The 72,089-nt window shown below is 38.6% G+C and overlaps 1 protein-coding gene across 2 annotated transcripts; it reads left to right on the top strand.

The window, feature by feature from the left end:
• Positions 1 to 8,832: 8,832 nt before the first annotated feature.
• Positions 8,833 to 58,838, top strand: pdgfc (platelet derived growth factor c). Of its 2 annotated transcripts, none has more exons than XM_044205849.1 (6): positions 8,833 to 9,799; positions 39,949 to 40,141; positions 45,548 to 45,728; positions 56,363 to 56,570; positions 56,829 to 57,046; positions 57,663 to 58,838. In XM_044205849.1, the coding sequence occupies exons 1-6, from the start codon at positions 9,625 to 9,627 to the stop codon at positions 57,774 to 57,776; spliced, it is 1,089 nt and encodes a 362-aa protein (XP_044061784.1). In that variant the 5' UTR covers positions 8,833 to 9,624; the 3' UTR covers positions 57,777 to 58,838. The 2 variants fall into 2 exon arrangements, with proteins under 2 accessions (XP_044061784.1, XP_044061783.1); XM_044205848.1 differs by having other exon boundaries at positions 9,027 to 9,799; positions 56,826 to 57,046.
• Positions 58,839 to 72,089: the final 13,251 nt, after the last annotated feature.

Genomic DNA, 72,089 nt, shown 5'->3' on the forward strand with positions numbered 1-72,089 from the left:
AATGAATGAATGATATATAGAAAAAAAAATAGAATAAAATGTTTGCCAAAGGGCCAAACATTTACAAGCTCATCAAATATTATCACTTAATATGGTCACATCATTAATTTTATATACAGTCTAGGAGTTGAAGGAATTTTATGCAGCATGTATAGGACTTTTATGTAACACATGATTGATGTTCCTCTTTAGTACAAAGTATTCTGAGCTTTCTGCTGGTGGTGAGTAACATCTCAAGTTGTCTCTGCTCTAGAAATTGGAGGCTGAGAAGCTCAACTAACAAAGAGTAGAATACTGCTCATACTTATCTGACAACATGTGTGTTTACAGGAATGTGTGTGTATTAGGCTTAGATAAGCTTGGATATAATGTCGACAACTGCTAATATGATGGAGTTTTGTCTCTGAGAACAGCCACATACTGTAGATGAAATCTTTAAAAACTTGTTTAGGTGAATTACCCTGCCTGCTACCTCACCTAATTTAATTTTCAAAACACAGGTTGTGTTGCAACATGGTAGAGTTAAATTTAGGGGAATCAAATCATAAAGGAGAAGCCCTGAATGTAATGAATGTACTTTTTGGACAAAAAAAGGATGGTTTTAACAGCTATTAGCCACTTACTATGAGTAACCGAGGTCCAAATGGCTCATAAGTCTGCTGTAGTCTATATTGTAATGAAATCTGAGTCAGTCTTTATAAATTGGTCATAAACAGAATTGATTATCTTAGTGATGATAGAAATTACTTTTAATGATTTGTATGCTACAAATAAATTGCCCTCAGCAGATTTGGTATTCATTTCTATAAACCACAACTTTCCCCTCGACGGATCAATAAAGTATTTCTGATTCTGAACATGCATGGATTTGGTTGTGATTATAACTTTTCTACATAAAGAACTTTTTACAAACTGTAATTTTTCATTCGTTTTGTGTGTTTAGCTGAAACACATTAAAAGATCTGTACAGGAAGCCTGATCTTTTGTTCTTTCAGTGAAAATAAAATCCATCACAGGACGCAACTAAGCTGATTTTTCCCACAATTCTGATCCATATCTCATTCATCACTTGATGTCAAACAACTTGGGCGGCCTTTCCACATTAATCCCTGTAGGATAATTTTGACTGACAAGGCATTCCATTTGCATACACAAATTAATTAGCACCATATGCATAGAGATTAATGATTTATGTCACAGGGCATGGTTCTGGTGTTACAGTCAAGAGGCTTGCAATCGAACACAAGGATCCTTTTGTGTTATCTACAAAAATGTCCACTGGCTGGCTACAAGCCAGGTGTCTGATGGACAACCATGTGCCATTCCAGAAATATGTCAGGCTGGATTGAACCAATCTATTGTGGTATTATACCTGGCATGCAGACCAAATTTCTACTACTACTGTAGCTCAGAAGAGTTATACGTGTTGTCACATTCTTATTCAAATGAAAATAAAGCTTTTGACAGAGGGAGACTTGCACAAGTGTTGCTACTAAACATCTTTTTCACAATGTTCTGCTAAGTAACATGTTTGTTTTCAATTCAGAAGTGATGGGTAGTTCTTTAACTGAACCCAGTGAAGCTTCATGGACATAACTTTAGATCAGTGACAAGATAAATTGGTTGGAAGAGAAAGGATTCAAAGTGAATTCAAAATTCAAAGTGAGTGAATGTTGTGGGCAAAGAAATTAAAAAGGAAATACTAAATCTTGCGGTGCGGATGTATGATGATGTTTGTGACTGTAAATATATTGTTCTTGGGATCTGACGTGTATCTTCAAGGGGAGTTACACAATAAATTGCTTTTCTTTGCCAGCACATCTATCATTTAAACATTAGTGTTTTTTCTGTTAACCTTTGCACAAGCACTCCTTTTTTTGTGCACGTTTCTGAAAACGACATTTACCGGAAAATAAAATGTTTACTGTTCTGTTCTTACTGTTCTTCTGTGCTTTTTTTTTTTATTACAGTCTTGATCCTGGTCTCTTCTGAAAGGGAAGTGATTGACATACTGAAATATTTCCCTATTTAAAAAAAAGTAATTATTTTATTTAATTTACTGTTTTGCTTTGCTTTCACTCCTGCTACAAAATAAGATGTTGCAGTGATACTGGGGTCTTAAAATGGTTTACAATGATAGAAGCATGAGGCTGTGTGTTTTCATTTTGTATAGTTTGTATAGTTTTGTAAGTTGAGTGAGGATTCAATTGGTTGCCATCCCAAATATGGGGACAAACCCCCAATCAGCCTATATATGGACCACTGCTTGTTAAGGGAATTTTGCTGTGATTCTTATGCTTAATAAAGAAATAAAACATCATTTGTAAGAAGAGATTCTACTGGCTTGAGAAGAAAAGTCCTTTATTTTCTGGATCAGCGCCCTCATTACAGTAGCACAGTAAACAGGCAGTTTGACAGAACATTGACATGTTCAGGTATTGGCATCTTCCTAGTTACTGAGTTCCCCTTTAATTATTGATCATCTTTCCCCTCTGCATGGTGCTTCCTCTCTCTGACCTGTATCAAAACATGTATGAACCCGAATCAGCCCATATTGTCTGTCTCATAATCATCTAATAAGCTACACTTAACTTGACAGTACTCATTATTGCACTATTACTTATTACTTATTACATTGTATTATACCGTACATACTTATCAACCTCTAAATCCACTTTGGTACTTACACTTATTTTAGCTTTTATGCTTATATCCACTTGTACTTAATTTATCTTACCTGTATTATAGTGTATTATATTTTCATTTGCTTAGTATTTCTATTCCTTCTATTCTCACGTGTGCATTGATGTGATAGTGAGCAGCTGTAACGAAATAGTTTCCCCTCGGGGATCAATAAAATATTTCTGATTCTGATTATACATGCTAGAACTGAAGCACCATAATATAAGACAGATTTCACAACACTATTCGGTATAATATCCAAACTGCACATATTCAGTATGCATACTTGGTAAATTCAATAGGTGAGAGTAGACATATGCACAGAGACATATGCAGGCTTGCAGATGTTCACCCTCATGTAATTCATCAAGGCACAGTGCTGGGCTCCAGTACAATACCGTGTTGATGAAGTTTGGCAGTGTAGTAGATTTGACCCCTGGATAATTAAATAAGCAGATTGCCATAATGGAAACTGAGTCTTCCCCGTCAGCAGATGTTTAGTAAGTGCAACACCAACCAAGATGATGGAGGCATCAAGCCAGGAAGCTGTTCAGTTGGCGAGTACCTTCCCAGTATTTTTGGACTCTTCTCTCTACTCAGGGGTAACAAAGGAAATCCTCAAGGAGCAAGAGGTTGTTTCCAAGTTGAGATGTCCAATATTTTTTAAATGTTACACTGAATGAAAATATGAAATGTATAACAGTGGTTTGCTTGCAACCTAAAAGCTGTCACAATATTAGCCTGACTCTTGCCATTTTCCTTTCCGAGTCTGTTAATTGCATACTAACCTGCATACTAACTCTCCTATCATATGAAACCCTGACACTCCCTCCTGACCTGCAATAACAATAATAATAATGTTCTTTGTCTGCCTGCCTGGTCTCTTGACTCCTGCCTGTTTTTTAAAAAACTTTTAGTAAAGACAAACGTCAATAAAGTCAAGTAAAATGTATTTATCGAGCACATTCAAAAACAACCCACTTGACCAAAGTGCTGTACAGATCAGAGCAGGTAGCTAAAATCACAAACAAAATAAACACAAATGAAAGAATATCAATGCACACAACTCATAGGCACATATCAAAGCATACAGCTCATAGGCACAAATAAACAACTCAGAAATCAGAAAAATCTGCCACATCAGGAGGATTCAAACACCAGTAAGTCAAAGTTAGTTTTTAAGCCTAGACTTAAAAAAGTCAATGAAGGAATCAAATCTGATAGGGGGATGTTGTTCCACAGTCTAGGGCCTGCAACCCCAAAGGTGTGGTCACCCCTGAGCTTAAGTTTAGTACGCAGGATGGCCAGGAGCCCCAAGTCAGCCTACCCGAGGGACCTGGAGGTGGAATATGGGGTTAGAAGGTCTGCGATATAGGAGGGGACCAGCCCATTTAGGGCTTTATGGACAAACAGGAGACCTTAAAATTTACTCTGAACCATACTGGCAGCCAGTGGAGAGAGACCAGAATATGGGGGATATGGTCCCTCTTCCGGGTACCTGTCAGGAGCCTGGCTGCGGCGTTCTGGACCAGTTGCGGGTGGGAAAGGGACAACTGACTGATCCCAGTATACAGGGAGTTGCAGTAGTCTAAGTGGGAGGATATAAAGGCGTGGATGACTTTCTTGAGATCTTTGAGAGAGAGAAACGGCTTTTTGGCAATGGTACACAGCTGGAAAAAACTGGCTTTTACTACTGCGTTGACTTGCTTTTCAAACATAAAGGCGGAATCAAGTATCACACCAAGGTTTCTGACATGGGGATTAACAAGGGTTGAGAGGTTGCCAAGACTGTTGGCAATCACACTGATGGAGTCAGGGGGGCCAAATAGGACAACTTCAGACTTGCTTTCATTTAAGTGTAGGGAGTTTTGTACCATCCAACACTTTAGGTCCTCAAGGCAGTTCATGAGACTGATTAGATTTGGCTGGTCGTTTGGTTTCAGGGGGAGATGAAGCTATGTGTCGTCAGCATAACAGCCCCCTGCGTTGTATACTGACGCACAAGGTACCCTTTAGCGTTTGTATGGGATGCACAGAGCTTCCAGAAAGCCTTAAGGAAGTCAGGTGACGTAGTATATACATAAAGCGTGAGATAGTTCGCCTGTGGAGGTGGGTGGGTCAAACATAAACAGGACTTTCACCCAGGAGACTGGGGTTTGTGTCCCATGTGAAACCAAAAGTTAATGTTGAGTTTTTAAAAGTTTAATGTTACATTACGTTACAAGTCACATCACGTGACTAACCCAGTAGTTTCTAAAGGCTTCTCCTACGGACGCTAAAGGGTACCATGTGCATCTGTATACGCAGAGGGTCGTGACAAAACGTCGGTATTTGACACCCTGGGAATGAAAATGGTTTGCTGGGGAAGAGTAAAAAATTGGCTATCTTTATATTTATCATCTAAAATAACTTCTCAGTGTCCAAACCTGCATTTACTAAGTCATTAGAAGCTCATCTGTTTATGTGATCAGACCTGAAAAATGAATTCCACTTGAAATTAGATTGTATATTACTAGTATTATGATATTTATATTATTTCAACAACACAATAAAACTCATAAGTTCAAATGAGGTATCTTGTTTTTATCCCTCCTTGTACTATCACAGTGCAGACTTCCTCCTGTCTCATTTTCAGAGCATCCAGGACCAATAGCAAATAGTCACACAGCATCGCAAAAGTAACAAGTGAATTTAAATTGAATTCAGTTCAGGTTCTGCTGAAAAACACTGGCTGCAGACAAATGTAATGGATAAATGTATCAGACAAGAATATTTCGGTGTAATTAATGGGTGGAGCACAACACTAACATGCTGTACTGGCCCACTGGGGCCACATGTATGGCTAGTGTAGAGTAAGAACTGTTTCACAATACCTGTACTTTATTAACAGCACTGTCCCACAGTGCTTTTGATAACAGACTCTATCACATGAAATATGTTATATCTATATATTGTGAGAATCTATAAATTGTAAGAATAACTTTGAAATTTAAAATCTTGCAGTAAATGGTTATAGGTTCAAAGTGGCTGTTTAATTTAACTGTCATAATTACCTGAATGGTACAAGGTGTGGACACAAAACTTTACCTTAGTATTTCCATTTTATTCCACTTTATACTTCTACTGTAGTACATTTCAGAGAAATATTGTGCTTTTAACCACACTACATTAGTTACTTGCAGATTGTGATTTTATATACAAAACCTATGATCAGGTGATAAAATATGATGCAATGCCCTTGATTAAACACTCCAACAGTATATAAAGTACTTACAATTGGCTCCAGCTCAACCAGCTAAAACATTAAATGATTACATGTTCATCAGTACTAACAAATGAATAGTATAATACAGTATGACACTCTTAAAGGTGGCAATATGCATATTGGGCACTTTTACTTTTAATCCTCCCAGTATGATAATACTTAGATGATTAGCTGATAATGCTGCTGTACTTTTACTTGGAGTGTTTTTTTATATTGTGGTATTGCTACTGTTACTTAAAAATGAAAAGTAGTAATACTTACACCACTGCAGGGAAGAGTTGAGTCAACTCCATTAAAATCTTTGAGACTGTTGTTAGTGGAGTCAATGTAGTTGATTACATGATATTGTAAAGGTGATCATGCTGCTGTGACCACAACTTTAGAAGTGATGATTTGAATATCTATGACAGACTACCACCAATGAACAATGTCAGGTTTTCTTACAACATAGGGCAACTTATAGTTGAGTGCAACAATGCCACAGCAGAATACATCTAAATTTCCAGATTATCAGCAGCCAATAAAAAACACTTGCAAATTATTTTCTTAATGCAGATGAAGCCCTTGGTGTCCAGCCCTATTTGAGAAGCAGAAGGTTCTCATCATAATGATTGTCTAAGGTTTCTGAGTCATACAGTATTTTTCTATGAATCACAACTACTAAGCATTCGCTGAAAAACAACGGTCTAATCTTCTCTACTGTACTAATGATGGGTGTTTTTAGAGGTGGAAATGAAATGGAAAATTAAGGCTCGAGCCCCCTGCGATAAGGATAAGCAGATTAGAAAATGGATGGATGGACGATTCCATTAGAAGATAGCGTGTTAAGGTTTTAACCTAGAATTTGGTTCACATGATGACATGCTTTCCTTTAGTAGAGATTGGAATCAAAACAAGCGTTGTTTTGTCCAGAACTGAGACATGTTCCACAGTGCTTACAGTGGTATCAACATCAGTGTACAAGGGGCAAAGGCCTGACTGTAGCCCTGTGGGGCACCACCAGGGGGCTCTGGTTTCAAAGTCAGGGGGCTCTGGTTTCAAAGCCAAGCGCAGCCAGGGGCAATTAATCACCATGATGCCACACTTTTCACATCAAACTTAAGTGTATGTGTGTTGAAGGACACCTCTTAGAGCAAACATTAGTACAACCTTGTATCTGTGTTTTAAATTATAAGAACCCATCAGGCATAACAATGAACGTAAAAGACTTCAGTTTGTTAGAAATTCTGAGAAAATGTGAGTCATTTCTTTATAAATTCCTTTGCTGGCACATTTCCCACTTTCAGTGAAAACCACAGATGACTCTGTGCAGGACCACACAGCAAAACATCCTCCTGCTGCTACATGAGGTTTTACCATATAAATGAAGTCATCTCAAAGGCCTTTTTCTTCAAGGTGCAAATAATGAATTGTGATCTGAATTTAGCAAACATGCCCGCTCCCTTGTGTTTCACTTAATTTCACCTAGAACAAAACTGATGTTTTGCAGACACTGTGACAGATGCGTTGTGTAATATGGACTGATAGGGAGAGGGCATTTGTTTGTTTGACAGTACATGTCCCAAAAAGGCAAGCAAGTCTAATGGGATTTAGCTGGGAGCCGACAACTGTGAATTCTCTGTTGTATACATTTCCATCTCCAGTCTGCTCCGTGGACACAGAGCCCTCCTGGCTGGCATGTCTCTGTATGATAGCCGTGACCCCAAAGGTCTGCCTTGTTTCTAATTTCCTCTGTTTATTATATTTTTTGTATCAAAGCCTCCACGTTTCACAAGACCACCGTGGAAGCGGCAATCAAATGTGGACAAGGAGACAAAATACCCAGCTTTTACAGACAAAACCTCAAGGGGTGACTGAGTGTGTATGAGTGTGTGTGCGAAAGAGAGAGGGATTCCACAATGTGAAGTGCTGACATCTGCTGCAGGCCCTTGCAGGGCTGGAATGTGATACTCTCCTTTACACACTTGCAGCAGGCACAAGAAGACCTCTATATGCCCCTCTCTACGGGGGCAACACACGTATGAAATGACTGTATCAATGCCCCATGCCTTCTTTTCCCAGCCATTAACTTTGATTAAAACCACAGAACCTTCCTTCATACCTTGATGCTGGAGAGATGGCTGTTCTGCACTCTCTTTGAGGTGGTAGTTTCTGAGCTATGTGAGACTGGGGGTAAATTGCTGTAGCATTGCATCATTTGTCTGGCTCAATGGGTTCAATATGTCTCCAGCTCTCCTTTGATTGTTGTGTCTGTGCTGCAGCAGACTTACCATACAGTGGGGGGATACACTGTTGGATTTTGCCAACAATAGAATGGGAGGAACCACATGAAACGCAGTTGATGAGGTACAACAGTGAGCCGAGGAGAAAGGAAATTGGAAACAGGAGGGAGTATTGTTCCAAGTGGTGTCTCTGCTTTGATATGACAAATTGAGAAGCCCTTAAACATTTCCTTCCACAGAAACATTTAGGCAGAATGCACAGTGCAACAGTGGTACAACAAGCATATTTTCTTATGGAAAGTTTCCTTCTGAATGATGAAGCTCCTCATGCAAATATGCACTGTGTACTTCATTGTTTAACCATGAATGTTATAAATTTGATGGACCATGATGCTCTGGACAAAAAATATAAGTGGGCCACAAAGGCCACAATGATGTAGCCCAATAGAAAAAAGATATGTATGAGCACAACACAGTGGGAACACATGGGATACACACAGTAGGAGGTACATTTTGTCAGATTTAATTTTCTTTCCCCAAATAGGCCAAATTGTTACAAAAAAGCTTTTCTTTTTCACTGACATTAGCCAAAACTATTTGGTTCTGTAAAATTCACAGTGATTAACAAATTGATATAGCCCTACATTATATATTACATCACATTACTCTTAGTTATCTGAAAACGCCGACACTTTGCCTGGAAACTACTGGAAACGTGTGAAACTGTTTGCAATAAGTGGAACTGTATTTGCCAATTTCTGACTGACAGTGGGTGAAACACCTCATTGGACCAGGCAGCAACGGAATAGTTAACATGCCTGGGGAGTTTCCTCGGCTGGGAAGTTGAACTTTATGTATAGCACCTGTTGTGCCGTCAGTTGGCAGTCTCCAAAAACCCAACCCCGGCCGCGCAGCAATATTTTATCTCAGTCTCCAAGTTATGACTCAAGACTTTGCCAGACAACAGAACTCGTCTCGGTGTTGCGAATGGTTTCTGGGTACAGACTGTATCAGGTTGCTGGACTCTCTCGCTGTCTCTGTGTGTGAGCTTTTGCTGTAATGCGTAAAGATCTGCGGGGATTTATTCAGACGGAGTCAAGAACGCACCGTGGACGCGCGCTTTAGCCAAAATGCATCTGTGCTCTTCTAATGATATCGTGCCATAGATGATATGCCTGCATAAGGACGCTTTTTCAACTAATTCCAGGATTATAATTTCTTAAAGCCAAACTTTGTCCAACTCACTATCCAACTTTCCAGAGAACCAACAGGTGCGCACTTGCATTGCGCAGCAGCGGCAGGTCTGGAAGCTTTGAAGGAGGATATGTCTTGATTTAGGGAGATATAAATTTCACTTTTTCCAGAAGGACTGATGATTAAGATTATGTGGATTCTACTCTGCGTTTATCCTCTCCAAATGTGTCCAAAACAGCACTGGTGTCCTGTAAACGACGCATGTATGTGGTGATACAAACCATCCCGTCAACGCTTTGTGATCGCCAACCACCACTCATCCAAATGATCCTTCCATTATTATTCCTTCTTGCATCGCTTCTCCAACAATATGGCTCGGAAGCTGAATCAAGTCATGTCAGCAAATTTCACCCTCCAAGTGTAAAGGAACAAAACGGTGAGTTTTCGTTGCTGTTTGTAACATTTAGAAACGTTATTAAATTGAACATGAACTTCGGTATTGCTCACTCACATGACTAAATGCTTATTCTCACTGGGCTTAAAGCCATTCTTTTAAAATGCACATCTTGCTTGAGTTTAAACTGCAATGAATGAAAGAGTTTCATTCAGTTCAAACAGCATTATCCAGGATAGGAAGTGCAAAATTACCTTTTACCTTTAAAGTGTACCCGTGTATGTTAAAGGGGGAAAACCCTCTGAAATTCCAGGTCCCCTGGGAGAAGTTTTCCCTGTGATCATAAAAAAGGCTCCATTCATGCAGCAGTAGTGGCTCTGGGCGATGTAATTTGCTTACCCTCAGAACTGCACTGAGCTGCACTATCGACTTCAGACATCCAGTTTTGTCAATGTTTAATGTTACGTCCACGTTGGGCTGATGTTGATGAACTGGATCCAACTTTAAGTTGGATTAAGTAAATAATTACCCTCCAATGATTTCTTGCCATCTTGGGTAATTTGGCAATCACGTTCTTTGTTGTTGTAGAGAGTGTTGGCGCGCGTGTATGGGCGCGAGCGTGTGTAGTGGGGTGCATAAGGCTATCTTTTAAACTTAAATAAAACAATATATTTTATTTTCCAGTGATGCACTTGATGCATTGACTTATGTAGATTGTTTTCTCGTCCTGTTGGGATTTTGTTTATCTACTGATTCTTTACTTTTACCCACAAGACACATTGATACATTATTATCCTATTATACAAATTAGTTTTTTTTATAGTCTGCATGATATGATATGAATGCAAATGGCAGTTAAGAACAATAATGCCAAGCCACTGGCAATAGAAATATGCACAGTTTTTCCAAAAGTACGCAATCTTTATGAAGGGTTTATAAGCTGTACCTAATGGCTTTATTAATGGTTAATCCTATATACTATCATACTAACGCTTTCTAGATCAGTTAAGAACATCTTTTTGGTTGCTATCCTCCTCTTGCTTTGTCTTTTAAGCTATTTAATTCACCAGGAAGACCCATCCAATGGACTGTTCGACCACTTGTTAAGTGCATGTTAATAAATTGTTAATAAATGGATTTTGGCCCATCAGCTGGGTCTTCCTGATTAAATAAAAAGCTAACTAAAAAGACAAAGCAAGTTATTGACAGAGACTATACAACAACATAAAGAGACAACAGAACCTCACAGGGTACAGTTTCAAGTAACAACATGCCTGTATCCTGCAGATGTTGCACAGGTCAAACTTCATTCATTACTCAGTCTTCTATAGCCAGTGGGTTTGACTGGCCTTGTGTGAGAACATGCAGGGCTGACTTCACTACAGTAACAGTCAGGGCTGGAAAATCAGAGCCTCCCGCCGGGATCTCCAGGTTTAATCAGGACGGCTGAAAAAGGAAAACAACAGGGAGGAGAGAGGGGAGGGAGAGGGACGAATGAGGTGGGTGAGGAGGAGGAGGTGGAAGTGTGGGGCGGAGGGATGTTAAACTGTCAAAGAACTCTTTAAAACGACGGTCACACATTGGCTGAGAGCGAAGCTGGCCAGCCCGTCTGTAACCTTTGACTGGAGTGTCTGAGTGCTCACTGTTCTGGCGCGCTTGATTGGCGATGCTCTGAGACAATTTGATATCGATCCGAGGGAGGGGAGAGAGCCAGACCTGTCTGGCATGTTTAGTAGTAGTTGCCTGGAGAATAACGGTCCCCAGTCGTATTAAACTTGGCAAGAGGCTGCTGATGACTCCATAAGATATCAGAGGGCGCTGTCTCCCACTGAAGGCCAGTGCTGTGTGTACAAAAGGATAACAGAATGGGCATGAACTCTGAAATGTAAATTTTGGGAGTTGTGGTCATAAATAATGTGAACATTTCCTTCCTCCACCACCAAGGGTAATGTTACAATAACATGTATTGCATATGTCATTTTCATGTGTCGGCCACATGGCAATAAGGTTTCATGGTTATTAAGAAAAACCATTGCTAAAAATGACATCTGCAGTTGCGTTACAAAAATGCTTTGCATGGTTTTAATAATGAAATGGGGTTGAAAGCAAATGCATGTACCCATCCACCCCGACCACCACCACAATGTCTGCTTGTGTCTATAAGTTATCCCTTTCTTGTGAGAAAAAAATCTGTCTCTCATAATTATTTTACAGAGAATGTTCTTTGCTTTTTAGGATATCAGTCAAATTTTTTCATGATGATTGGTAAAAGGCTAATGCAGTCTTCATTTACTGCACTGTTTTCTTAAGATTACATTTATATACAACTGAAAGTTTTTCATCAACACGAAAAAACGAATGTCAACGTATACATTTGTTTTACCTTCAATATTCCCTACTGGAAACTGAAGCTGATTAACAGTTTTATGGTTACTATATGTTAAGGCAACTCAAAGCATTTGGTTTGATCTGGGTTAAATATTGAAAATGTCAGTGGTGACTTTTTCAGTATTTGACCAAAACTGCAATCTTTCTGAAGAAAGTGTTTTAGTTGCCAAATCTAACATGCAATGCTGGACATCAACCACAGATAGCATTATGTTTCTTACAAGAGGCATTTGGAAAAGCAAATTTGTAGTATGTAAATGTACTTCTTAGGAGATAGAGTTGTGATTTGTTATAAAACTACAGGATTTGTAGTCTGTGTATTTAATAGAGTGGCATTTTTAGAGTTCAGTCAATGTTGTTGCTTAGCCAAATAGACAAAGGCATATCACAATAAAGCTTTAGCTGCTTCTTGTCTTCAAGCTTATTAACTTATAGCCTATATAAGCAGGGTATCTGCACAAGTACAAATTTAATGACTTTAAAGACCTTTTTAGTACCTCTAAAAGGAAAAGAAAATATCATCACCACGGCAAAAGAAATTGACAAACTAGACTACAGTGTACACTGTTACTGAATTTGAAAAACTGAAATATTCAGTGCACATTAGCTAACATAACTACCTTCTCATTAACGAAAATAAAGCTGTATGGCGGTAGTCTGACGAATGGTAGCTGAAGGCTTTACCAGAGCGGCAGTGATGGTATTCAGATCCTTTACTGAAGTAAAAGTACTAATACCACACCGTGAATTCAAAACCTTACTTCAGTTAAAGTATGTTAGTATTGTCAGCCAAAAGTATCAAAAGTAAAAGTACTAACTGTGCAGTAAAATGTTCCCTGTCAGTGTTTTCCTATTATATCTGATGTTTCTGGATTCATATTACTGCTGCATTAATGTTTATGGGGCATTTTACTGCTGTAGATGTTTAAGTTTGAGCTAATTTTAACTACTTTATATACTGTTGGGTAGTTTAATCTACAGCAATACATCATGGTCTATAAGATTATCATATGTTTGTAGCGTTGCTGTCCTGTGAGAACCACGTATCTCTAAAACAACTTTTCACGAGCTCAGAAAAAGCTCTGTGACGATGCATTTTCCAGCTAATCCAAAGGGTGGGGGGTTTAAACAGTTTATTTAGCTTAAGAAGTAGGAGAATTTTCTCAACCCATAAAGGAACACTTCATCGTTCAGTTTATCACAAACATTCACAATCACACTTTTCACACAATTCACCGGACATAATGGGTATGAAAAACTGTCATGTGAAAAGTTACTAGTAACCAAAGCTGTCACATGTAGTGGAGTAAAAAGCATGAAAAGACTCAAGTAAAGTACACGTACCTCGAATTTGTACTTAAGTACAATACTTCAGTAAATGTACTTTGTTACATTCCATCACTGCATAGCGTAAATATTCGCAGTAGACAAATCATCTCTAGCATGTAACGTTACAGCCAAACTACCAGCAGCAGCGTATGACTGGATGGGCTAGCATAGCACTTTTGAGATTTCATGTGAGAATCTGTGCTTACCATTGTTCCAAGATTGAATGTTTTGAGAAAAAATCGCACCTCGTACGTGCTTGCTTCCAGCTTTGCGTTCTAGGTGTTTTTCCAATCACACAGGTTATCTCATGGGGCTCCTCTTCATATCACTTCTCTTAGTTAAGTGGTCTGGCCTTACTTCCCCCTAGAAGGCCATGTTTTCACCCCCACCTAGCCCACCCATAAGTACAGGCCCAGGTCTTATTGGAAAAATCCGGCTGCAAATATTATTAGGAGATGTGGATTACCTGCAGATATTCCCACATATCCCCCCCAGCGCCACTGGAGGAAGGTATGCAATGTGCTAGGCCTGCCAATGATCACAGAGGCTTCTGTTCCACTAAAGATTACGAGATTAGGGGGAGGACTGGGGTTATAAGGGTCACAGGCCCATGGGGACTATGAGCAGTTTTCCATGTATACATACATACATGAAAGGTTGAAGATATAGAGGTGCATTGTGCATTCATTAGATTATGATGCAGACAAATAAGAAGTTTTTGGTGGGGCCTTAAAAAACAGGAAAGAGAGTGGGTGGCGTTGTTAGGAATCACAACTGTTTCAAGTGTAATGTGAATTGTACATCACCCATTCATTCAAAGATGGCTGAGAACAGTTGTTAATAGTAGGAGGAGTTATTTTGGTCATTCAGGGTTCCAAAAGTAAAAGTCCTTTTTTTTTACATAGACAATGTTATGTGACTGACAGTTGAAGCACTTATGAGGCTTGTATGGGCACGGAACTCTTGTTTGAGTGGTTGAAGATTGCATTGGCAAATATCTGGTTCTTACATAAAATGTCAAAGATACAACCATGTATACTGTACATAAAAACTTCAGAGGAGAAGTCGACTACAACTCCCAAGACGTAAGAACTGTCTAATCACAAAGCTTAAAATTCTGTTGGGTGTTCCACTAACGGCATGGCATAGAAATCTGATAATGCATTCTGCAACAGCAGTATGTTTGGATTTTGGGTCAATTTTAGATTAATTTAGTAACTATTGTGATGACAGAGCATTCTGAATTTCTTTTTCCCCTTAGAAATGACAGCTGAAGCTCATGGATACTGCAGTATTTAGAGCCATACCAAACTGACAAAAAAAGTTGAGAGAATTAAAAGTTCTGATGGCCATAAGATCTATTTAATTATTAAAGTACTCAGGAGACTCCCACGTTTCTGGATTGAGGACATTTGGGGATATAATTAAAAGAAACTTCACTAGTTTGACACATTTAGTTCTAAAGTTCTTTGAAACAAATATTTTCTTTCATACAAAGTCAGACACCATTATGTTGCCTCAAATCATATATGCATGTAAAGTTGGAACAATAAAAATGTTTTTTCTCCTTCTCAGCCAACTGTTAACAAAGCTGCCCTGACTAGACCAAACATAGTGATTTATATAGTGTAGGTGCAAGACTCTTCTACTGGCAGCTACAAGTATGGCAAGCTGGCATTCAAGTTTCCACTATGTTATTTTAAGTGGTTTCCATAGTGCTTAAATCTACGTTTTAATTTAAAATTACGATACACCTCTTAAACCAGTGAAACAAAACTGGCCGGTCTTGGAATCTCTTTTCATTCTTTAATACAGGTCAGATGTTTCCTGAGCCTGCTTCCCTGGGAAAACTTGTTTCCAGTTAGAAGACGCTGTACTTTGATGGATATGCTTGAATGAATGAATGCAGCACTATGCTGTTAATCATTGTAGTGGGCAGTGCAATAGCAGCCAGTATGCTTGGCTGAATTAAAACCATCAAAGAAAATGGACGGCTCGAATGTTCAATGAACTCAGCAGGAAGCAAAGAGGGCAACAATTACACTGACTATATCACTATTGTCGGATGAAAACCACATATCTAAAAAGGTTTGTCAGGATGGTTAAAATGATTTTCTTCAATGATTTTCTCAATGAAGCCAATGTATTTTTTCATTTGAACAATGGATTGCTAACTGGTTTCACAGGTCCGTCCATCCTGAAAGTCACTAAACACATCAATTCCCATGTAAACATTCAGTGTAAGTAAGAAAAAGAAAATCCCCAAATCTGCGGTTAAGTGATTTTTCCACGATAGCAGCAGTAGAAACCCTCAACCACTGAATACAGGCAGGTCTATGTCTACTGGCGGGAGGAGTTTCAACATCTCACTCCAAAGAGGGGGGACCCTGGATAACACTGTCTATGTTTTCCCTGTCAGCACTATTTGAACGTGGAGTGCTGTATTTGGCAAGCAAAGCATGCCACCGCCTGCCTGCTGTTTGTCATTTCAGGCAGCGAAAGCACCGTCTCCCCCACCTCCTCAAACAGCCAAGGGAGTTTTCAAGGGATCTGGGTCACAGGTTTAAGCTCTACTGGAGAAGAAATGTCCTCCACAGATACCAAGTCTGTCTGGACCCAGAATCAATGTTAGTGAAGTTTTCTTTACTTACAGTCAAAGCTTTAGCCAGTGATGGTCTAATGAACTCGAAAAAACAGTAGTGACCAAAAAGTGGATGAGCATGGTACTTTGAACCTGCAATAATAGTTTTTTTGGCCACTAGGGGGCAATGCAACAGGTTGTAAACACAACCTTATCCAGTTTACACATCCAGCAGCAATGTTTACATGTATTTGGAGTCTTGTTTTTGAAGACCTGATAATTGTAAGTACAATATTCACGTTCCCTTTAGGTCTGTTTTGGGCTCCACCAACTCCTGAGGGAAAAATCTGGCTCTCTAGCTGCCTGTAGCTCCACTATGTTCACCAGCTAGTCGCTAACTTTGTCTAGCACTGTTTGGTGCACAGCGAGTAGCGTGCAGTGAGTTTATAAGAACTTTTTCACCGAAAACAGTTGCCTGCTGCGGCTGAAAATGAGGTTGGTGAGAATGGTGTAACTGAACCAAATCAGTAAAGCTGTAGAGCTGAGGGGAACTTCAAAGTTGGGTAATATTTGTCTGTGAGTTTGTCACTATGAACAACCACTTTCACATTACACATTAAACCCATTATTGCTGTGAAACTATTTAATAGGACAGGCATTGGATATTCTTGTTTTTTATAGCATTTGACTGAGTGTAAACATAGGCCGAATGAATAAATTAATTAATCATGCAAATTTTTAGTGTGGATCTGCAACATTGAAAGGTTAAACCCACAAAGTCCTGTTATTCTGCCTGTGCTCATAGAACTAGAATTATAAAACATAATCTCTTCTTCCCCCACTTTGTGTGATGCACAGCTATGCAGCAAGCTAAAACACACTTCTAATAAAGGTTTAAAGGAGCTATATGTAAGAATTGGCCACCTGTTGAATTCATTTTCCAAACAAACATATTGACACTGTCAGAAACATTATACAATTAGCTACCTTTTTAAGCTATCGCTAAATAACCAATGTTAGTATTAACAGCTGTTTACTTACCATCTCTTTACTCGCCAAGAGCTGTCTCCAGCGGTGGAAAGCAACGTCAATGTTACCTCTTGTTTTGCTTCTATTTCTATCACTTCTTTCTTTGCCACTCAACGTGGTTTCTTGCCCTCGGGGCAGCGCTACTTCTTCTTCCTCTCATGTTGGACTGAGGGCAGACTGGATGTTACAGTGACTCACTATCGCCTTTTGAGGTACAAAGTGGTATTACGAGACAGGATGGGCCGGGGCTAGCTGGTTAGTTATAAACTAACATTCTTACATATAGCAATTGGTCTCTGAAGTTTTTACTGGAAACAATTGTGAAATGATTAAAACAGTACTAGAAAACAAAGTCAATGATAGTGATTACAAATCAGAAAAATATGAGATGCCATAAACAAGAGTTAGACCAAAGGTATTATAAAAATGAATTAATATAGTAACAAGAAAACTGGGTTAACAAAAGTATAGTCTAGCTAGCTGTCATATCAGTTACATTGAAACTTTCACTTTTAGCTCTGTTTTAGGCTCTGCCAACCACCAATGAAATATCCACATTAAGTCCACATAGGAGGTAAAGTACAACACAATAATTAATCAAGTAGACATACATGTACAGTCCACAAGAGTAAAAGTTAAGAGTATAACACACAACATCAACAGTTAGCCAACAGTTACATTGGATGTTGTATTAGCAACATGTTAGCCTCAGACAGCTAGTATAATGGCTACCATGATTAGCAGTAAACTTATCACATAAAAAACTAGATTAACAAATGACAAATCAACAATCACAAAAGAGCTGTAATAAAAGAGTACCACAGATAATGCTCCGACAAGGTTATTAAATATATAAAAGATGTCTGTCAATATTTGCTTGGTCACAGATCTGACAAAATGGTGGATGTATGTTGGTGTTTGATGTCAGTTAAACTGCTATAGAACTGTGCCAGAATGCCCAATGAAACCAACTGCTGGTGACAATATAGTAATTTATTTTTTGTATGTGCACTTTGTGCTATTGTCACACATTCCATAGTGAAAATACACAACTATCTCTTTAGAAAAAACTGAAAAGCTTGATAGGTTGAAAAAATTCCATGAAAGTTTTTTTGAAAATGAGAATGAGGCACACATTTATCTCAGAAGCTACTACTGAAGTGCCCATACAAGGTATTTATTTAGCATTTTACAACATAATGTTGTATCCCAACTGTCTTTGCTTTCCTCCTGGGCGATCACAACAGCCGCCATGGTGCCTGCCTAGTCCAGTTGATCTGGCTCAAGGTCTCCTGTTCTTTAATCAAAAGCTTCCTTTTAATAACAAAAAAACATAACTCCAATAACAACAACGATATATTACTGCCATATGTAATATGTGTTTCAGCAATAAAGCTGAAAAATGAAAAAAAAAAAACAGATGAAAAACAAGAATGTAGCTAGTGGAGTTTGAAAGGAGCTACAGGCCGCAGCATCTGCACGCGCATAGTCAAAATCACCAAGAATTTTATCTTAGCTCATTAAATAAAATCCAATCAGACCTCATTCAGTGACGTTTCAGCAATAAAGATGAAAACAGATTGAACAATAACAGATTGAAATAAAAATGTAGCAAAGTTTGAAGGAGCTACCGGCCGCTGCATCTACATGCGCACCTGTTGCCATAAGCAAGGCACGTAATCTCAGGCTACTTAGTGACTAGTATAAGAAGTTCAGTGGGTGTACTCACAGATCCCAGGTGTGTCTGAAACTGTCTGAATAGAAATCAGGGTGTTGGTGAGGAAACACATTCATGCTCAGCAAACATTACATTGATGTGGCATTGTGTTTCTTCTCTTTCAGTTTCTTATCGGTTCAGATTCTGTAGTGCTCTCATTGTCCTTCCTCCATCGGCTGCCCTGCAATAAGAAACCCACTTTCTGAAATATTACCAGTTTGCAGATAAGGATTGTCAGCGGGTAATATCATTTCAAATTGTCATTGCTTTGTCAAATTTTCATTGCAAATGCTTGTTCTGAAAGCCACCATTTCATTGGCAGTTGAAATGACTTGAATCGAAAAGCAATTTAGCTTTCTTAGCGGAAGGACTTGGTGAATGTTATCGGCTGTTTCTGCACAATGACTCAAGTAGCTATAGTCTGACCAGCTGGCACAGACCAAAGCAGCTCCACATGAAGCAGACTGGATAAAACAAAGCAAAAAGAAAATGAGAAATTGCGAGTCAAGTGCATGCCTCTGAGACTCCCAGAGCAGAAAAATGTACCGTATATAAACTTAGACTTCTAAACAAGGAACTGTAAATAGTCCCAATGCTAACATTGATTCTGACGGGCAAAGGAAAGTGTCTGCCTGGTGCAGTCTAAACATGAAGGGTGGAGTATGTCTGCCTGAAGTCAAGACTACTTGTCAGAGCAAATACCTGACATTCACTGTGAGTTAGCATCATTTCCTCAGCTTTCCCTTTGTTTTGTTTTTACTGGGCTGATTGTTGTCCTGACCTGCTGTTTTACTGCTCTCACTGACATATTGCTGTTGTGGGTCAACAACACATCTACAAAGGAAGGTGTGCTTACTTTTTAGCAGCTCAGAAGGACTTAAGATTCATGAAACTTAATTCAAAACAAGGGGGTCAGAATTTGTGTAACACAATAGTAATGTATGTGCATTTTGCATTGTATGTCCAGGCAAGCAGATTATTAAAGCAATATTTATCTCCTAAGCTAGGTAGTATAAAAGCTACGATAGTATGAAAAGAGAAGCTCTGAAAGATTGTTTGATCTACTGTAAATGCTCGCAAGAATGATTATGATTCTTGTTTTTACAAAACTGATTCACTCTAAAACAGATGCTTCCATTGATAAAGTATTTGGATCAACTTTAGGCTGTGAAGGTTGAAACTTTGCCAGTATGGCACTGTTTTTACTCAGACCTCAGTTGTTCTGTGAGTATTGGTTTTCTTATGGCAACTGGAATTTCACTGGACTAAAATTCTTGGCAGCGAGATGAGTTGACCTTGGATACCGTCTCTGGAGGGCATGTCTGCATAGCTTGGCCGATGTCATCACCTCCTATCAGAGAGGTATGTCAAAGTGTCCTGTAATGACTTTACTCTTCAATTCACTGGGCTTCATGGGCATCACCTTGCAGTTGACTGACAGGGAGCTTGACCTAGATCAGGGGCCTGAAGAATCCCACAGCTGTGTCTTTCATGATAGAATAAGAGTTTCTTGGTAACACTTAAGGTAGACAAAATGGTTTGATCCCCAGCTCCCCCTGTTACCTTTGTGTTCCATTATGTCCCCATTAGTAACAAATAGCTACGTTTTAACTTGTAATACACCATTAGTTCATGAATGACACCTCCAACAAACAGCTTTATAACTAAATTTAAAAAATCCCTTATGATTCTCCAGACATTCATTAACTCATTCTGAAACTGCATTATGGCAACGCATTGTGCAAAGAAAACATTTATTGTATCGATTATTGTAACCATGAAATGACCCAAACTTATTTCAGTCCATTCCCTGCGGAACCATATTTTCTAATAAAGTCATATATATATATGAATATTTTCGTCCAAGAATTCCATAGAAACACTGACGACAATGTAGCCACATTGCTTAATAGCAAAAACTCCACTGTCTCAGAGGTCATAGTATAGTAATGAAACCATCACTGTGGCAGAAACAAACTCTATTGGTTATAGGTTACTATGTCTCCCTTCCCCTTCATTATGAACTGAAGGGATCCTCATGTGAAACCGAGCTACTAGATTCATCAGATGCAGCAGAGACATTTCATGGTTATCAAGCACCATCGTTAATGATGCTAATTTTAGAAAGCAGCAATGAGAGATAGTGATGTGTAAGAAACCTCATACAGTTCAGAATACACATTGGACACCTCAGTGCAGATATGATGTGAATGTCAAGATTGAGCAGTTGAAAGGAGAACAAAATGAAGATGTGACTATAGTTACAGCATTTTACTGACTTCAAAACATTATTGTGCAAATAAAAGGTGTGTGATGTACTTACAGAATGTATTAGGGTAGGCTGAATGCTCTTTGGAACAGGCTCAGTTAAACCCAGATAATTAGCGTAACCAATAACATAATGACAATGCCAAAACATATTTAAAACCCCTTCTTGTATTCTATACAGTTACTGAATGGACTTGATGCAATGTACTACTGCTCAGGTTTGTGCTCAATAAGATTTACACAGTAAGGATAGTATGGATGGTGACTTGCTTGTCAGATGTTGCTAATTTCTCACTGCTGTTGTTTTGGACTTTTGCAATTTGAAATTGCTCATCTTATTTGTGATTTGATTCTAATTACATGACAGGGTGCTGTAGAATAAATTACTCGTAAATGTCAATAATAGTAACTTCTAAACTCATCAGTACACTCATCATTCCAGTTGATGACCTTTCATTATACTTCATTCATTATACACCTTACATTATATTTCTATTAACCTCCAACCAATAAGGTCTTGATTATCCACTAAATATTTATCTATGTTAATCTCTTTTTTGCGGCGCAGCCTCATGTACCTCAGGTTTGAGATAATACTGGGACACTAGGCTTGTTTGGCTTGCTAGAGCTCATTTATGCATAGTAAATGTAAAGCTTGACAGAATCACCTTTTTTTCTCCATGTAGCATTCATGTAGCATGCAGTGCATCCTGCCGTTGAATCAGCACTCAAATATGCATACCTTGAAGTTTATATGGGGACATTTTTCTTTCTTTCAGTTCCCCATTACCTTAAAGATTTACAATAATAACTCATAAGTCATGCATGCCCATGGAAATCAAACCACCACTGTGTCTTCTTAATGTGCCATCGAAGGAGAGTGAGAAAAGAACCAGAAGCTATTAAAGGAGATGTGAAATATCCCAGCTCTAATGCATTGGGTTGGGAGGGGGGGATAAAAAACACACCTGTCCCAGTAATCATCGGCGCAGCGCCGTCCCATGCTAGCTGGATTATGTCACCTAGCACATGGTGAGATGTGATATACGACACTATGCCAGTGGAATACAGAGACGGTAACCCAATCACACATACTATTTTGAGAATGTATGGCTTTTCCCAAAGCACAAATAGGTTTTCGGTGCAGACTGGATACGCTCTGCCACAGCATGCTTACACTTGGATCCCCATGGGAGAGTATCCATTTCTACGGCCAAAATGGAATGAAAATGCACATTAGCTATTAGGTCTTATGACTGGCTGGAATGATTTTGCCAAGTGTGTGTGTGCGTGTTTGTGTGTAGCTGTCTGTGCACTGAACAGGATCTACAGCAATCTCCATTTAATAAAATAGAGTAAAATTACCTCTTACTCAAGCCAGCTCCTCTGTAATACAGGATTGTCTGTGTTACTTGAAAATGTTTTGTCTTGGAGCTACAGCTTCATACCCTGTCACTCTGTTAGCTTCTACTGCTGGTGATCTGGAATTTTACTCTACTGTTGCCACTCACAAAAAAGGACAGTTGATACCAAGGGTAATAGAGGATATACTTTAATACCCATTCAATGATTTTTCAAAATATTTTTTTAAGAGCAGGGGTATACATAATATCCTGACACTTGGCTTTGCCTTTTCTATTCGACTCCCAATTGTTCATTGAGAAAACTGTTGTGATGAATACAATACAATGTGCAATCTATAACTTTGTTGCAGTGTGAGGAGCTTCTGTCCTTGTACGATGTAAAAAATAACTTGGCAACACTGACTGATTTACTGGAAGAGTGCATTTATTCATTCAACGTCCCTGTGCAGAAACACACAGACTCTTCCAGTAAGTCAGTTAGAGATGCCCAGTTATTTTTCACATTTGGTTCTCTTGTTACTTGGACATCTAGTTGACTGCTGAAGTAGCAATACTCTTCCTACAATCCTTTGCACTGTGTGCCAGTGCATACTATGAGTACCTGATTTGTCTCTGCACACGTTGCCATGCTAAATGCCTGTAAATATATCGTACTTGATGACTAAAATGGAATCTGATTCGTGTTGTGGTTAGACACTTGGTGCAGAGGTGTGGAGTGGAAAGGGCTCAATGCCCAGATGTTGCGTGGCTCAGTACCAGTTGAGGCATATGACATATAACAAATTCAGTCAAGTGGTGAAAACACAGGCAAGTTTAAAAAGGATCTGGAATGAGGAGATTGGGGACTAGATGCTCAAATAAGCTTAGAACTGGAAGTAATGTGATATTTGCCAGCTGGTTGGTATTTTTTTTCCATGGCTGCATCAAAGCAGGAAATACTATAGGAAGCATTGGGCATACTGCAATTTACTGCTACTGTATGTAGGATGCACTTTGACTATACTGTTAAGAAACAAATAATAATAAATGGAGAATCTTAATTGTAGAGGGTTTGGCTAGCTAATAGGAATATCTCACAGCAGAAATGTTGACTTGTCATAACAGGAAAAGCACAGGTGTACCTAATAACCTTAACTATGGCTCTACTCCATTTAGGTGTGCCAGTTAGCTGTGCCAATGGGCCAGAATGCAAAACACAACCAGGGTCCTACAACCAGCTAAACTATGCAGTGCAGCCTTTATTAATGTTATTAGTTAGACCTGTGTTTGACAAGTGAAAATGTCCACTGTGAGAAAGGTCTGTTTAGTGTTGTTGATGACATAGCATAGTGTTCCAGCTGGAGACCAGCAAGTTGAAACAAGAGAGTGTCTGGAAATCCAAAAAAAGTCTTAAAATGTCGAAAGATTATGTTGTGTAAGTTCAAGGCCTTTAATCTTGAATGTAGTTAAAAATAGTGTTCTTGGTCTGGAATGGGTGTGGAGTGAATTTGTGTTTCTGTCCAGTTGATAATTAACATGACATAAACTGGGCAGTTCGCCACTCAAGTCAGTAACGGGCATTAAGAAAAGAAAAACATTATCTAATATAGTTTTCATTGTGTTTCCAGCCTTGGCACATTTGCTGCATGTTAATGCGTACATTACACACAACTGCTGTCTTATCTGTTCTGTCAACAGTTTGGTGTCACAGCGGTGTACACAAGGGCAATGTAATTTTTGCTTTTTCAAAGGTATCTATTCCTCCTTGTTTGGCCTTAGATCTACACTAAACTGCCATTTTTCACATCTGAAAGTGATGCTTTTTAAAAATGCTCTCCAGAGTGGATAAGTCTAAAATTGATAGTCTTGCATTAGTGTAGTGTGGAAACAAGTTGTTTTCAGATTTATCTGCTTTGGTCAGGCCTATATCACACACTATACATTTGGGGCAGTACCAATGCATCAGTGTACACAGTAAACAACTGCTGCTGATTTATCTAGTTGTGCACACCATACTTTTTCTACAGATACTCAAGATCTACAGATATACAGATATTCAAACATAAAAAAATGTAAGAAATCAAGGAAAAAGACCTGATAGTACTATCCACAATGTTGGCTTAACAGTTGATCTGTAAGAAGTGCAGTACCAACATACAATGTCATGCAATAACTGCTCAGATTAAATAGATAATATATAGAGATATGTGGGTTCTTCTACAGAATACCTCTTTGAAGCTATATGAAACAGACCAGAATGTTAAACATTTTATTGTCTGTCTTAATATCTCTCCCAGACTTTTCTCACTCCATTTTCTTCTTCACAGGGAAGATTGTGTGACAACAGCTTGAAAGGACACCTTCTGAATGAGTAATGCTGAGAAAAAGGTAACCTGTCATACTCTGTAAGAAGAGTATGACAGGTTACCAACCAGTTAGTAGAAAAGGTGTTAAGCCCCCTTTTCTTAAATCTGTTCTGCTGCCTCTAATTAGGGCCTTTACAGACCACAGCATTAAAATGGCCCCAGAACCATGCCAACTAATGAGATGCCATTGACAAGGCCGATCTTTCATGCACAACTCTGTTTGTCAAAATCTATCTTTCATTTTCTGCATTGACAGCCAAAGTTTGTTCAACACTTTGTCTGCCTTCACACCTGTTGACAGGCCTTAGCTAAGATTTAAAGCAGGTCACTGAGTTGGCTTGTTTTTGGCATAGTTTACAGCTTCGGATGCTCGCATTGATGGATTTTCTCAGGCAGATCACTGACATGTTTGCATGCATGCTGTGGACATAAAACATTTTTTACCACTTTGTTGCTGCCAGTATTTCTATTATGTTAAGCAGAGTCAATTCATCACTCTACTCTTACAAAGCATTTTTGTTTACAGATACATTTGAGAACAGTGTAGTTGAAACCCACATAAGTTCCATAACTACATATCATATATATATATATATATATATTTATTTCAAAGAGAGCACTGAAGCATATTAGGGACTTCCAAAACACAAGCATTTTGTGACCAAGTATATTTTCCGAAAATACAAATTATAATAATGAGACCATACTACAACTTGAATTCACGACAATGTGGTCCTGGATCATTAAAATATTGTTATTAAAAATATAGATAATTACCATTTTAAAATGCTCTCAAAAATAATTGACATTAAAAAGAATCAAACAAATGATGATACATCGAAGATGCTTGGTTTTTTGGGTACATGAAAAAGCTTTTATTTAACCACAAATATTCCCATTGAGATTCAGAATATTTTAAAAGATTTGAAAGGGGATTGTCCTCATTCACTGCCAAATATGGGTTATTATTAGCTGGGTGTGGGCTGATAGGCAAGGTAACTATGACTTTATGAACCCTTCTTGAGCGGTTGTGGCTATAATAACCATTTAAAAGTAGGAGGAGTAATATGAATAGCTCATGTATTCACAACACAAATGGAGTAGCAATTACAGCGCTAATGAATGGGTATTGTAAACGAAGAAGCATTAATAATGGACACTAAATTATCAGCTACTTGCTATAGTTAATCGACCTTTTTCACAGCAGACGTTTTGGCTTTGTCATTAACATTAAAGACAGCTGCATTCCATTTAGGTGAACTAGTTTCAAGGTTCTGGTATTGTGCATGCTGGCTCACTGTCATGGCTTACTAAGGCCATTGATGGAACGGAGCCATCGTTAAATAAATTTGTTTCACCTGTGCTTTTGCTGCTGTGACAAGTGAAAATTTCCGCTGTCTGCCGAACTCTGAATAAAACCAGGTGATTCCTGATTGTCGGCTTACTGGTGGTTACCTAGCAGGCTGACTAAAAAGACAAAACATCATATACATAAGACGGTGTAGTCCCTCATTCGGTCAGGAGTGTTCTATCGTAGAAAAGGTTTCAGTCGTAGTCATCTGGACACTGTTTTCAGAATCAAGACGTCAGAAACGTCTTGATTCTGAAAACAGTGTCCAGATGACTACGACTGAAACCTTTTCTATGATCATATACATAAGACTAAGCTAGTTATTCGCTAGCCGTCTCCCTTCACCTCAAGCTTCTGTGCCAAGCTAACATGTCCCGGACTATGGACCAGCTCCTGGTAAGACAGCAAACAACCAAAATGTGTTACATTGCTGTAACATGTTAATGTCTTACCTGCAGTAAGACATTACTACATGACTGTAGGTATCCTTTATAAAGCAGCAGACAAAATATGATTTAGCATGTTGTTGTTGGTAAAGTTGCTTAATTACACATCCAGTAAATACGGAGCAACATTAGCATTAATTTTGAGTCGTGTTTCTGGCTACTTAGAAAATGTAAGTCCAATATTCACTCTCCTTTTTTCTCTGTTTTGGTCTCCACCAACTCCTGAGGGAAATATCTGGCTCGTCAGCTGCTAAATGCTCCACCATGTTCACCAGCTAGTCGCCAACTGTGTCTGTCTGCTGTTTGGTGCTGGGCAGGAACATTTACTTTATCAGAGCTTTTTCACTGTGAACAGCTGCCTGCATCTGTTGCTGAAAACCAGGCTTATGAGAGTGATGGGACTGAACCAAAACAATAAAATTGAGGGCAGCAAAACTAGAACAATGAGTTTAAACATGATAAAGCAGTCCATTGATAATTTTCTGAGTTTGTCACTACAAGCAACACCTTTCACATTACAGAAGAACCTTTCCAGATCATTCACCCAACAATTCACTAATCAGTAATACGTTTGTGATTTATTAGAAACCAGCTGTGCAGTTCCTCATATACATGCTAATTACTGGTTGCTGCTTAGGCCATGTACAGCTTGTGATTGCTTAGTTCAGGAATTGAATTGTGAAGTTTTAGTAAGAAGTATTTACCCAGATGTACAAATTCACTTTCTACAAGCTCTGGAGAGAAAGGCATCTGTTTTGTAACCATTTATCTCAGGAGGTAATTACTATTGATGATGCTATTGTTCCTTAAATGCCACTTCATGAATATTAATTGTTTCCAAAGATAAAATAAAGCTTTTAGTGGCTGGCTTTGTACTTTCATTTCTTGTTCATGTTTTTTTGATAACGATTGCATCAAACTGCTGGGTTATGTTTAGAGGCAAATTGACACAGATGATTGAAAGGCTTTTTTATAAGCAGTTAGAGAGAGTCAGAGAGGAGTGCTGGGAGGCCTTTTGTCAAACGGTGGACAGTCAGAGGCTTAATGACCTGTGTAGACCATTAAATAGGCAAACTGGGTGCTAAGTGCTTAGCGTCTCCATTTATTTGACATTTATCAAACCATTCCCCAAACAAGCACATCAATTTCCCTGATTTCTTGGAAGGAAGGGGGGTTATTCAGTGTTTGTTGTTGTTGTTGTTTGTTTTGTTTTGTTTTTTCCCTAACCAATCAGCAGGGAGTGATAAATCCATTCCATCGTCGTAATTTATTATTGATAAAAAAAATTTCCATATCTGAACTTACAACAACTTTCACAGCTGCAATGATTTTAATCACGCTTGTGTCCATTTTTCTGTGGATATTTTTCATGAAGCTAGGTAGCTAACTAGCTATGTAGGAAGATAACGATCTTCCACTGATTGGGCAATTGTTTCTCTAACTGATTGGTCTGTTGTTTCGGGGGAACAGCCATCAACACCAGAACTAAATAAATTGCAGATTTGAAAACAAATCTGAAATCTGAAATTTGTGATTTTGTCCTCTGGTATCTCATTTGATGCTTTTACACATTTCACACATGTGGCCTTTATCAAGAGTAACTTCAAAGAGTGCAATGAGTTTAAGTTCCTGTAAATCACAAAAATTATACAAAGTAACCAACTGTAAGAAATGCAGGGGTCAGAGCCATAGTACTAATGTAATGTTTTTATCTCCATATACTGTTTGCATTTGATCACTGCTAAGATCAGTAAGAGGAAGTGGGAGAGAGTGAGATGAGGCTAAGTTTCAGAGTTTTGCCAGTCATAACTTTGCTTTCCAAAATGTGTATACACTCCATTGTATGGTGCCATAGTGATTGAAATACAAATCCTTTGGAAACCCTTGGATGAATGGATCCATAGAGAGCTGCTCTGTGAGCAGCATTGCAATTATACAATAATTGTATTCCCCTCTTATTGGAATTAACCTGCAGACACTAAGTCACTGCCCTCGCCTACAGACGTTTCCCCTCAGAAACATCAATTTTCCCATTTTCTAATCCTCAAATTGCTACTCATGTCAACTTTGAAGATCCAGGTACAAACTTGCTTGGTTTAGCAAAGCCAGCCCTTTGGCAGTTTCTTATGCTGAGATGTATGCTCAGACATTGTTCCTTGGAGTTTGGAGGACATTTGGTTTTGGCATTGAAGGTGGAAAGCAGTAGACTGCGTGGGTGCATGGTGGTGACTGAATTATTTGCAAAGCAAGCCTTTGACCAGGGGGTCATCAGTTTGCATCCTGTGAGAATTTTAGACAGTGAATTAGGCACAATCCTCACCTTTTTCAACAACTGCCATCACAGGGCGTTTAGACCAAAACAAGAAACCATGGCTGTAGTGGGTAGCAACAGGCCTGTATCTGTGTGAGCGAGAGCAGGATGTTACAGGAAAAGAGCAGTTGTGCTCAGCAAACCCTCCCTTGGTAAATAGAGGTTGAAAGGAATATACTTTCATTACCCTGGGTTCTGCACTGCAGCTCCTCTTCTTTACACAGCTGGGCCAAAAGGTTAAAGGCTTGGTGGGTTGGCAGTAATTAGATATCCAGGGCAACCCGCTTAAAGAAATCAATCTGTATCTGGAAGCAAAGCCAGAGACCAGAGAATTTTATCCTTAAACTGCCACAGTTAAAATGTTATTTTACTTGTCTCCTTGTCTGCTGCTTTGGATTAATCATTCAATTTGCCACAGCTGAAAATCTCATCAGACCTTTGAAGGCTTTACTCATATTTGCTTGCATTGCTCATAGCTTCTTAAAGGATTGTTCAGAGGTTATGTTTGTTATGCAAATTGTATGATTTTTGTGAAATTCTACACAGCTGTTGCGTTTAGATGGATATTAGTTAGTGGCTATAGTTTTTAAGAGCCAGGAAATGTAATACAGTGAGCATTGGGAGGTTAGTTAGTGGCTATAGTTTTTAAGAGCCAGGAAATGTAATACAGTGAGCATTGGGAGGTCTATTTTACTTCGATTTTCATGATTTAAGATAAGATTAAAGTAATGGGACAAGGGGAGGAAGATGTGTGAAGACAAACTCACTCAGTGTGTGAAGTTGGCCATTATCCAAGTTGCAGCCAAAGCTATACTGAAATTCAAGCGCAGATCAGAAACAGAATCAGAAATATATATATAATATATAATATAAGATGTGCAGTCCCAGATCAATTTAGAAAGCATTAGTTGAAAACATTATTGACCTCTTTCAAGCTGTTCATTGCAGATTTGAGTGTTTATGTCTTGGAGCCAGAGATCTACAAAGTGGATTGTGATCAGCTATCAATCCTCTCAGCTACGTTCATTGCAAAACCTGCATCTTTGATCAGTCTTAATGGCAGTGTCTGGATCTGGTATGGCAAAGCTTCCAATCTGGCTCGCCACAGATCAAACTGTAATTTTCTCCAAACATCCAGCTGTCCAGCTCACAGATGTGACTACAAAGCAGCCTGGAGCTGCCGTCCACAGCTGTGGAGAGAAGTTTTAAAAAGATGTGGTCCATCTGTCAACGCCTGGTTTCCAGCCAGAAAGGGGAGGTTAGGCCCATCTCCCAGTGTTTGTGAGAAACAACTCACAGCCTTTTTGCTTTTTTGTGCTAAACTATCAGTCCATCTACTTAACAATAATTAATTTTGATATTGATTCTGAGTTTGACAACTGACACTGCTGCTGTTGTGCTGTAGTGTTTTTGCACTGTATCTCCTAGAGATCATTTGTTAATCATTGTTAGTTGTATTGTGATGTCTTTGACCCTGAAATGTTCTATTGGTGTCACGCTTTTCTTTTGTTGTGTTATCTATCGCTCTTCTGCCACCTATCCATTTCTTATTTTTTAAATTCAGAACAAATCAATGTCAATGCTACCAGAAATTTTGCCTCATAAATTTGGCAAATGAGAGTAACAAAACATTTTTAAGAGATTTTTACTTCAAATAACAAAGACTGCATTGGATTTGCATGAAATTGTTGGTGCACTTTATTGTATAAATGACCAGGAGAAATACTGAGGTTGGATTGGTTTATTGTTCATTTTATGGCTGATTTTAGTGCTGATATCATATCTAAATCCAGGCTCAGGGGTTCAGAAATGAAATACCAGAGGGTCAACAAAAATAGACGGCTGTAGTGAAAAGTCTGACACTCAATCTTCCTTTTTCTGGATGCCAAACACAAATGTGGGCACTAATTAGAGGCTCCAAGAAATCATTCAGGGGCGGGGAACCATTGTAACCTGAGGAGAGGCCGTTGTTTGGCGATGAGTATCAGTCGCTGTGCTGGACAGGCTAAAGCCTGAGGGTTTGAAATACTTCACTTTAGTTTTGGTGTGTCTGCAACATCACATGTGCTTGCACACTACTGTGCATTCACTATCATTAAAACCTTATCACAATTTGTAATCATTTTTCAGATAACAGTTTGTGCATTGCATTAACATTTCATAGCAGTTATAGAAGTTAAATCCTTTGTGGGCTTGGGGCTTCTTATGTTATTAAACACTGGCTATTTTAATGAAGAATTAACTGGATGTTGGTTTGTGTTTTAATTGTGTTCTAGCAACTGTGAATTAAGGCTCATTTTTGACAGATTTTCACCCACAAATATCTTTTTTTTAAAACTGATTTTTACCTGGATTTTGGTTTCTACAAATTCAAAAGTTGATGTGTTTCTTGCTGCAGGAAGACAAGAACTTTCTCTCACGTTCCTACTATATCGTAGTATGATACAGTTTACAATATGTTGTAATCTTCATCGTATACTTTTTTAGCAGTTAATATACAAGTCATTAATTCTTTTTTTTTTTTTTTCAACAGGAAAATGATACTGTACAGGGCATGAGCTGTTTTATATACTATGAAATGTGTTTGAGTATTCCTAGATAATTTCTCATTACTAATCTGTTTTAGGCAAATATAAACATATATACATATACCCACTAGGGATCTTCTGTGGGAAAGCTGTAGATAGAATATGAAAGTGTGTACATACGCATGCATGTGCACACACACACACACATAAACTAGTGGTATCAGGTTGGGCCATCTGATATGATCTGCAGATGTTTTGCTTTGCCTTTGCAGCAGGTGTCAACATATGTTCCTCCTACCCACTTGGCCAGACTGACCTCTTGGTTAGAGAGAGACCACCCTTCAGTCAGACGGCCATTGAGTGGAGCATCTCTGCTGGAAATGGTCTGCCCTGCTAAAGTATTTCCGAGCAGGTCATTACCACCCTACCCCCTCCAGGGTCACTGGTCTGGCCTCCCTGTAGATAGAGGTGCATGACAATGGAGCATTTCATAGCAGGGGTCAATAAAGTATCACATTAATATGTTGACACAGCAAAACCAAGGGCTTCAGTCCTTTGAGTGCTGGGACTGATTACATTTCTTGTGACCTTTGACCCCTTCACTTAAAGGGCTTTCATGGGTCATAATTGTCCACCTGTTGATGACAGGACTTGAAGTTTATGGGGTTTAAAAGGTGAAGTAGACAGTAGAAGGAGTAGAAGTAGAGTACTCTTGTCAGCAAATGCAAAATTATTAGTGTGATGTTTTTTTCCCTCTTTCTGTCGATGTAAAAACATACATGTTCTGGCATGCTCTTATGTCCTCCATTGACCAGTGATGTAACATATTTGTCATGGGTCCCATCACACACAGACACAGACTGTCCCCCTTTACAATACAGACCTATTTTTCTCTCTTGAGGTGAAGCAGGTTGAAAAGGTTGTTTTGTATTTCCCAACCCTTGAATGCTGAAAATAATTGTATTCAAGTGTTGGGAAACCCCCACAATGTGAATTAATTTAAAAACCATGGAAAAACTTTCTTGAATGGATAGAATTTATACTGTGACTACATTTTGTGTCATGGAGCCTTTGTGGCTTTGTTGCAGTTGTGGGCGATTGGACAGTTAGTATTGTTGAGCCCCCTAGAGGTTTGGGGCCCAACTGCATTTGCACATTCTGTATGTCTAAAAGCTTTGTTAATATAGCTCTCATGACACATTTGATATAAATATAATTTGAAAATACAGATTAAAAATTACCCAAAGAAAAGAGTATAGATCATGGATATTTACTTGCCAACAATGGATACACTGAAACAGTGACTTGGCTGATGACAGTGATGGGGCTTCTCTCCAAGCCAGCCTTGTTTTGCTCAAGGGCACTTCAGCAGGTCAGACAGTATTTGCAGTTATAGATGGACACAGTGATCAATATTATCTGTACAATTTCTGCCATGAGATGGTCTCTAATCACTGGGCTAGTCATGTGGAGAGCAAGATTATGCAGTTTTGCTCTCGCTGTCAATCAAACTGTATAGGATTAAAAACAAAATCTTCAAATATAGAAAGAATTTGATTTATACTTACTATTAAAAAACACAATGTACACACACATTGTACACCAATGTATACATGTGCTGTGTCAAACACAGCACATGCTAAAGATAAAGATACTGGTAAAGACAGCTCACATTAGATTGCACTAAATACCTGCATTGAATAAATGATCCTTTACAGGGACTTAACATAGAGTGAAATATACTTTATGCACTTCAACATACATGCATTCCACAGTCATTAGGTTGCTGAGACAAGTGTCTGTTTTGGTGACTTATCTATGTATATCACCAGCTCCTGCTATCTTTCCACCCTTATTTCAGCGACCTCTGCAGGGAATTTGGGTGTCAAACCTGTCAAACCGACTTCCTCTTCAGGAGCATATGCCTGGCAGATTAAATCGCTACAGAAGGGTCCCACACAGTCCAAATTATTTTTTAATGGTATGAAAGATTCCCATGGCGTGTTTCAGCCCCTTTGCCCGACTGACTGTAAACCCAAAAGCAATAAATATCCTAAGCAGGGTTGGGAATTTACTGCACCTGTAGTAACCACTGCACCGTCTTAATAAGCAACAGATGTTGGATTGATTGCATCAAGCCCGAAACACATGCATTGAAAAAAGAGAATTCTTTGTTAGGTACAGTTTCATCACCTGACCAAAGCTGCTTCAACTCTGTTGCTCAGGGCCTCACATTCATTTTGATCAGCAGGTAACAGGGCTGAAATTAAAAACAATTTGGATTTAGTGTCACAGTGACTCGGCTGTCGATTACCAGACAGGAACTAGCTGTCGTGAATGGTTATCCATGATGCATGAGGCTGCTGGGAGAACACAGTGTAGTACGGGACCAATCTTTATTGGTCCATAATGTGTGAAAATTACAATTTAGCCAACTTACAGAGCAAATACAACCCCCATGGCAGTGTAATTCATACTGATTTGATTTGGCCCTAGTATGAACCTTTTAACCCATTTTTTGTATTTTTAATTTTAGTCAGGACCAATTGAAATGGTAAATAATGGCTATTCCCATTTAAAAGTATCTTGTCTGATCTCATATTTGAGGCAGGCAGAAATATTTAGTGCTTTCTCAGGGCTGAATAGTGGTGTGGCCTAAATTTTCCTAGTCTTCCAGAAGAAAGGCAAATTTATGTCTACTATATCATGCAGTATGACCACCAGATAAACTCCAAAGCTAAGGTCCGACGTAGTAACCGTCACTGTAATGATATAATGTGAAGAAAGATGAATTTAGTGAGCCTAACAGAAACCAGAATGGATGGTTTTCATTCCTCCCACTCCTTTTTTATGAGAAACATGCAGCAGTCTGGACAAAAGGGCTGCTCTCATTAGTCAGTCTTTGCTTGAAGGCATCTAACATGTATTAATGCATCTGGGTATGCATGTCTGTGTGTTTGGGTGTATGTGTGTGCATGGGCTTGTGAGTGTGTATGGGGGGGGTGTACATTTGCTATGATCATTATGCGGTCTTATGTGTATATTAATACTACTCTTTTAATTAATAAAATTATAGTTTTTTATTATCATCACTAGTAGTAGTATTAATAGATGCTTGTGTGCACTAAAATAACAGTGTGCACATGTCCATGATTCTCTGCATGATTACTCCAGTGGCAGGGGAAAGGTTAATGTTTAACAGCATGAATGGTTCACCCACTAACGTGTGAACAAAGCACAATGGCTGCACTGTATAGGCTCCTATTTATTCAGAGCCACTTCCTTCCTTAATAGTCAGCTCTACTTTCCTCACAGAGGAAAAAAGTAGGTCAAGGAAAAGTCATGTTTGAGGTAATTCACTCTAGGGGACCGCTTCTCTGATCATTAGATGACATTGGTTAACCCCAAGAGTGAGGTCACTTTCAAGTCAAAGTTACACCCAGAATCCGGCCCGACTAGTAGCGTGTCTCTGCATTTTACAGTACACGGAGGGTAAATTGGAGAGGGAGGATATCAATGGGAAGGTTGAAAAGAGAGAACCATGAAAAGACAGTATTGTTTATAAAAGAAAATAAAGAAAAGCTTCAGGAAAAAAGGAAGGAGGCTGGTTTGTGACCTTGTGGATCTTGCTTTAATCAAATATTGGTTTTCAGTTGATGTACTCTGAAAGAGCATACTCTTAAGAAGTTTCTGCTTTGATGCAAGTGAACAAAAGATCCACAGCGAAGAATCACTTGGATGGTTCATTCTTGATCTTCATGCACAAAGACCTGAACCGAAGAGGAATGCAAACACATTGTTCCCCCACCTACTGCAAGTACTTGTGATGAGTGTGTAAGGATTAAGCAGGATATTTGCAGACGTTTTGGATTAAATATGATTTCATCCATGCAGATCTCTAGAATACCTTTTCATCAGGACCTAATGCTTTTATGTCAATGCTTCCCCCCCTTCTTTTTCCCCTTTCTCTGCAACAGCAAGCTCAGATTTTCCTTTCACATTCTCCCCATGATTATAGTCTTAATATAGAGGCATTCCAGTCATCATTTAACAGATTTTCCCAAGGAATTATGTACAGAGAGAGCCCTAAAAAGCAAACATCCATATAGACATCTTTATAATTGTGCAAGTAATGTTAGATTTTTATATTTATTTTTTAAATAAATACAATATGTACAACTGCTATTATGCAATACAGTACATCTGGACTTGTATATTAAAAAATCACTTTTTTCCCTCTCATTATTCATTGTGTACTTCATGAGCCTGTATGTTGGAGCCCTCAGTAATGGGGATGTAATTAAAAACATGTCATTGTGATGGAGGGCCAAGCTTTAATAGCATGAAAGCTATCGGCTTGTTTCCTACTGAGCCAGCAAATGGATATAAAAACAGTCAATCAAACCTAGTGTGTTGCTGCTAGTTGCACCAGAGATTAAAAGAGCAATCAGCCATTTTTTCAGTCGTTTCTGCAAAGAAATCAAAAAATATTGACTACAGAGACAAAAAGTTAGGTAGATTTCTTTGAATATGATCATGCTGTTATTAACCCCATGAAGAAGGTGTACTGTAGTCCTGAACCACAAAATATGGCTTCAAGGGGCATTTTTTAATCCAGTCCTAGATAAAATGTCTATTTTCTGTCTTTGAGTGCAAGTATTATTTTGCAAACCGTTTGATTTGCCCGAAGAAGGTGGCCCTTATTTGATGTGACAGTTTGTACTTGAGGCCAAACTTTTCACACAGTTATGAAAGAGCCTGTTCATTGAGAATTCATGCCTGGGCTTTGTTTTTCTTTGCATCTGGCACTCTCTCATTCAATCTGTTCCCACCTGGCTCACTACCAAACCCAAATGAAAACATCAAAGTGATATCTGCAATCTGAAGTAATTGTTTTTTTAAAAAGTGTCATTGTTGTTTTATCTACTTACTCTATTTGATAGACAGCATCAGTCGGGATGCCAGGAGAGAAAGTCCGGATGTCATCAAGTTATATCTTGATAAAAATTTTGTTTTTTATTGAATCAGAGAGGGGTTGGACACCTTTCTATCAACAAGAAAAAAACATAAAATTAAAAGGACATCCAAGAAGAAAATTTACTGATGCCATTCCAGTGTGGGGGATGGATAGATTTTATGTTTTTAAAATTATTATTGTATTCTGAAAAGCAAATTTGAACAAATATTAAATAGATAATAACTGACTCATTTGAAAAGTGATGTGCATTTGTTTAACAATTGACTGTTTGCTAAACCCCCTCCACTGAACAGCGATTGTCCAATCATAGCTTAGCAACTGTAACTAGGCACAGCAGGCCTGTCAAGCTTTGGATTTCTCATGTTGAAGTGGTGTTCGTGGGGCTGTGGGGCTGTGGGGCTGTGGGGCTTTTTTTAATTGCCTTTCAGAAAACCCCAAAACACGACTCTAGCAGCTCTGTCCCATTCCTTACTGAATTTGAGGAACATAGGAACACACTGGTTAGTCCTCATCCTAAAAGTCTTTTTTCCTGTAACATTAAAAATGAAAACATAAACTTTCTTGCTTGGCCAAGTATGTCAGCTACCGAACAAGGTCAGGTTAGAATGAAACATGAGTCTGATCTTTCATTTTTCCTTATCAGACTTTAATACAAGGACTTGCTCTACACCACAATAGAAAAGCACACTTTCTTTATTTCCCTGCCTTTTACGTGGATTATCGGCTGGTGAGGATGCTGAATGTTTGCCTGGGAAATGCAGCTTTAGCCTCAGTCTTTTAGCACGATATCATGTATGTAGCCATCAAGTGCATATTTAAGACCCCTTTTACAGGGTGAGAAAGCTGGAAAATTAGCTAGCTAGCTAGCTGATAAAATCTGCCAGCGACAGTTGACATTTCAGCCTGCTTTTGTCTACTCCTTGTCTGAAATCAAGGACACATTGTTTCAAAAGTTACTAAGAACTTCGGGTGGTGAATCTGCCACTGTTATTGTAAACCACATATGTGCCCTGTGAGGATGTCCTGCTTGACATGCGTAGCAACAGGGGGGTGAACTGTCAATTCTCTGAATTGTTACTCGCTTTAAATTGAAAAAGTGAAAAACAGACAGTACCCTGTTGAAGGTGGTTTCACTCACCTATTTTCAGTGACCACTCCTTCAGACAGATGTGTTGTCCTTGGAACCATCCTGAGAAACTCAGAGTTGCTGTGGAACTGTTTGACATTATACAGGGTGAGCACAAACTTAACCTGCCTATGTTTTTATTTCTATTGAAAGCAAATAACCTCAGGCTGCTGGGTATGAATCACATCCTTAAATTACATTTATGGCAAAATAAAGAGTAATCATGCTCAAAATGTGTTTCAAATATAAATTTGTCTATACAAGTTGCACTGGGGAAATGGTTACTCATCTGTTTAATGCACTGACAAACTTCCAGCAGCACACTCCTTCTCCTGAACACACTAAACCCCTGCTGGTTCCTCTAAAGGCTAGACGTATTGGATTGGTTTATGAATGATCATCACTGATACTAAAATAAATACTGCTTGAACAAATTGAGGAATGGCTGCGGATGGGATCAATTTATCGGTGTAATTTCAGAAAGTCATGAAAATTTCAACACAGCATGTTGATACTAATAACAATTTGAGCTAGGGTTGAACGAAACTGTTGTGTACGGAGCCCCCTAAAGGTCATGGCGAGAATTTTTTTGAGGACTACTTTTGCATTCCCTCGCAATATGTTTCGCGTTACCTCTCAATGTTTTGTTTTACCTCACAATAAATTTTGCATTCTCTCACAACACTTTTGCATTACCGCACAATACCATTCCTTCAGAGCCATATGTCTATTTCCACTCAGCTGCTCCCAGCGCAACGCAACAGTAAATCAGCTCAATGAATTTTACTATGAACTGGTCATTAAGTATGCTGATATAGTAGGCTACTACTGCTCAATAGGCATGCAAGGTTATGTAATTAGTGAAAGTAAAATTAAACAAATTCTTCGATCAAGAGGTCTCTCCAGAAGAAAGCAGTAGCCTAATGTAATCTGCAGGATGCTGTCAGTTTCATTCATGAACAGTTACTGTACTCTGTACTATACTGGACCCCACAGTGGTTTCACTGAGGAAAAGGAGATGTCTCCAGAGGCAGAATTACAGATGTGCAGTTGAATCTACCTCATTAAGCTAATTTGCTGTATTTGTATTAGTAAGAAAAAGCAACAAACAAGAAGGTGACTGAAATGCTGCAAACAGAGTCTGTGGTTCTGTCACTGAAAGAGCAGACAACATTGAACCACTTGCAGAGATCAGGAATGCAGATCAATCATGTACTTACTGTGAATTTGATCGTTTTCACATACAGTTTTTCACTTATGACAAAGACTAGCTCTTTCCTCCTATGTTCAGTGCTTGTGCTAAGCTAGGCTAACCACTGTATTGAAAAGAGTATTTGTGTTATATTCCTGTAATTCCTGTAAAGGTGATCGTTCATGACGATTATACTAAGAGATTATGTTATTTTGAAAATGAGACCCTACTTTGTATTGATTTTGATTGCTTAAAGGTCCAGTATGTAAGATTTAGTGGCATCTAGCGTTGAAATTGCATTTTGCAACCATTTGAATAACGCTCAGATCATCCTCCCGTTCCAAGCGGGTAGGAGAAACTACAGTGGCCTCCGTGGAAGGGGACCCGCTCCCTCTGTAGATAAAAACGGCTTATTCTAAGGTAATGAAAACATGATTCTTATTTTCAGGTGATTATACACTAATGAAAACATTTGATCTATTATTTTGACCTGGTGAATTGAAAACAGTCCTGTAATCAGCAAGGCTTCAGGGTGTTGTCATTGCACTGTGAGGCTCAGGTATCCTGGCAATTTTTCTCCTGAAGGTGACGGGGCCTGATGTAGCCCCAGGGGACAGAGTGACAAGCTTCGTCACTGTGATTAAATCCTGCTGCCACTAGTCCCAGTGGGCCTTAATGGCTTTATGAAAGGAGTTTGGTGAAACCCATAAGGCAGTGTTTCCTTTGATGTACTCTGCATGGAGCTGATGTTTTAGATTTGGCATCTTTAGAATTGTGTGAAAGCTTTATCTAATTAACAGATAAAGAGCCGTTTAATGTTTTTTTTTTATTGTATGTGTGTACCAATTATTCAATGATTTGCCTGTATAATCATTTGTCATTTAACAGGAAGGTATGAAACATGTTTGAGCCATATATGTCAGGGTTTCCCAGACAAGACTGTCTAAAGCTGAATAAAGCATTAAGGGAGCGTCACTGTGGTCTTACCTTTTATATTGGACATTTGATCAATATTTCATATTGCATTGTACCTCTTTGCAAGGTGCTTGACATGTCTATGTTTCAAATCATAAGCTTAGCGTCTTCTCCAAACCAAGCCCTCGTCAGTGAAATAACGCATATGCCCCTCCACCCCCCACGCCCCACCCCCCCACCCCCCATGGCTACTGATTTAATCTGAACCAAATTAAACTGCTACAGTAAATGCAAAGCACAAAACATGCTGTTTTTTGTTTTAGGAGTGCAAGATTCCCATCAGGAGAAGATCATAACAGTGTCTGGAGAGGGAATGCTCCACAGCCCAGACTTCCCACACACTTACCCCAGGAATACCGTGTTGGTCTGGAGACTTGTGGCGACCAGTAACATGAGGATCCATCTCACCTTTGATGAGAGGTTTGGTCTGGAGGACCCCGAAGATGGCATATGCAAGTAAGAACAGTTGTAGATTTATACTAGTGTCTCAGTATAAATACAAGCAGATCAAAATACTATTTTTGCCTCATATGGAAGAGTACACCTAATTTGGGTGACAATGGCTTGCTGGCCATCTTATCCGTGTTGCTTTATGCTAACAGACTAACATCTTGATTGATAGCAGTAAACTTGTCAGTGGTTTTTCATATATATCTGCGATTTAGACAAAACAAAGTTAATTTTATATATATAACAAAGCATTTCTGAGTTGCATAATGTATCAGATTATTTTGTAAGATGTTCCTCTCCTTTTTTTGTTCCTGTCCTCCAACTAGGCTGTATTTCTGTGTAATGTGTGCTAAATGCATGCACCAAAATTATTGGGACACATCATTTTCCTCTCAGGGTCCTTCTCACTAATTTGACAAGCGTGCCAACCTCCAAAAAAATCTCAAACTGTATTTTTTTAAATGGTAGAAAAGGTTTCAGTCGTAGTCATCTGGACACTGTTTTCAGAATCAAGACGTTTCAGCTCCAATCCGGAAGTCTTTCTCAATTGTGAAAACATGGACCGGGAACTCAGAAATTTCACAATTGAGAATGACTTCCGGATGGGAGCCGAAACGTCTTGATTCTGAAAACAGTGTCCAGATGACTACGACTGAAACCTTTTCTACGAAAGAACACTCCTGGACGAATGAGGGACTACACCATCTTATTTTTTTAAATGGTATATAATTTTAATTACATTTTTATTTTTATAAGAAAAAGTAGCTTTTATCGTCTAAATGAAAATGTGATCTGTTACAATTGATGAGACGGATAACCTCCTTCAGCAGTTAGCTGTAGCAGTGCAGAGTTTTTCATTAAGAGTTTCCTCTGCTTGCTTGGCCAGCTCTCATCAAATGGGGGCTTCCCCAGTTGGCATGACAGATACGTGTTGGGCTGGGGTAAAGACGTGTCCTGCCTGTGTTGTAGTCCATCTTTAAAGATTTTGAGTCAGAGTGTGGCCATTTGTGAAATTGCCTTTGGTCTGCTGTGGCAGCTCGTGAATATTGAAAACCCAGCAGTACAGTGATTTATTTCACCCAAGACCTCATGATGACGTGTTTCAGACCTGCATATTTTACTTGATGTAGTTGATGTTTATAGCTGTTCACATGATTGTTCGAAAGACACATGTCACCCTCTGACTGGCAACACAAACACAAACGCACACATACTGTAAATACAGTACATCCTCTGCTTTTTTGAGGAGCCCACTTTCAATAACTCCCTGGGTCTGCCTGTATTGCTATTCAACTTAAACAGGATCCCAAGGCCCGACGATCGATTTACCCTCTGTGCATTATGCTTAGTGCCCTGCTGTCAGTATATCACATCTGACTGGTTAGCATGGAGGGGGCAAATCAGTGGAAGGTGGGAAAGAGCTGGGGGAGGGTGACCTTGCTAGTCATTCCTGGAGAGCCCCCTAATGGATGATAAGCTGAACGACAGTTCTCCACAGAGTTGACAAGCTTTATATGTTGGACATGGCAGCACTAGATGAACACGCATCTTTTGAGAAATTAACTGTACAAATCAGGAAATTAAAAGAAGATGTGGCCATTCAATGACAGTTCCTGGGCATTCAACTTAAATGATCAATGAGGTGTTTGTGATACTTGGTCCAGAGTCTGGTTAAAGACGGGTTTATAGCTGATTTAACCGAAGTGAAGAAAAGTGAAGAAACAGTATGTGAGTGCAGGTAATTCGAGCCAGCACACCTCTGCGGTGGGCCGGGTGCACATTGACGAATGAGGTTAGTGTTGCTGTTTAAACCCATGAGGCAGAGTTCCACAGTGAGGCAGGGTGCAGATTGACAACATTTGTGCCGTCCTACCTTTACAAGACTGCACTAGTCAGCGTCCTCAGGGAGTGGGGCGAGAGACAATAACAACATCCTTTTCCAGGGTCATGCAAGTCATCACCACATCTACCGCTCCAGCTCTCACATTTTTCACCCGCCCCAGGACCACCGGGCCCAACAGGTTTTGATCAGATCCCAAGATACACACTCTTCGCAAGGTTGGCAGATATATGAATGCAGCATGCAATCACAAGCAGAAACAGACACACATTCACAAGTCTATCTACTTGACTCCTTTTTCTCTCAAACACACACTCTCTCTGTCCCACATACACACACTTACATTAACAAGCCTCTGACCTAGTCTGCATAAATTTATTCACAAAATCTGCCCTTAGACCTTCATTCCACTGGTGTTATAGCAAAAGACATTCATAAACAATGTTATTGATACACTGCTCTTGCCCTTGTGTCACTGCACAATGTGATGCAAATAACTGTAATCTCCTGTCCAGTGATTCACAGCAATGACAGAGGATAAAAAAAACAACAGTGGGAGATGTGTTCGGCTCTGGTAGCAAGCCTGGAGCGAGAAGTCTTTGCTAAGATGAGAGGGAGGCTGTGTAGTCGAGATGCTCATCTGCTATTCTGTTTGTCTGTGGCACGATGAAAAGCATTCTTACCAAATCCACTGGAGGAGAGGCATATTGGAGAGGGATTGGTCTTGCTGCTGGTTGGCATGGCAGCAGAGTCGTGCTTGACGGCTCACAGACAGGACTGTTTTCAGAAAGGGATTTATCCTCTCTGTCTTTAGTCTAAAAGGAGAGGACTAAATAACAGTGTTCGTGTTGCTAATCTGTGTCATTTCAGTGGTATATATTGTATCTATTAATAATGTACAAGGAAGAAACCTATGTAGGAGAAAGCTTTTTGAATATTAAACACAGTTTCCTTGCAGTGTGCAGGAAGGTAATCCTATCTGGTTGTGTATATAAGATGCCTTTGTTGTTCTGGTCCTGTTCACTGTGACTGTATGTACAGTTTGGTGTGTATGTCAGTGCATTTGTAAATCTGAGAAACCGCTGTTAGACATGGTGATTCTGAACACATGGCGATGTGTAATGATCAGAGAGTCCTGCATTATTGATGAGCCATCTGTCAAAGCTCTGGAGCTGTCTGAGGGCTGATTTTTAGAGAGGAAAGCCTCTCTCTTCACTGACCTCCATCGAGAGAAGCTAAACTGATATTTTATCCTTTTCCAAAACCATTTCATGCCAGTCTGGTTTGCATTTATATAAATGAATGTTTTACAGTTCATACAGTTGTCTAACATTTGTACAATTAAACTGTGAATGTATGGTTTTGCAAAATTTCAGTTTTACCTTTCCCAATACGTTTGTTTGTGCAGATTATAAACTTCCTGTATAACTTTCCAAATCAAAGGCAACAGAGTCAGTAAATTTATCGACCCCCCTCCCCTTCAGTTTATTTAACATCGCAGAAAATCCATTTTTAGTCTTGCTCATGTCCCTCCATGTTGTTTTATTGAAACCAGCTTGAACTGAATCTGTCAAGCCTGTGCAAAATGTAAACAATGTCCTTGAAATCCAAATATCCAAATTGGCAGCACTGAATGAGAGGTTAGCGTGCCTGTTGACGCAAATGGCAAAGTGATTAATCCCAGACTGTGAAGAGTCAGTTAAACAAGGCTGTATTGAATGCAGTGCAGCCACTGGTTACACACGCAGGTATAAATAATAAAGGCTGAACTCCTCAACTGTGTTTCTTAAGTGCTGAGGTTGGTTGATGTTAGCCTTGGCACACCAAAGGAGTCTGGAGCATGTGCATATGCTTCTGCACTTCATAATGTTTACTTGTATTATGGGTTGGCAGGATGGCCAGTGGAGAGAGAGATTGTCATGTAATTACAGGGTCGCAAAGTTTGGTCCCCACAACAAGCAAAATGGTGCTTTTATTTATATTTTTCTCAATTGAAATTAATATTATCATTTTATTTAGTGAAATTCATGACACTAAATCCTTGAAATCCATTAAACCCATCATGTTTAAACTAAATATTATTTCAAAAATGCATGGGATTTTTTAAAATACAATGTCTGATTTTCAGCCACCAATAGCTTCTGAAGTTTTTAGTGATTGTTATGTTTATAGTCACAAAAATACTGTATAATTTAAACTCTGTTGCAGTCCAGTTATGTGGGTTATTTCTGTGGGTATCGAAGATGAGTTGCTGATAATGAAAATGGAAATACGATTCTGAATACTCAATATACAGTAATAAAGGTTAAAAGATAAAAGCACATTATTGCAGAATTCTTTTGCAGAATATCCTCATAGAGCTATTCATAATGTATTTTTTGTTTACACTGATGATTTTGGAGTCCAGCAGCACAACATACAATACAGTACATTATGACCAGCTCAAGGTTTAATTAAAAACTATATTTCAATGACAACATGTAGCATCAGTATAATAGGCCTGTCAAAAGGCTGCATCAGCAGCCATAACTACTAAATAGTAACAACAGCTGCTTAGTCTGCACTGTCAGCCAACCTGAGAGTTGTCCTCAATACACTGGCAATATCAAGTTCATTTTTATTCATTTAATTCAGGCAGTAAATAACAGAAACAAATCTCATCTGTCATCTCTGAGATATTGTAACCTGCTGTTAAAGATATTTATTTTCTTTTTTTTCCTTTAATGAGATTAAACCTTTATTTCCCTGGGCAGCTTTATTGCTATTAACAATCTCAGCTTCAGAAGGCCAAGGCAGAGCTAAGGAGACAGCACCATGGTAAACATTAAAGGTGGGGTATGCGATTCTGGAGAAATCCAATACCATGATATAGAGCCACCACGACACAGCAAGTAATGTAACTAACGTTAGTTAGGTTGTAAGCTAGCAAACTGTTGAGTTGCTGCTGCAAAGATAACAGCCAGAGAGGACGAGACGGTATCCCAGAGCCAGCAAACCAGCTCCAGACAACTTACAACTCTCCTGCTACTATAGCTAACTGATGTTAGCAACAGCATATGTTGGCCAACTAGAAAGTAAGCTGAATGTCCATGTCAAGTCACTTAACGTTACCTGACACACAAATCGTGGCTGGAATGGCTGGAATAGTGTTGTGAGGCCTGGTCCGAGCCACTTTTGTTTTCTCATTTACAGAGCCAGGGATGTGTACAAACACTGGAGTTTTTTTCAGCACACACACTGAATGGACAGCTAGCGGACTGTTTGGAGATATTCGCTGAATTTAACAAAACGACGTGTATTGGATTAGAATCGCATATCCCACCTTTAAAGGTGCTGACAAGCTTACAACAAACAAAAATACAATTGAAGTCAACTAACATGCGTATCTAGAGGTTTAAATCTACCATATGAAGGCTCAAACAAAGCCAGTAGTAGCTGCAAGTTGTGGTGTAACTTGGTCAAAGACTATTTAATGATAGTAGAACACAGTGTTCAGAGTGGGCCCAATAACTGGTGATGTCTGAGAGACTAAAATAATCAGTTTTTGCACTTTCTCTGTCTCACTCTACCAGGTACGACTTTGTGGAGATAGAGGATCTGACTGAGAAGACTGTCCTGGGTTGCTGGTGTGGGTCACAGTCAGTACCAGCTAGTCACACATCCAAAGGCAGTCAGATCAGGATCCGCTTCATCTCTGATGAGTACTTCCCCTCTGAGCCGGGATTCTGCATCCACTACTCCCTTCAGCCTGTGGTATGTACAGTTTCAATGTGCACTGTGAGTTGAGCGCTTAGCTGTCATTAGATTTTCTCTGCCTCTATCTCCAACTTCAGGGAGGTCACAAGGCAGTAAGCAATGCCTTTCCATGCAAGCACAATTAAAATAATTTGCTTGTTACATAACATGGTGTCTTCATTTGCAATCATCCATTTCTGCTTATCTGTACCCGAGATTTTAAGCATCATTGGGGATTATGTTTAAGCACTTTGGAACATCTGGCACCTGTGCTATCATTTATTTTAGTTATGAAGATACACACAAGCCAGAACAGCTCATACACTTATTCACAGACAAAACAAAATGTCCACAATCTCTACAATGACAGTGGTGAGTACAACCAAGTTGCCAACCTAAAGGTATATCCGCTAAAGGTATAGTTTTCCTTCTAGGATTAAAATGGGAAATTTCTGTAATGGACCCTGAAATAGTTCCAAAACATTAGACAAATCAAAATATATTCACTTCAAATGGTTTCAAACTCCGTGATTTTCTCATTTTCTGGGGCTAGTATTGTTTCCATTTTTAAACAATCAAACTGGTATGTTCTATATTACTGTTCTATATAAAACCATAGACCCCCTGAACCTGTACTATATCTATAGATCCAGTCAGATGAGTCTGACAGACAAGGTGCCTGAATGTCACTGATGGTGTTGCTTGAGCCTGAGATGGAGAAAATAAGTGGTTACACATTCACAAAGAGGTCCTCTGACCCTTGGGGGGATTCATTCAAGCCCCTGAAATGAAAGTAGGAATTAAGAGATAGAAGTGCTTTTTCTGTGGAAAATTGACACACTGCTGTCCGTCTGTTTCATTTTCTGTTCGCATTTTATCATCATATACAGTAGTTCAAAAGTAATACCCCTTTTATGTGTTTTTATAGTACCCCACTTCACAAAGTGTTATTTTACTATATACTTAGGACTGAACTATATTTCTGGCAACAAACACAACCAGTCCTTCTTTCTGCTCTTTCCTGTTATTTCTCACCTTCACTTGTGTTTGCCTGTAACATAGATTATAATCTTTGTTTCCATTCACCTTTTAGACTTTTGGCAGATACTTAACCAATAGAATTCAGGGTGTGTGCATAGCATACGCCTAAACTCATTCAGTACATCACCAGCTTTGCTAAAGAATGGTGGAGAGCACAAGACTCAAGCAACAATTGCAGCCTTGAGGTTTGTGTCACGAGTGTGATTGTGAATAATAAAAAGATATTAGCTAAATATCAATGGGTGGAGCCAAAGTACCAATATTTGTCAGAGCATACTGTAGAGTAGCCTTAGTACAAAAACTGAATGACAAAGAAAGAAGCCCTTATCAGCTTCTTCTGTTCGTGTCTCATGACCTCTCACTTGACTTCAGTCGGACAATAGCCAGAAAATCAGGCTTCACCTCAGTTATTCAGCCTGGCATTGTTTCTTGTTAACTGACTAACCAATCAGTTGCCAGTGACTATCTGTCTTGCTGATCTCATTTTCAGTTCACACAGAAGCTGTTATAGCACTTGCTAAGAGCAGTTAACTTTAATGTTTTTCTAAACAATAGAAATATGCCATTTCAAAAATTTACAACAACTATAGCTGAATTAATCCCATCCATACTTGTCGCCATTTTTGTGGCCATTCTGTCACTGTTTCATTGCTAGCTAACTAGCTATCTCCGTAGGATGAAGACGTCCCCATGCCTACAAAGCTCTGATTGGTTTTTACAGCCAAAGGAAGCAACTATGACCCAATTAAATTGCTGAACATACTAAAAACGTGGACAGTGATTCAGAAATCAAGCACCAGCTAAGCTAGCAGGACAGGACCTTGCCAGAAAAACAAAGAGGCTGCTCACTGCAGAGCCAATGGGTCTGGTCCAGCCGCACCCTAAGACTGTCAGAGGCCAGTTTGAAGACAGGGAATACAGTACTGTGGTGGTTTTCTTTACCCCTGGCAACCTCTCAGTGAACATGGCAGGCCCGGGACCGAACACAGCCTCCGAGACCAACAGGGAATACAGGACCAAGGTAATTTACAGAGTTTCACCAAAATCAGTGAATAAAGTTATAAAGTTGTGCTTTTGTACAGTGATCAGTGAGGCCCAAGCTATATCTTTTTTCCTAGGGTGGCGAAGGCATGACCTGCCCTACTCTGCCTCTGATTGGCTCACCCTGATATTCTTACCCTAACTTTAACCAATCTCATGGAGCTTTGCTTGGTCCAGAGAGGTCAAGCTCCAATCATTTGGCTCTGCAGTGAGCACCACTTGGAAAAACAGTTCTGTGGCTCCATCCTTTGAATTTTGACTTGATCAGTGAGATAGGGCAGTTCTGCCTCCAACAAATGCTTGCATAACTACCCTAAAAAAAGGTCTGAAAAATGTTAGAAATGACTTCTGTGCCTGCACGTCTAGCCATCTTTGTCTTGATCTATCCTCTTTCCATTCCTCATTCTCCTTCACTTTCTTGCTTTTTTTCTGTCCTGGTCTTTAGACCACACACGCACATGCACACGCACACGCACACACACACACACACAAATACACACAGAATCCCTTTGTCCCTGCTCCCTTCACTGACAAAAGCCTGGAGATAAACTGAAGAGACAACTGCCATGTTTTAACCTGTCATGTCAACCTGTAATGGCCTGTAGCACTGTGAAATCTGACAAGCACAAATAGGCAACTTAGGTAGGTAACTTAGGTAACTCACTGATTGCACTTTGTATTATCTTTGTAACAAAAGCTTTTTTGTTCTTTTATTCCTCATACACGTAATTATTGTATTGTAGATAGCATTACTAACTGACATAGGATTTATTGACTGAAAACATACTGTCATGCTGAGTATCAAAGCTGTATTTCTCAAAATACTGATGTAGCGATATATGGCTTAAAAGGCATTAAAATGATTATAGCAAATTATCTTAAATCTGGTAAGAGGGGCACCACCCTTCAAAGACAAATCGATAGCCAATTAGTTAATTTAGTCTCAATCTGAAGGTTGCTACAGAGTTCTTGACTCATGAACAGTGACTATATATTTCATACACACACATAACCAGGTTATTTATAAATTAAAGGTTTATTAAACTACCAACTACACACACAATAAACTACTAACTACACACATAACTAAGTATTACTAAACAATAAATGAATGGTTAAATGCAACCATGAATAAATGTTATGAATACAGCAATGAACAATTAATAAATGCATGAATGAAGCCGTGAATACAGCGACAGACAATTGATGACTGAATGATAACATCTTCGCACACCCCCATTGGGTGTGCTTGAGACATGTTGGCAGCGTTTGCCATAGTTTGTCACAATTCTGACTTTTCTAACTTTTGTCATGTTAGAAACACAGTTGTTGAGCAGCCTGACTGGAGCAGGGTTCTTGTAGAAGGTGCCTGCACAGAGCCCAAAGAATACTAAAGGACAGTACCCACCCCAGCCACAGCCTGTTCACCCTGCTGCCGTTAAGAAAGAGATACAGAAGTATCCGCTGCCGTACCACCAGACTCCAGAGCAACTTCTTACCTTATGCTGTGAGACTCCTTAATCAATCCTTAGCACTCCACCATGTAAAATTGTTTTATCTCTATGACTTATTATTAATCATCATCTACTGGATGTAATTTTTGTATTCAACGTCTGTTTGTGTCAGTAGCATAAAGGGAACTGGAGTCAGTTTAAAATATTCTTTGAAGTGTGTCATTAGGATTGAAAGCATACAGTAAAGCCTACAGTAATGAAATTGTATGTCCAAAAATGTCACTAAAAATAGTTTTGTGTCACTACAGCAAAATGGTGAACCATGCTTTGTAAAAATATCAGTGTTGTAAAGTGCTGTGAAGTTTCATCTCCTGGGATGTGGGACTATTAGGTCAGTTTGAGGCCTAAAGGTTGCTCAATCAATCTCCAGTAATGATCATTTTCATGTTAGGAATTAATTGCATGAAATTGTACCCTACTATATATGTAGCATCAATAGACTGCAGTAAATTGTGATGTTAGAACCACAAGCAAGGCCTTGCTTTATCTAATGGAGATGGATTAATCCAATAAAACACTATTACAAGGAGTTACTCAATTCTAAAATCCCTGAAGTGGATGGAAGTGTCCTCTAAGGATCAATTTTCACTGACGTTCTTTTTATTTGAGCAGCAGGCTGTGCAATAGTAAGGTATTCAAAAGGCACTATGTACATTCCTTGGTAATTTTTTGTAGACATTTTACACAATAATCTTAATCATTAGGTTGGGTATCGCTGAGTTTCAGTTCTCTCGAGCCAAGTAAATTGAGTCAATTCCATCCCATAATCACAAATTAGCCTCAAAGGGCTTTATAATTTGCGCAACATACAACACCCTCTATCCTGAGACCCTTGATTCGGATAAGGGAAAAACTCCCCCAAAAACCCTTTAAACTGAAAAATAAAGGAAGACACCTCAATGAGAGCATGGAGAGACATGCAATGGACTTCATATTCACAGAATAGACAGAATAGAATAACAGTGATAAAATTAGACTGTGGAGAAACAGAATGACACTATAGGTCGATGTGTGCAAACATATGAAGAATATGTATCCGGGAAGACACTGAGCAACGTCCAGGTGTCAAACGATATCAAAACAATACTTTTCTGATACACTACTTTAAACCTTGTTTTTCTACAAAATGTATTTCTTCATTTAAGAAAAGAAGTTAAATGTTGTCTAAATACAACACAAAATTGTCATCTAAATCAGAAACAATCTGATCAAAGAATGAGTAAACAAAACTACAAATCTGTTCAGACATCAGGGTCACCTTTTGATATTTGACAGTTATCCATACTTGAGATACATTTCGGTAGCTACGTTATATAATTTTATGCTGTATGTTGTAGCTTTAAACAACACATTGACATTGACATTTTATGAAATATTTTAATTTGAAAGTACAACATCCCACAAAACTGTGGATGTTTTGGAATTTAAAAGTCAAATTGAATTATTTTGCAGTAGAATGAAACTACTGTGTTGTTCAAATATCTGCCAATCTTTCATTTTCCAGCTCTAGAAGGTGCGGAAACCGTGAGGGGGAAAAGGAAGCTTTGGCTTCTGCACGTTCAGTCTGGCTTCCCTTTGAACTTTCCTCTGACAGAGGAGGAGCACGCTAGAACAGCAGCACTCTGTTTCCTCTGTGGTCAACCAGCAGCTACTGGAACCTTGTGCCACGCAGAGGCCAGCACTTTAGTTTATATTTAAACAAGCAATAATTCCTCCCCACCACTTCCATGGAATGGAAGGGGGGAAAAAAATAAGACCCGGTCTGTAATTCACAGGAAGCGATTTTGGGAAAAGCGAAAGGGCTGAGGCAAAGAGGTTGTTAAAACATAGAAGAGAAGGAGTCTGTTGCATGGAGCATGAGGAGTGTTGAGTGGTGGGTTAAAGGAGCAAACAAAACATACATCATTGTCTCTGTGAGGTCCCAATCCAGAATTAAACCCCACTGCTACCTAGGCATGAAGATTGCTCTACCAGCTTTGTTTATTTTAATAGAGTGAAGAGAGTTTTACACACTCAGACATAAATAGTCGGAGATAGGACAGAAGAAGCAAGGAATAAAATCCTAGTTAAAGCAAATGGTAATGACTGTCAAAGCCATGCAGGAGGCTTATCGTTGGCATGATGAAATTAAGGTCTGTTTTTACAGCAACCTCAATTGCAGTGTGTGGCGTATAGTGAGAGAAAATAACACTTTTTTCACGCACAACAGACCTAGTTGCTTACTCAAAGCTATCTTGTGCAAGGAAGTGGTTTGCAAATCCATGTAAAAGAGAAGATATTGTTTTCCAGAGCTCTCCCAAGATGCTATTTCAGAATTTTCATCTCAACATAGTTAGCTGAACCTGTCATTTTAGTTACCAGAAATAAGATCATGTGGTTGTGCTGCGTAAGAACAAAGAGAGCTGGAAACGAGGTAATCACAGCTTGAAAACAAGGTTATTTCTTGAGGGGCGGGGGTTCAGAGAGTTTGGCAGTGATAGGGGGTACGTTACAAGCTTTCACACTTTGATTCTGTCTTAGGTCATCTTGAAGAATAAAAACACATTCAGCTTTTACCATTTAAAAAGCAAGTGCTCTTATCAAAACACATTTATTTCAACAGAATTATACATTGCAGTCTTGTTCAATTCTGCTGCATGTCTATGTTATGTATCTGCTTATATTGTTCACAATTGCACATTGATCCACTGAGTCGCTGATTTCTACTTTCAGTTCTACTTTAGTCTGCTGGCTCAGCTTTTTCTCATAAAAGATTGACTGCAACTAAGTAAATTCCTTTTATTAAGGCAGCTGAAGAACATAATATGCCAGAATAGGTTTTAGTTTAATACCTTTAGTCTAAATTCCCAACAGCAAGTTATTCCTAAGGTTAAAGGATTAGCATCACATCAAGTTACATAAAAAAATGCAATTTGAGCTAATTTGAGCCTGTTTTGTGCAGAATTGTACAAGAAAATGTTCCAATTTAGTCCTAGCTAGTTCGAAACCATCATCAGAATCCTGCATTTTCCTGATAATGTAGAAATAAGGAATGTAATCTCTAAATGTACATAACATCATGTTGATCTGTTGTATACAGCACAACTTCTTACATACAAAAGGCCTAATACTTAACTAGACAATGTTGCCCGTTGTAACACTGCTACGCTATCATGGCTTGGATTCAGGACTTTCTTTTCACTGTGTACCTGTATTGTCAGTGTCAGCTTTTAAGAAACAAGCTAGCATGCTTGTGTCTTTGGTAAGTAACTGTCAGACACCTAGACACTAAGAAAAAACCTGCAGCAGGACCTGGACTGACCTGGTGCCTCAGTGGCCAAGGTACATCTGTCATCTCAACATAAGATATCAAATCAGCATCCTGTATATTCCATGGCTTTGTTAAATCTCATTCCACTCACACAGTTTAAATCCTTTCTATTTCTATGTTCTTTAAACTGTCTGATTAACACAAAAAAATTTAATAATTAATTTTCCTGTTTAAAAATCTTACATCTTAAAAATCATCCATCATAGATTTTAATATGTCAAATTATAGATCTAGAATTATTATACAGCAAATAAGTTATAGAGTGGGGCTTCGCCGAGCCTAATTCAAGTCCTGTTTGCTTGTCTTCCAGTTCATAATGTTTTTTTTTGTCTACGTATTTCATCCAATACTGTATGTGTTCATGCAAGTCCTTGTGTGAAACTTGACACCTGGATACTCCTCTGAATTCATGCCAGCTAGAAGTTGGTGGTCCATTTAAGTACTTTGTTCATGAATTTCTTAAATGGGAGCTCTTATCTGCTACTTAAAGCTTTATTCACAGCATCTCGATGTGTCTCTGAAGGATTGCTTGGCTTCTCTATCTGAAGCTGAGCTTCCAGAGTGCCGCTAATTGGGGGAGTGTTGCACCGTCGACATTCACAAGCTGTTAATGGCTTCCAGTCCACGCTGTAAGCCACTGCCAAGGCTCAACTAATAAGATTCACAGGTCTTCTCTGTTGTCTGGAAATACAGCTCTGCTCAGAGAAAGGACTATTCAATTTACTCTTAATTATATTGCTATGATGCTATATGACCAGTCCTTTCTCCACATATTCCTTTCACATTTGTGTCTGTTTATCTCAGTAGGTGCCAAATAAACCAAAGATATGTTCAGTGGTTATGAAGGCAGCCTCATTAGAATGAGTCAAATCTGTGGCATGAGCACAGCTGCACATCAGCTGTATTTTTGTAGCCTGTGGTGCAGCCATGTCAAACCACTGGCATCTTATTTTAAAGTCTACGCCAAAGGGACTTGGGGTTTGAGTGTATTGCATGGGCTTACGCAGTCAATAAATCTTATGGGTGTTTCCTGTGTTACGCTATTCAGGGTAAAAATGCCAATACACTTGCTGATCTGTTTTACTGATTAATTGCCTGTCCCTTGTGTCTAGACAAGCTGAAAAAAGGACTATATCCATCTTAAATATCTCTGCTGGCTCTACTGGTGGTTGATATCTGTATTCTTGCAAAATAAACACTTTGAAATAAAATGATATAAGCCATGGATAACTTTTGTCCAGGTGGTTAACAATTTTAGCATAAATAGTAAATAAGAATCAAACCACAAATCCTTGCAATATTAGTGCCATGGCCTCTGATGAAAGGAAAACTTTTCCTCTTCCCACCCCCATTTATTACTGGATTCTTTTCTAATTCACCCCTATAAGTCATCAAAAGGAAGATACAGATTCCTGGACTCATTTTTTCTTTTCAAACATTTCTGCCTCTCCAAAAGCTTAAAGACCCAGCTGCCAGCAGCCGATGTCTTCAGTGTTCCACAAGCTGCATATTTTTTTCTAAGTGTCACAATGTTGCCTTCTACCTGTCAGTCACATAAGATTAGAGAGACCAGCGAGCTGACATGTTGGACAAATGCAGCATCACACGACTGAAAGGTTTAACAGATTAGCCTCTTTTCTCGTGGGAAGACCAACACCCCAGGTATCAATCTTCTCTGTGACTGCATGCTGTAGTCTGGAGGGCTGGGAGCTTGAAACAAATAATACCGCCGCCTACGGGAGCAAAAGGGACAAACAGAAACAGGGGCAGAGGAGGTGACAGAGATGTGATCACATTTGACAACTTAAAATTGATGCCATTAATTCACATTTGCCTCTGAACTTCAGCGCATGGAACAATTTCAGATATAATAATCAATATATGTACCTTGTTCAAGTTCAGATTTGCTATTTTTTCTCACCCAGAGATTATAAGTAGAGTCCCATCTTTATATGCAGGATAACAGACTTTAGCTGAGACAGGTACACACCCATTCCCACAGTGTTGGGTGCAGTTGAAAACTGAGCTGCCTTGTGGAATACATGATTAAAATCTTCATTTGTCTTATATCGAGGATTGAACATTAATGATAAGCCTTCAGCTAAATATATAAAAGAGAAATGAGAAAAGAAGCTTGATACTGAAATCTCTTTTGGAAATGGTATGTAAAGTGCTACAACAAATACTAAGTCACTATGAGTTGTTTAGTACTTTATCTCTATAAATTCTCTAAAGAAAGTGTAATGGGAAGTGACAAATATTTGGTTGAAATACTGCTAATAGCAACCAAAAAAGCTATTATGGTAGCACCACCAACAAAGGACAAATGGTTAATAATCGTTGAAGAAAACGTAATGGAAAAAATGACACATATCTTGAGGCTGCAGGAAGCACAAATAGAAGAAAAATGGGAAAAATGAAAAGACTCAAAATGGCAAAATCTGAACAGAGCTGCAAATAAATCCATCAACAGGACTGTATGAATGATGGAAAAAATTTGAATGAATTTCCCAAACAGTTTTTTGTTTTGTCATTGTTTAATGTTGCAAATCTTTTGTGTATATATATATATATATATATATATATATATATATATATATATATGGCAAAGTGTTTATCCAATGCATTGGCATCAGTCTGTCTATAATCTTCAGGAGCTTTAGTCACAACTCTTACACACATTACCAGGTCCTACATATAGAGCTTACATTGAGCCCCAGCTGGCCTAGACTGTCATGGTTTCTGTTTAACTCAACTCAAGTCCAAACCACTGTAGCATTTAATGAGCCTGAACCCAATTTAAACCTTTTTTCTTTTTTACCATGACATAAAATGTACCATTGCAGAGTTAAAATCCCGTTCTTTTTATACCTCAACAATTTTTCACATTGTAGAAATAAAACACATATTGTCACTGCTGACAAAGTTGTTCCTTCTGTGTAATTTTCCTGTTTTAGTATTCGTAACCTAGAGCAAGCTTACAAGCTCTTAAATGTCACAGAAAGTGGCCGGTCTGTAACTATCCTGAGGCAGTTGGTGCAATGAGGTGGTTTGGGGTGTGGAAGCTACAGTATATGCCTATCACACAAGCATTGTATGCTTGGCACACAAGCATTATATTGCTCTGGCAGAGAAAATTAAGACTTTTTTATACACTTTAAGACACTTTATAATACAGCTCGGATTTACTGTAATTATTGTTGTATGATTCAGGTACTAATAGAATATATACTGGTTCCTACTGGTACTTACATGTAGGTACAGTGGAAGATAGTAAGACTATGGGGAACAAGGGAGTAACAATTAAGCATTTTAGAGGAAAGGAGAAATACATTATTTTTGTAAATACTGGTTACCTTCAGGGTACAGTACTGGGAAACAAAACTGAAGTTAGTTTAAATAAAATTTATTTTTCCTTTCCTCTAAAATGCCCAATTGTTACTCCCTTGTTACCCATAGTCTTGTTTTCTTCCACTGTACCTACATTTTAGTACTAGTAGGAACCAGTAAATATTTTATTGGTACCTGATTCCTATTATGAAATTTCACTGTAAATCATGGGCTGTATTATAAAGTGTTACTGACTATTTCAGTGTACAGGTCCATCAAAAGTTGAATCTTATGAAAGCAGGACCCTAACATCTTGTACATTTTCCTGTTGTAACTTTATAGATTAATACTATATTTACAGAATAAATGACCTTTCTTTCTGTCTCTCTCCATCTCATCTGCTGGTTTTCTTGCAGAGTGTATCAGAACCTGGAGTCCCTGCAGTTCTCCCTCCATCCCTGCAGGGTATTGAGGAGTTGTCAGAGGCTGTGGCAGGGCTGACCACCGTGGAGGAGGTCATGAAGTATCTGGAGCCGGAGCGATGGCAGGTGGATATGGAGGAGTTGTACAAACCTACATGGCATGTGCTGGGGAAAGCCTTCATCCATAATAAGAAAGCCAGAGGTAGGACATTTTTAACTTGTACATTGCAATTAAATTAAATACAAAAGTGTAAGAATACAATATGATAGTTTACAATTGCAGTAAACAGTCATGCATAGTCATAAAAAGTAAAATTTTAAAACATGTCATATTAGAAGTGCCATTGAATATAAACTCAAACTACTTAAGAGTTTATTTGTGTCATAAAAATGTGAGAACTGCAAAATGTGTTTCGAAAGAAAGTGATTCTGATCATGTCCTCTCTGTGTCTTTGAGGAGGAGCTGATCTCAATCTGTTAAGGGAGGAAGTTCGACTGTACAGCTGCACTCCACGCAACTTCTCTGTATCCTTGCGTGAGGAGCTCAAGAGGACAGATGCCATTTTCTGGCCAAGCTGCCTCCTGGTGAAACGCTGTGGTGGAAACTGTGCCTGCTGCTCTCATCGCTGCTATGACTGCCAGTGTGTTCCCACCAGGGTCACAAAGAAATACCATGAGGTAAATTTCAATTTGATCATGAAATACGAGAAACATGTAACCTGTTAATAATTTTGAGACATTTACCTACAGCATTTGCATTTTTAAATTAATGCCAGTTTAGAATCGGAACATTTCAGAGGTTAAATTAATTACTACACTATATTTTCAACTGACAAAAGGTCTGAGACAAATTTTTGATTTGGGGGTATATAAATTGAATTGGCTTTTACATTTACACTGGATTTTGAAAATTCAGCTTTGGGTAGGTCTTTGACCTAATAAAAAAAAGCATTCATTCAGTAGCAAAGCAACTGTTTGTTTGGAATAATAAAGGATGTGGTAATTTAGCATGACCAGCAGTAGCCTCCACTCTGCCCACAAAAACCCAACCAGAAAACCAATAGCAGAATATCCAATGATGAAAAAACATCATAATATAGTATCAGCTAAAGTGTGAGATTACAAACAGATCTTATGAAACTTTGAAATATGTTAAAAACCAATTGTTTGTTTTCAAAAATGCATAGATACACAAAATGATTGCATTTCATTTCTGAATAAATGACCTACTGAGCATGCTTTACACGAAGTGTTTGATGTCCAGCTGTTAATTAAGCATCCTGCTTTTTGACAGGTTCTACTGTTGAAACACCGAAGCGGTGGCAGAGGCCTGCAGAAGTCCATGACTGATGTGCCCTTGGAGCACCATGAGGAGTGTGCCTGTGTGTGTAAAGATGACTGGGACTGACCTCAGACATGTGTAATAGCTGCCACTGGAATCACACAGGACATTAGAAATGAACCTTTGTCGCTGTTGCAATGTTCTGTTTCTCATCCACTTCCACTGGAAGCTAACAAGATTCTCCCTTTATCTTGTTGTCCTTTTGCTAATTGGATTAACAAGATCAGACTGGAATCTAATAAATCTCCTGAATGGATTTGACTGCTGTGGAATACCAATAGTGTGCTCTGAGTGCATTCTAGAGAGACAAAAAGATCTGGAGCAGTTCTGGACTATTACCTATGTGCTCTGAAGACTATATTCTTCAGCTCCTCAGAGATAAGAACATTAAGCATTTTGCCTCTTCTTGAGGTCTTTTTTAAAGTTCAGCCAGCGTGGGCTGATACTGTCATGGAAAATGGGAGCTTCTTTGTTCAAGTACGTTATTTCTATATTAAGTGAGCTGACTCCAGCTGCCGTACTCCTCCTGCCCCTCTATTATTACCATCAAGACATAGAAAGGTGCTTTTTCATGAGCAGCTTTCCTTTGCTCCCTTCTTGTTTTACCACAGATTTAATCTGTGGTGAAACACAACCGCAGCATTGCTGAAATGCCTTGCTAATAAGACTGTATTATGTGTAAATATTTCATTTACATTTATTTTCTGTAGGCCTGCTATCGTGCCTTTTCTACCAAAGATTCTCAAGGATAAGATGAAAGTTGCACATTTAGAATCAGTTGGGTGTTCATTACAACTCTTCGTTCGACCCATCGCAGCAATGTCAAATCTGCTTGCTTTAGCAATGCCTAGCGTCAAGTAATTCTTGCTACATTTCAGATTATTCGTATCAAATATTTATTTGTTTAATTAAAGGGAAATTTAGGTCCAAAATGTCTTGTTTGCTACATGTGTCACTGTACAGTAGTATTAGCCTCCAGTTTTAGTTTCAGTTAGTAATTTTACATTGCCATTGTGCCATGGATGTTTTTCATTTTCTGTAAGCCAAAGTTATTTATCTTTACTTTTGCAATAACTGTTTGTGTATTTCACTGTACTGAACATCAAAAATAAATTTTTCCATTTCTAACTGGAGGGACAGTACTTGGGACTGGTAAACAGTGAACAAACTCAACAAAGAAGATAGAGAAGATGATCTTAAACAGTAACAAACAATAGCAAAACCATTTCCAAATCATTGCATTTAGAGTCCTGAAGCAAAGATACCCAATGCTGGACGTTTAAAGACATCACTGGCAGAAATTATGGTAATGTTAGGAAAAGAGTTTCCAATATGCTATAAACTCTGACCATTGGTAAATGATGTAGGTTGAGACATCATTCCACTGTTCAAATAAGGTGAAAATCATTGCAGAATTGTAACTCAAGAACTTAACCTTCCAGTGTAACATATTCCTCTGTGCAACAAATTCTCAGCAAAATCAACAAAATCTCATAGTTAGTCTTATAGTTAGTTCATTAGGTTTAAATGAATGAGTGGTGGGGGAGGTTACAAAGGTAATTTACATGCGGTATGTTGCCTTAAATTATTAATCTGATTTTCTTTCAATACAAAATGGGATTTCATAACAGTAAGTAATTTTTTCTTTATAGAATTTCTCTAAATGCAGTTTGTCAGTACTTTACAGAAAATCCACAACAAAGACTTCAAGAGAGAGTTAAATTAACACAAACAAAAATACATAGTAGACACTGAAGTAGAAACAAAATGAAATGAAAGTATTAACAGCCTTCTCTAAACTGCTAAAGGACCATAATTTAAATAATGTTTGATGTATTACAGTGTCCAGCTGTAAAAAGCAAATGAGGAGCTACAAGGTCCCAACAAGATTATTATGATTATTATTTTTTATTTATTTATTTTCAATTTTGTTGTTGTAGTTCTGAGCCATTCAGTGATTTATTTGTGCATTGTGCATACCTAATCTACAGTACAGAGTTCTGGCCACCAGGTTTTATTGTAACTTTTAAGATGGTATCATCTGCATAGAAATGTGAAAAGTGAGTTACCCCTAAGTGCACTCCTTGTGTGACATCTATACACAGCTATCTATTGGCTTTGTGCATGAATGAGTAAGCCTGTAAGTTAAAGTATATGTGCGAGAGACAGAAATACAGTATGAGAGAGACTGATTTGGAGAACATCACTTGCCATAGTTATAACCATGTACTAGGATTTTGTACTTTTCTCATATAATATTGCAAGCATTACCTTAAAACCTAAATAGTAAGCACTTCTCCCTTAATCCTTATCAATTTTTTTCTTTATTTCATAAGCTCCTTATCAGACACTGAGCAGTGTTGTTCATTCTTCCCTTGGCCATCAGGTCACCCAGGAGGAGGTTCTCATTTGTCCATCTCACGCTGCTGTCCTGGCCAATTATTCTGATCTAATGTGCAGCCTGGCAGGCATCTGCGGTGACGCCAGATGCTACTGCATGAACCCGCCGGCTCCAAGTGCAGTTTTTGTAATATTAAACAGACTGCCTTCCTTAGTTGGCGCAGTGTGTCTTTGCAGAGGAAACCTCACTACACTGGCACAAGATGTGACACAGCATGGGCAGTTGGTCTGGCTCTTGGTGTGTTTGTGTATGTGTGAGAGTGGATGTGTGCAATTACAATCCAGCACTTGACGCTTCCACCTTTCATGCCCCCCTGCTCATTGCCTCCTTCACTGTGAAACCAAAGCAGCCTCAGTCAGGTTAGACCGCAGCATCATGGTGCAACTTAAGTGTCTCTACTTAACGCAAGACACAAAGTTTTAATTCATTTTGTCTCTGAGGAAAAACAAACTCTTAACCTGCACACAACAACATTTTGCTTAAAAAAATAAAAACCTGAGTAATTAGCATGTATGTTAGCCACTGTGGGCCAAACAGACAAAGAAAAAAAGCAGAAACTGAAACTTTTCTAGCAGGAAATCTAAACTGCACTGTCGCTGTGCAGTACAAGATAGTGCACTAAACCAGTGGCTGGTGGGGCTAAGCACCCCAGATGTTATGAAATAACAAAAAGCACAGCATCTCACTGACTGAAGTCTTTTAATGCTTTTAGAGTTTGACACTTGCTCTGACCAAAGGCTGAGGCACAATGACAGTCTCCGCCTCCTCTACACATGAATCATCTCTACAACAGGTGCAACACACTCAGCTCCAACATCTCCTACAAAGACTCACATAATGTTGTCATAAGAGTATTTAGTGATTTCTGATAGGGACCTGATAAATGGACGTAAGGATGGTATTCCTCTTTAAATTCAAGTTTGGATGTTGGCTCACTAGCTTTCTTTCTGCTTGTTTTGCAGAATATTGAGAATATTATCACACTGAAAAACCCTCTGGCTCTGATTTAGCTCTCAACCACCAGCCAATGGCAGCAACAATAGCGGTCTTGCAGTTTTTCCCTTCACTGCAAACTCTTCCTAGACTACAATGTTGCTAAGTGCATATGCATTACCTTCAATTATATGAACCTCAACTTACCTTCAAAGGAAAGCTGACATTTTGATTCCAAGTCACCTAACAGTAAAGGGATATTGTGACATTTTAATGTTTTTGTATCTATTCTCCAAGTGGTTTCCCTGAAGTGGCCTGCAAGTGCTGTTAGCATGCCCCCAATAGAAGCATTGGTCACACCTTGATGCAAGCACATAGTTAGCTGTACCTGTATGTAGAATGTTAATGATGCCAACAAGCCATTTTAGGAACAATAAAGCACAGCTATAGAAGCTCCCCAAGTGTGACAGATGTCTGGTGAAAAAAATGAACAACTACATTTGAAAATGTCAAAGTAATTCTGCAAACAAACTCAAAATAACATACTCAGTCTGAAACTTCATCACCTATGCTGCAGAAAAACAGTAGATGTGATCCAGTAAAGGAAGTGTTACAATCCTGTCCTATTTTCCTTCAAGTCATGTTGTTGTAGCTACAAGAGGACGTCTTGGAAGATTCACTACAGCCTTTGAATATAGCCCTCACATTTGCAACCATCCATCTCCTGTAACTGGCAGCTCACTGTAAATTTCAACATGCAGTCTGGGAATCGATCACAACTTGAGGTCGTTTATCACTGTGCTGGGTCTTTGAGCACTGACTGATGGGGAAAATATGGCAGCCCCATCCAAATGACATCTCCAGCATCCCTAATTGGTTCACGGTATATGGATGGAAAGGCCAAATTGACGAGTGCATGTTATGTTTTGATAATTATAGGGTGCTGCAGTTGTGGTTTTCGGAAAACCGGCTGTTGTTGCTGGGAATGTAAGGTCCTCGACTTTAGTGTAGTATTAATCATGGGTCAGGAAATCATTTACAAAGCAGCCCAGCAGAGGAGAGCTCCATGTTAAATATACTCTAGGTTGAATCATTTGACAGATGTCTCCCATTTCAGCCTTCATCTCCTCATTACGTTTAACGTTTAACCACTCCACGTTACCACACCAAGATGAAAGGTTTTTACATTTACTCTGAACTCTATAATACACTAAGCATTAAACATCTTGCCATAAATCAAATACGTATAAGTGTACAGTATATACAATAATTTTACCAAACTGAGAAACCACAGGCAAAGTAGAGTACTCTACCTGATTGTACCAAAACTACTAGAAGGTTCAACATTTAGATTCTGTAGCTACCATCAACAATTTTCAAAACCAGTCATTAGGTGTATGTTGTATTTGAATCCGGCAAGTTCTCACCTCCTCTGCCTCGATTGTATCATGTCACTTTCAAATCGCTTCATAAATACCATCAGACTGAGCGCCTTACTCAATCCCCGAGCACATCTGGGCTAATGATAGTGTGTGAGCGACATTCATGTCATAGCATATCTCCTACAATACATACACACAACATGGCAGTGTTGTAGATATACCCAGGGCCCAGGACTGAAGAGCTCTGAAAAGCCTCTCACAGCTGACGCTATTACTCATAAACATCCAACTCTGCCGACGGTCATAAGGGAAACGCATCCTTAATAAAAAGCAAGGTCAAAAGTCACTGATTCCTGTGTTATCCAGTTAATTGGCAGTGTGTTGTGCTAACCCTGGAGGAATACTTTGTGGGTCTCTAATGATGAATTCAAACTAAGGAGAAGGCAGCTCTCTCTTTTTGTAGTCTTTGGTATGCTATATTATATTCTGGAGGGCAAAAATAAAAGTATTAAACAACATTCTAGGGAATTAAAGAAATTGTTTGTTTGTTTTTCATTTCTCTGAGTAAAACTAAAGATGCTTGGGCTCCAAGTCAAAAGTCAAAGAATGTATTAGGATGAACACAAATTCTCCAATGCAGGTTACATACTGAGGACAATCATTGTGTCTTTAATATGATCGTGATTGTGTTCCTTCAGAATAAATATATGCATGAATAGATATACCATTTCCACATGTTCATCACATTAAGAACACATTGCAAGAAAAAGCCTTTCAACCCCCTTTCAAACATTTTTTGAAAGGGGGTTGCTCATGGTTAAGTAGGCTAAATACGAATCACTGAAATTAAAGTGGAAAGCTTCACACATGGTAATTAAGGTGGAATTGTCAGAATGAACTCTGCATAAGTCACAGCAGACCTTTTTATATGTCGTAGCACATGTGTAATTAATAACATGATTATGGCTGCTTTTCATTTAGACGTGCTAGTTCCAGGGCCTAAGTTATGTGGATGCTGGCTCATCCACATGGCTTACTGTGCATGGAGGCATCATCAATATTATTAGTTACACCTGTGATTTTCCTGATAAGTCAAAATTTCTTCTGTGAAAAAAAGCCTATACAGCTAATCCCATATCTAAAAGTTGAGCAATAAAGTTGTACTAATTTTATTAAATGTTAAAACACTGTTTTCATCAGCCTGAATTTATAGGGCTGCAAAAGAGAAGTTCTCTTATCAGATAAGTGTTTCTCACTACAATTGGACATTTTTATATCTGCAAACTAAACGTAAAGTATGTATCCCAGAAATGTATGCATATAAAGTTGGAGATGTCATGGTAGGTGATATGTTGTGGGCACATAGGTGACACATGCGTGCTCCATATGACCCTAGGCAGTAAAGGTCACATGATCTCCAAGGGGACTGTGGGTAATAATTCACTTGGAGCTGCCCTGTGGCTGCCAGGGGACCTGGATCCCAACACTCCTCTGACACTAACAGATGTCCATGCGGACTCTCCCTGACCCCTGACACGTATACAGGATGTACGTGGAGCTGATTAGTATTATTCTTTTTTCTTCTGAAAACAAAAAATACATTTTAGTTTCACATGTTGGACATTTAATATGTGTTTGAATTATATGATGATGATATGTTTTGCTGTTAAATTAATCACATTGGCTTAAATGGTAGAAAGAATTATTCATATTTTGCACAAAGCACATAATTGCCACATGCTTTGCTATAACAGTACTGACTGATCAGGTAATTTTATTCAACACATGGACATTTTAGAGATTAATGAAAGAAGCTTGAATTTTGTTTTTTGTTTTTTAACAGATAATCTCCTGGAACTAATTACAAACACATTTACAAGCACTAACAACCTGGAAGAGGAAGAAGTTTTTCCTCCACAAAATTATGATAACTGAAATGCAGGTTGAGATTAGTTATTACAATAACTCATCAAATATTGATGTTTTATATGTTGTTGGGGTTCTTTTAATAATTCTGCCTTGATCATAATCAAGGCAATTGCCAGTTCTTATGGTGTAAAATTTGACTTCTCAAACACAGGTGTAATGAACAACACTAACATTTATCTGTGCAAGTACCAGGGCCCTGGTGCACATTTGCTCACTGGTATGGCACACCTAAATGGAATGGAGTCACTGTTAATGTTATTAGTTTCCCCTATCGACAAGTCAAAATGTCTCCTGTGAAAAAGCCCTGTAGTTAATGTGATGAGGTAAAGTTTCTTCTTATTATTATGTTATTGTTAATAGTTTTTCTCTGCTTTTGTTGACACCATTACTGAATTCTCCTACCATGGAAGTATATATTTAATTTCTGCTCCCTCTATGTCCAGTCATTTTTTTAATTCATATTTAGTTTTCTGTTTTTCTGTCCCATTTCCAAGAAAAGATATTCCCAGTAATTTAATCTAACAAGATTATTTCACAAAAGTTAGTTCACAAAAAATAAAACCATTAGTTTCATGTTGTGATAGCTATAAATTCTGCCCCAACAATGTCACCTCTTTTTTAAGGTAGACCCAGTGACTGCCTCCTTTATTCAGCTTGTTAGGACATGATCTTAAAGAGAGAGCTCACTGCTTCTCCATGTTAGCTTTCACATCCAAGTATTAACAAAACACAAGGGCTCTCTGTCACACACTAGACAGAGATTGATGGTTTCTAATGCCACTTTATGTTTCTTTCTAGGGGTGAAAGGGTGACATGGTACCTTTATGTAAACTAGACTTTTCCAGGTAGTGTTATTTTAGAGATGCGTAAGAATATCTTAAGCTGCATTGCCCATGCATGCAAGCATGGATGATCTCTTGATTTTTATCATGTAAACAGATATGAGGGAAAAAGACAAAATCAAGAAATCATGCACAATACCATAATATTTTTAACTTTTATTCAAGGATGACTTTCTTAAACAGATAAAAGATTAAAGAGATTAATAGAACTAATCTTTGCTGGTATCTACAAAGTTTTCAGGGATGACAAAATGCCCTAAAGTTAAAACTTTGGCATGAAAAATGAATAGACAAAGGGATGACACACAATGTTAAATTTAGAGGAACTGTTTCCATTTGCAGTATCTCCTTGTGAAATTGTGGTGTTGAAACAAAAGTAGAATTTCTAGTTGAATATGTAATATTCACTAAAGAACCCTTTGTCCATAAGCATGTTGTTTTCACAGGAAGAGTAAAAGACATATGCAGGATTTTGAAAAAGGTTTTGGTTTGAGTTGATTTGATTTGCATTTCAAGATCTGAGCATTAGATCATGGATTAAGCATAGCAGTCTCTGACCATCAATGAATTATTTTCTTTTCTACAAGGCTGGACTTGCCCCATTGCCTCACTTTTAGTCACACGCACAAATGGGCCGAGTGAAATGGTTTACGCATCCTGTTTTCTTTTTTCGACACTGTTTGAAATGAGGGTCACAGACCACATGTGAGGCAGAACACAGGTCCCAGTCAGCAGTCCTCTAAATGTCCTATTCATGTCAATGCACTGCTGTGCCAATTCTTAAAAATCTACTCGACTGATGTGGTCACCGGGGAAAAAAACACAACGGACGGGGTCAGTTTACGCCCTAGTAGCGAAGGTGTACAAATTTAGGAAACTAGCCTTGGTGTCTGCTTTCCTGCAGACTTTCCAGTCATTCAGTTCAGAGTATCTCAACACAACATCATTCATAATTATACAAAGTACTGGTGAACACCCAACATCAGTGCATTCAGTGCTGATAGCATCAGTGCAGCACTAATCTGAAGCAAATGTTTGTCTTTGCTTAAATCAGTCGAGTACACTGCACAAACTGGAAATTAAAGGCAGCCCTTAAATATCTTGTTTTATTTAATGAGACACACACCAAAGGAGCGCTCTGAATAAGTCAGCCTTCCTGTGTTTCTTCTCCCTGTTAACAATGTGGACAAGTATTTCAAATTAAGTCCTGAGTGAAGCTAAAAACAGACTCTCCCATCATGTAACATAGACCAGTCGGTCTCCTTTTAAGGAAGAAAGAACAATGTTTGAACTTAACACCATTTCTGAAACATAATGGCGGGCAACATGTACTTTGAAGGGAAACCAAAGACAACATTAGATGCCAAGTACTTGTCTCTCCTGCCAATCTCTTAAACTAACTCAGCTTATTTCTAGTGTTTACATTTTTAAATCCAGTACTACCGCCACATTGTTTTTCTTGCCTGCTTACATTTTTCCCTATTCAGTTGAGTCTGTGATAGCATTTTTATCCACAAATGCCCAGTTTGGTCCTAAAGGGTGCGCTTGACTTTGATCACCAGCTGTGTTCCTCTAAGCAGTTGTCAGGGGAGTTGAGCTCACAGACATTGCAGGTGTTGGTACATATCTTCAGCTCTTAATTGAAGGCTGTGAAGAGTGTGTGGTATAAACTCATTTACCTCACTCTTTTCATTCATGTTCCTATTCTTTTTTAAGGTCTAAAATTTGTGTAGAAGGTATTCTGTTTTTTACTTGTTTATTCTTTGCTTCTGTTACTGTACAGAAGATGTGTGAAAGTTGTACTTATCTATGATATCAAACAATAAAATCATACTAAGATCAGTGTATAGACCCATTGAAATTACTTTGATGAAGAAAATGTGATTGGTTGCATTTGGATTTTAACTGAAACTGAAAGGCCAGGCTGAACCTGCACCTAATTCCAAAAGAGACAGTCTTACCTCAAATAGACCAAAAATTAAGTGTTTGTCAACTTGTGAAGTCAGAAAACGACCACGCCACAACACACCAGATTGGTATCACTGCCGATAGAGACCTTATTTGGCAGATTGGGTTTTGGCCATGACATAACCTACCCTCACAGATCATTTTAAAGTTCAGTGTTTCTGCAATCAGTTACATCCATTCAGTCAGAGCAGGCTGGCTGGGAAATGATGTAGCTGCCTTGAAATGGTACAGGCTTTGCCAGGCTATTATGATGTCTTCAGTCTAGAAATGCAGACATTGGAAGATCCAGTCCCTGAACTAGGACGCAGCTATTGTTTAAGTGAGCACTCTTTCCATTAAATGCAATTGAGACTTCTGAGTGTTTGCTATTGTTCTATGTACTGTCTGCAAACACTCCCTAATACTGGGTGTTGAAAATCCACCCTGTTCTGGGGCCAAATTTCTCCCCAGATCTCTGGACATACTGTGAACATTAAGGCTGCACAATAAAGAAATTAATTAAAAGAAATTTTGAATTAAATATTAACTAAGAATCTCTTCTTGCCCTCTCACGTTTCTCTGGAGATGTTTTTAAAATGCTGAAATACAAATGAAATGGAAAACTGTGTCCACAGTTATTGCCATTCATGTTGCAATTTCTGTAACAATCGCATCATTTTTTGGTCCATTATGTGGTGAAGCTGTGGTAGTTATCCAGTAGAGATGATCATTTCAATAAATTGATCCTATCCTTTGTTGCAGGTGATCTTACATTTTCCAACCTGTCGAGAGATTTGCAATCAGGATTTCAATATACAGTATGTTGTAAAAGAATAACCTTTGATGTGAGAATGACAAAACACACCCTTCAATCTAAAAGTTTGCCTTGGTTTTCCAGTTCCCTTTTCTGGCATTTAGTGCACTGCATGGTTTTTTATACTGTATCAACTGCTGAAGTTTTTTTAACAAAAATGTCTTTGAAGTCTGATTCAGATAAGATCAAACATTCCAATAAAAAACTGTTACAAAATTATCAAATACAGAACGTATAAAAAAAATAAATTATCCACCCGTTCTTTGTCTGAAAAGGCATCAAAGCCTTCTGACTCCCCCAGGTATTGGCTGGAATAGGTTAAAGTGGCATGATAGGACTTGAGCATCAGTGGTGTACCACTGCTGTCTGACAAAAGTCACATATCTCCAACAAGTAAACTTTTTTAAAAAACTGAAAGAGATTCTCAGTAATGGCTGTGTAATTTTGAAATTATTCAACAAGTTTGAAGAGCTTGAGGTTAATAAATGTCACAAAAACACTGGCAATCTGTTTGAGTAAAAAAACAAAATTCTTTTGTTTCTGTAGCAACACAACATTTTCTATGTGCTGAGCCTCCCAGCAATCCATAGAAGCATTCAACAAGGGATCAACATTGTCATCAAGCTCTGGATAATGGCAATTACAAATAAGCAATTGATTTTCTAGCAACGTAGGACTCTGTATTTCCTTCTTCCAGAGACATAGTTGTTAGATTCTTAATGGAATCTAACAACAATCTAACATCTAATAGATTCTTAATAGTGGTAAAATTAGAACTTTGGCATTGGCAAATCATTTAAATAGAGTCTAGGCCTCCTGTAATTTATATTGACTGTTCAAAGAACAAGTACTGACTTCACTTTACATCTAACTATGATTTTTGCCCAGCTTGCACACAGTACATGCACAGCACTACATGAAGTTGACGGGGCGTAGAGACTGTTTTCATCTGAAAGCACAGTGTGCCAAGTAACTCCAGCTGAAATGAGGCTGTTTTTATTGGCTCCTTAGTGCTTGGCTCATGGAGAGTTTAGCTTGAGCAGGCATAGCCCGCAGTGTCTTAAATAGCTTGTGAGGTCCTGATTTTGCTTTCAACTTCACGAGTGAGTGAGTCGCTTTGTAATTATTTTAACCGCAAAACAATTATTTACATTCCATCTATTTGATAAAAGCTTCACCTCCACATGTGTTTGGGGTTTTTACAACACTTCATGATTCATAAGGTGCTACTAGCTCATACCCCTGAACCCACTGAATATTACTGTGGCAAATGTGATGGGACTTTTCATTTAAGAAGACCCAGGCTCAGTTACCTCATTTACAACTTAATGCATCTGTGGTAGGAGCTTCTATTTAATGAGAAAATAACTTCAGGGTAGTGTAAGTCAGATGCTGTTGCTTTATGAGTAAAAGATGTGAATGGTGCATTTACCATACAATGGTTTAATCAAACAGCACTTACAGTACAAAAAGCCCTGTAGAAAAGCCCCCTGTAGACATTTCTAATGTGAAGTTGCCCAAAGAACATCAAACCTTTTCATCTTGTCAATGCATGACACTTGTGGATATCTCAGATGGGAGAAAGACAATACCTGCGCTCACAGCATTTTATACCATTTTGCTAAAGTGAGGATTGCATTGCAAAACTGTCAGCTTATATGTCTTTTACTGATACTGATTAGTCAACTACATCAAAGCTGTCACCATTGCTAATATAGACGTTCTCGAGGGATTGTGCCACATGAAATATAATTTAATTTTAAGTAACAAAGGAAGGAAAGGAGAAAAGAGAAGAAAGAATAAAATACAATAGAGAATTCAGGGGAGGGGAGTACTGGAAACACAGGAGAAGTGGGAAACTCAAGAGACATGGGGAGAATAAACTGGGTTAGGGTTACGGCTGTGACATAACGGTGATGTTGACTAGCAGTTCATTTTTATGAAACAAGACAAGTGTGAAAGACAGATTTTCATTTTGTCAGTTTATATTCATAAATGAATTAAATAATTACAATTCCAGATTGTCACAATTGTTCCTACATCCAAGTTTTGATATTTTTGTTAATATAATCCAACACATAGCCTACTTCTGAAGAAAGGATGATATAAGGAATAGGAAATAATAAAGAAGAAAGAAACAACAGTCAACATGGGCAAAAAAAGAGAGGGAAACGTTTATTTTTATGAAAGATTAAAATTGTGTGACACTGATGTCCACTTTCAGAGCGACAGCGGCAGCAAATTTCAGATCTGCAGTTCCACACATGTCAATATGCGCCACCTATAGACATACAGTTTCAATTTTGAACTAAATGTTTAATTCTCCTTAAACAATTTTCAATTTCACATGGAGCACACAGGCCATTACTGTTATAAAATTTGGTTTAATGGTGCAATGATAGTGTAATTAATTTACATTTACAGTGTTTGCTGGACTGGAATGTAAATGCCTGGCACAAAAAAGCCTGGGACACACCACAGTCAAACCACATATTTCCTGAATAACAATTGTGTGTTAGGATATGGATATAAATGCTTCATTACTTATCATTAATGTCTTGCATCTGCTAACATAATTGTCTGCCTTGAAAAACAGCCAAATCCAGGTTCAATAATAGAACATGTGAAATATATTTGAGAACAGTTCACCCTGAGGAAACTGTTATCCTAGCCAAGTCTTTTTATGTGGAGACATCAGGAATTAATTGTCACGGTGGTTCTCTATTGTGTAATGTCTAAACCAGGGTCAAATATTATCAGTAGGTGAGGGAAAATTCCTTTACCCACCAATAATATTTGACCCTGGTTTTGACTGTTCCTTTTGGAAGAACTCAAACAGTTTTTGTGGATGATTTCAAATAAACCACCAGAAATGTTGAAAATGGTGTCCCACAAGGATCAATAATGGGTCCCCTGCCATTTAATCAATACATAAATATTTCTTTTTCAATTTAGAATTGCAATGTCTAACTTGTGGTACCTTCATCTTGTGGTATTATTAGGCCTTCTCTAGTTACAGTCTTGCCTTTGATTGTTTCCATATCTGATTCCTCAACAAAAATAATTAAGTTTGATACAAAAGTCATGGTAAACAAATTGATCATTATTGTATAATACTGTATATTGTGTGATCAAATTGTATTCTTGCATGGGAGCAGAGCTTGTTTCTTCCTACAGAGATATCCTACAGTAGTTCTCTGAAAAAAAAGGAAAAAATAACAGGTGCTCACAGTTGTGAAATGGTAAACTCCAGGTGAATGCCAGGTGCTCTTGAAGTCTAATTATCAACTGTAGAAAAAGGTTAGCCACTTTGCTTACTTCAGGCACACTCACACCAAGCCAAGGATGTAGTTAAAATGCTTTTATTTATTAGGGCATGTCAATGTATCAAAGTATCACAAAGGAGAAAATGCCGACCAGTTTCGACCCTCACTGGGTCTTCCTCAGGGCATGGCTGGAAAGAGGAGTCATAAAATACATTAAACATATCACAAGTGGGCTATGTAGAGCTCTTGTTATATGTTTAATGCATTTTATGTCTGGCATGCTTGTGTAATTTGGGCCTCTGGCCACATATTCATCTATATAAGGAATCACGACCTCCCACTCAGGTTGACTGACTCATGCTCTGAAGAAGACCCAGTGACGGTCAAAACCGGTCGACGTTTTCTCCTTTGTGATACTTTGACATATCCTACAGTATATGCTCATGCTGCTGCCACTACCCTTAGACAACTGGATCTGGATTAGAAACAGGATTGTACTCGCAATTATGGGTCATGTATAAAAATTCTGATGGTCATCACCAACATCAAGAAGACACAAGTATACTTGTGTTTTAATTTACGACCTCGCTACCCAAGTTGACACCAGTTCACAAAAGTTCCATTGGGAAAAATTTGCTTTCCAGTGCCTCTTATACAACTGGAATAAACCTCAACACCACTTGAATTTATATGCTAATTCAATTCATTCATTCTTCTTACTTTCTGATATTTTAATAATATTTGTGACTGAATTTTAATGTGTCTGTCTGCCTGTGTGTTGATTATTTTGCGCTATTGAATCATCTTTCTTGTGATCTTGTGTTTATATAACTTGATCATAGGTTTCTATTTCAAAATAAATATG

Source organism: Siniperca chuatsi, linkage group LG8 (assembly GCF_020085105.1).
Source record: "Siniperca chuatsi isolate FFG_IHB_CAS linkage group LG8, ASM2008510v1, whole genome shotgun sequence".
Taxonomy (NCBI): Eukaryota; Metazoa; Chordata; class Actinopteri; order Centrarchiformes; family Sinipercidae; genus Siniperca; species Siniperca chuatsi.

Excerpts from the sequence above, each read along its gene's own strand:
- pdgfc (XM_044205848.1), top strand. The coding sequence starts at position 9,625 with ATGTATGTGGTGATACAAACCATCCCGTCAACGCTTTGTGATCGCCAA. Across the intron at positions 40,142-45,547 it reads CCCGAAGATGGCATATGCAA|GTACGACTTTGTGGAGATAG; the intron begins GTAAGAACAGTT and ends TCACTCTACCAG. Across the intron at positions 57,047-57,662 it reads TCACAAAGAAATACCATGAG|GTTCTACTGTTGAAACACCG; the intron begins GTAAATTTCAAT and ends GCTTTTTGACAG.